Here is a 72089-nt window from a genome sequence, read left to right on the forward strand (position 1 = left end):
CTTTCCGCCACCCTATTCCCCCTCCATATCACTCTGTCTCTTAAATATGATCCCATTGTATTGCATTTAAGTAAGTATTTAAATTAAAAATTATATAATTGGTTGTAAAAATATTAAGCCTATATTTTGGATCAATCATGTCAAAGAAAATACAATAATAAAAAACTTAAAAGAATCATGCACTATCTTTCCTCTATCATTGTTAGTCACTTTGTTTTCTCTCTTGGTTTGAATCTTTGGTTAAAATGCTTGTGTCCTCAATTTAATCTCTATGGGCATATTTTTAGTACTTGTTATAGACATTTTTGTTCCTTACAGCATGGAGCATGAAATGTCCATAATCTAAGGGATCCAAAGTCCCTAAACATGTTGTTCCTACCCCTAGAGGAACAAGGCTAACAAACCACAGCAATTCACAGAAGTTCTCCACCTGAAAACTGCTCAAAAACAAGTCAATTCAGGATCATTTCAGTGGCTACACTAGATGTTTGCGCTGAATGTCAAAGCCAACACTGGCTACCTGTGTTGAATGTCAACTGGAACACTGGCTACCTGCGCTGAACGAGAGTGGACATGTGGCAGGCTCATTTCTCAAGGTGTCAAAACCCAGGAAGCTTCCAAAATGACACTTGCCTCAGGGAATTCGACTGGTGATGAGTAAGAGGTTCCAAATCTCCAAGTGGAAGCAAGAACCTCCAAGTGGACTCAAGAACTGACAGAGGGAGAGGACACTAGTCAGATCTCAAGCTGACTCATCCTCTCTCCAAACATCTATATATGGATCTCTCCTCCATGAGATCCGGGGGCTGGAATTTTATTATTGCAAAGAATTGTTGTTGGTTTGAGATTGGAATCATTGGGTGCTTAATGCTTTGAAGGGGGTGAAGATAGGAATTCCATTTGCTGGGAAGGAGATGCTGGATTGGAGCCCTTTGGGTTGTATCTCTTCCTGAACCTTGTTATTCATCAATAAAGCTATCTTGGTTTCTCCTATATGCTGATGTATTCTTGATGTATGATTGCATTAGTATGTTTAGTTCATTTCTAATCCTGAACTAGTTATGAATGTGAATATCTGTCTTTGTGTAGTGTTCTTCTCTTGTCGCAAGTAGCTGTTCTCTTGTCGCAAGTAGCTGTTCTCTTGTGATCTTGCAGGAATTTGTTGCTGGGCTAGCGAGAAGGAAAGTAGTTGTTCTCTTGTGATCTCGTATGAACCCATTGAAGCTGGGCGAGCAAGAAGGCAAGTAGCTGTGAACACCGAAAGAGAAGAGAGACCAGATCGAGGGACAAACGGAAGACACCGGTAAGTCCATTTGTCTCTCTTCTTTCACATTTCATAAAGGAAGAAACTAGAATAGCTGTCTCTGTTTGTTGCTAAGGCACTGTCACACCTTAGGTGGATAGGATCGTCCTGCATAGGCATTTTTCCCCACAACAAATTGGCGACTCCGCTGGGGAAATTTGTTTAGTCATTTTATTTGTGTTTCTATCATTGTTTGTTCCATAGACTTGACAGCAACAATCGAACTGCATCTGCTTTTCCCGGATGCAAAGTAGACATTTCCTGCCTTGATCCATCACTGGACTTGTCTATGATCTGAACAATGGATTCACAAATGATTTGATGATCCTTGTGATAGATCTTAGTACCCCTCAAAGCATCCCTTTGATTGTACCTTGCTTGTTGCTTTTATATGGCCTGAAACAGTTGATTAAATAGAAATCTGTGACCAAGAACCTGTGGGAAACGAGAGTTTCTCCTTCAGCGCAGACCCAGTGAAGGGATTCTGCATTTCAACGCAGGTCCCGTGAAGGCTACTTGCGCTGAATGTCAAAACCCTTGTGTTGAGGTTGCGCTGAACCAGTTTGCTCTTGTGCAGCTGGGGTTCTCTGCTCTGTTTTGCCTTGTTTTGATCTCTGATTTTTGTAGCCTATAACCAGCATAGGTACCAGTCTAATAACTCCTTTTCTCTGCTTAGATTCCGCCTCCTTTTGTACAAAAAGACTGAGTGTTTTTATGTGTTTGTGGCGTCATTTACAGTCTTCCTTTGCATGAGTGAAGTAATCATCCTGTAGCCCTTGATTCAGATCTGTTTATTGTGATCTTAGGAGAGAGTTCATTGGCTGTTTGCAGATTGATTATACATTTTCTTTTGCTTATTGGTTTGAGTTTGTCTCTTTTAAAGTGTCGAAACAAAAGTTCATTTCGAAAATCGTTAAGTGTTGTAATCTCTTCTATCCTCTCTGATTTCGAAAAAGTAAACTTGTTTGTATTGATCATTTAAAAGCAAATTCAAAGTTGTACAAAAAAGCTTTCTTTGTAGGCATCAATACTAACAAAGCGGAAAACAAACACCTGCATTGTGCATTTGCATTTTGATAGTTTGCATGCTTGATCTAGGAAAAGTGCATTAGAGTGTACTGATTGCTCTTTGCGAAAAGATGGTGTCTTTCTTTTCCCTTAGTAGCTAGGATTTTCAAAGTTGAAAAGATAAAAAGCTTGCTTATCATCTTTAGACTGCATTTAGGAATTTGTATCATACATCTCGTGGTGAACCTTGAAAGGCAAACTTTAAAAAGATCAACCTAAAATAAACTGAATGAACTTAACAACGCTTTGTAACATAACGCACAACATAGAGGTCTAGGCTAGAGACGTGTTTAGGCGTCGTTAAGCCTGGTGACTGTCGATCTCGTGGATGGTGGGTGATTCCTCCTAAGGGACGATAGCGCCAGTACGGATTGTGCTCCCACGTACCGTCGCGTATATATTGGGAGACCCCTATAGGCATAAAACCTTTATCCTTAGGAAGCCGTGTCGATCGCCCTACTGATCGCAATGCACTGAACACACCATTCAGGAAGATCGACCGCCCGTACCCTAAAAAGTATTCTGCGGTTTTGCGAAAAGTTTGGCACACCCTCTCCCTAGAACTCCAGAGCAGTTCCTTTTAACCTTTTTCAGACTCTATAACGGAAAAAGTCCATCCGAGCATTTGTCACTTCGGGCTCGTTAAAACATCGAAGGAGACTAGAGTCATCTTTAGCTTTTTCTCGACTCTTTAAAATTGAAAAAGCAAGTTGTGTCTAAAGCGTCGTTAAAATTTATTTTAAACGGAACAATCACCCCTATTCCTGCGTTGATCTTTAGGTTGAAAAAATGGAGCACACCAACCAAGGAATTCCCCTTGGTGGAAATCCTAGTCCCTTCTCGTCTTGGGGAGATGTTGGTGCGCCCCATATGGCAACATTGTCGCTTCCAGGACTGACAATTGGCCTGCCGGTCTGGCTCTTTTCAACCAATGTCGTTCAAACCAGCACTGTTCCTGAACAGTCAAGTCAACAGTTAGACTAGACCAGAGTTGCCAACCAGCCTTCTACTTCATCTAACTCTTCCTCTCCTCCTTCCTCTTCGCTTGACGGAACTGGTAAAACAAAAAACCAAGTTCCTAAGGAGAAGAAGGAAAAGAAGAAGAAAGAGAAGAAGAAGAAGGAGCCAAAGGCGACTGGGGGCAAACAAGTGTCGTCTGACAAAAATCCACACACAGCACTGACAAGGCCTAAATCGCCATGTGTCATATGCAAGGGAGACCACTTCCACAGAGATTGTCCCTGTATCCCTCGGATACTAAGAGACTGGTCTCCCCGTTTGCATAATTCGGTAGCATCAACCTCTGATAGCCATGTTGACTGCTCACCGTCAACTAGTGAAAGTGAAGCCACAGGACAAAAGGGGAAAGCTAGATTTCCCTGCAAACTGTGTGAAGGAAATCACGCCATCCACCGTTGTCCCTTCTTAGATGAGGCTAAAAGAGTTCTCGAAGATCGCCCGATTTTACGAGCGCAACTTCCTCCTGGATATCAAAAACTCCTACCAAGTCCTTCACTAGTTGAGAATCCGGCTGGCCCGCTCAGGTGGTCAGCCGAAGCACCTATCATTGAAGATGAACCGTCTGGATCCATGCTTGACGAAAGTCAAAAGGTTGATACGGCAGTTGACCCAGTTTTGCCTTCAAAGGCTCTATCTTCGAATGATACCATCACAGAGGAGAATAAAGATGACACCGTCCAAATTCTCTTCATCAACACTGACTCTGATGAACAAGGGGGCAATGCCCCCATTCCTTTATCGCAGGAAGGAAGTTCGTCAGAGCGATATCCGGCCGTTTATTCGATCCCACCACCAAGCAACCTGGTTGTGTCCTTTGATTGGAACCAACTAGGCAGACCCCGGTTGCCAGCCAGCATACCATTCAGGATTATCGTTCAAATATACAGAATGGTAATGGTTGGCACTATCATTGATGAGGGGGCATCTGTGAGTATCTTTTCCTCTATTGCTTGGAAAGCGCTTGGTTCGCCAGCACTTTTGCCTGAAATGAGAAATCTATCAGGCTTTGATAAAGGAACCAGTCGACCTTTAGGGATCATCCCCAATGTGCCTATAACATTGAAAGGGAAGACCGTTCAAATGAACGTGATGTTCGTTCAAGGACCCTTGGATTATAACCTACTCCTTGGACGAGACTATATATATTGCATGGGAGCTATAGTCTCCTCACTCTTTAGAGTAATGTGTTTTCCGCATGAAGGAAGAGTGGTCAAGCTCGTGGACCAACTTTCATTTCCTGGATCATGCATCACAAATAGTCATGTACCATCCCTAAATGGTCTTTTCACGCAAGAAGTGTCTCAACCCACGGTCCGTCCTCCTGATGAGCGTGAGTAATCTGGGAGGATATGACTGAAACCCAGGGGGCATGCGTCCTGGCCTGCTTCGGCAGGAAAACTTTGGGTATAGGGTAGATTTCCGCGGGAGAATATGACTAGTCCGTACCCTGTCCGTGGTTAGAAGAGGGGTTGTTCTGGAATAAAATTCTCTTGTCAAAGTTATGTGAGAGGGCGGGTCTCGTCACTCACCTTTGTTTATTTCGGTAGACATCGCCGAAGAAGTGTTTTGTTTGAAAGATTAACGAGACAATCTTTGGGTAGCCTGGAAGAGGTAGGCCTCTCCCGGTAAAACAAATGTTTTACCTAAAAATTGAGGGGTAACCTTGAAATCGTATTTTATACCTGGGGGCATGCAAACCTTTTGGAGTGCAAGCAAAGAGCGGTTATTTATCTGTTTTTGGGATTAGCCGTTTCCTAACTTGCATAAAGAAAGGATGCGGAGCAAAGCTTAGTGAGATGAAGCTCCATAAAAAATAGGATCTTGATGAGACACTCTTATCATATGACTGGGTAATCGAGCAGCTTTAGCACCAAGTTCATGCTCGTTAAAAAATAAACGCAAGATCCGAGCAGTTTTAGCACATAGTTCATGCTCGTTAAAAAATAAACATAAGACCGAGCAAATGTTTCCACCCGCGTTTAAGCTCGTTAAAAAATGAACTATCCCGGTAAATAACCACTGTGAGTGTTATATCATCAGCCATTAAAGCCTTGGTCGTGTTTGCACCGTCACCTCCACTTTTCATTTGGCCGATCGTTCACCTCCATATGATTGTTTACCCATTTTTAGGAATAGCTGCGAAGAGTGATTTCACCTAGCCATCCTTGTGACACTGCCGTGATTGGAAAATTCCAACCTGTACCTGGAATCAGCTGCTAACCCTGTTTATCACTCGTTCCTCAAAAGACGAGTCTTCTTTAAGCTCTTTTCATCTGACTCGTAAAATATGAAAAGATTGCTGAGTTTTGGCCTTCCAGCTCGTTAAAGCGACTGGAAGAGCTATCCCTCCTCTAGATTTTAATCTTTTTGGACCTGAGGGATTATTGCACAAAAAGATCGAGCGCTTGTTTTATTCGGCTCGTTAAAACTATGGAAAACTCATCCCTTCTGTATTGTTTTATACTTTTTCGGACTCAAGGGATTAGATGACGAAAAAGGACTTTTGGAGTTAACTTTATGTACCTTTTCAGAATCTCTAAAAATGAAAAGGACCGAGTTATCCTTGTCGTTAGACTCGTTAAAATCATTAAATAGCGACAAACTTGTCTTTAGACGAGAACGAGTTTCACTATCGCTAGGCTCGTTAAAACATAGCGATGGGCTTGCCCGAAGGGCAGGTTATAGAACAAGCATATGTTATCCTCCTCAAGCTTGACAAAAATAAAGAGGTACTGGTCAGCAATGACTGGGGAAAAATTGGGAGAAACTAAAGAAAACTTTGATGGTAGCAAGTCGCTCTTGAACATGACACTTTTCCTCCGTACCACAATCGGGTTGGGTTGTTTCATTCACCGGTCACATCCATGGTCTCGCCATACCATCCATATTTGGGGTAATGCTACCGATCCATCGGATCAGTGTCGCCACATGTTCAAGAGAAGTCGTTCAGAAAAAGTCAACCGTGTCCCATCCACTGCCATACATTATCCTTCATCCTTTCATGACCGCCCCTGAATCATATGTCACAGATCGTTTTCACCTCCATTAAAATCATTAGCTCCGTTCCGTGTCACTGATGTGGGATTCATTAAGGCCCTCGTTTGACGGATCTCTTCTTGTCGACATCAGCTCATTATCCAAGAAGTTGATCTAGGAACAACCCCTTCAGTACTTTGAAGCTTGCATGCCTCAATGGCAAGTTTCTCACTTCCGGCGACACGTATTTATCAATGACCTTCGACCGAAAGATTTTGCGTGGTGTTCGACGCCAAGTCCTTTATTCACACCACGTGAATTGTACTGCAGTACCTTGAGGGTCATTATCATTATCGGTGATTCCTCTCGCGCTTGTTAACGGTTTACATCATTGACCGGTAATCAAGCGATGTCTTTCCATGTTCGACTTCAGAACAATTCTCACATGGATCGACTTGTACTTAGAGTGAAGATCGAACGAGTTTGAAGACCCCGGATCTAGTTTCATCCATTCGGGCTGCGATATATATTCAGGAAAGATAAAGACATTGACATGTACATCATTGCAGCAGATGATCATCCTACTCAAAGGATGATAATCTCATCAAAATTATCAGTCTACCATCAGATGATTGTCTGTTCTATGTACAAAAAAATGAATTTATAAAGCTGAGCATGGGAATGCCCGCCTCAGCTAGATCATGAAAGCAGTATGAAAAATAATGTATTGTATTGTATCTTATTACAGGTCTCCTACCAGCATTGGATGAACTTCGGATCCCCCTGATAAAGCATTTCACCCGATAAAGAACCTCATACTTTAGGGGGCAACTGTTATAGACATTTTTGTGCCTTACAGCATGGAGCACGAAATGTCCATAATCTAAGGGATCCAAAGTCCCTAAACATGTTGTTCCTACCCCTAGAGGAACAAGGCTAACAAACCACAGCAATTCACAGAAGTTCTCCACCTGAAAAGTGCTCAAAAACAAGTCAATTCAGGATCATTTCAGTGGCTACACTAGCTGTTTGCGCTGAATGTCAAAGCCAACACTGGCTACCTGCGTTGAATGTCAACTGGAACACTGGCTACCTGCGCTGAACAAGAGTGGACATGTGGCAGGCTCATTTCTCAAGGTGTCAAAACCCAGGAAGCTTCCAAAATGACACTTGCCTCAGGGAATTCGACTGGTGATGAGTAAGAGGTTCCAAATCTCCAAGTGGAAGCAAGAACCTCCAAGTGGACTCAAGAACTGACAGAGGGAGAGGACACTAGTCAGATCTCAAGCTGACTGATCCTCTCTCCAAACATCTATATATGGATCTCTCCTCCATGAGATTCGGAGGCTGGAATTTTGTTATTGCAAAGAATTGTTGTTGGTTTGAGACTGGAACTATTGGGTGCTTAATGCTTTGAAGGGGGTGAAGATAGGAATTCCATTTGCTGGAAAGGAGATGCTGGATTGGAGCCTTCTGGGTTGTATCTCTTCATGAACCTTGTTATTCATCAATAAAGCTATCTTGGTTTCTCCTATATGCTGATGTGTTCTTGATGTATGATTGCATTAGTATGTTTAGTTTATTTCTAACCCTGAACTAGTTATGAATGTGAATATCTGTCTTTGTGTAGTGTTCTTCTCTTGTCGTAAGTAGCTGTTCTCTTGTCGCAAGTAGCTGTTCTCTTGTGATCTTGCAGGAATTTGTTGTTGGGCTAGCGAGAAGGCAAGTAGCTGTTCTCTTGTGATCTCGTATGAACCCGTTGAAGTTGGGCGAACAAGAAGGCAAGTAGCTGTGAACACCCAAAGAGAAGAGAGACCTGATCGAGGGACAAACGGAAGACACCGGTAAGTCTATTGATCTCTCTTCTTTCACATTTCATAAAGGAAGAAACCAGAATAGCTGTCTCTGTTTGTTGCTAAGGCACTGTCACACCTTAGGTGGAGTTTGTTGCTAAGGCACTGTCACACCTTAGGTGGATAGGATCGTCCTGCATAGGCATTTTTCCCCACAACAGTTCTTGTGAGGATGGAAGGTTTAGATATACCTCAAAAGTAATTATAACCTTTTTTCTTTTAGATTTAATTAAAAAATGTTATAAAAATAAAGTATTTGTAAAATATTTTAATTTGAAATAGTTATGGTATTTTGGCATGTGGTATTGATAAACCATGGCATTGTAACAAAACAATTAAAAGCCTAGATCCATAACATAATAATCAAAAGCATAGATGGCCCATGGTATTGATAAACCATGGTATTATGATTTTCTACCCTCCTCTCCCTCTCTCCATCCCGCTCTCTATAATTTATATGGTAAAATGGATGTTAATTTATAAGTACTATTTATATGTTATAACCTAATTTGTATATTGTACTTTCTTTTATCTAAAAAAACGAAAATCAAAATAACTAAATCAAAATAACCCTAAAATAAAATAATAATAATAATAAAAATGGCCCGAGAACCCATGCTAAATAAAAAGATTAATGTAATGTAATGTAAACTTTTTAATTAGTTCAAAATAAAATAAAAAATAAACGAAAATCAAAATAACCCTAAAAATAAAATAAAAATAAAAATAAAAATCACCCATGGTATTGATTTATGGTATTGATAACCCATAGTATTGAGCCATGGTATTCATGTGGAATATAGACTATTTAAAGGGAGAGATTAAAGCAACATAGATTCATCTGAACTCCTTATCTACATGGTATTCATGTGGAATATAGCCTATTTAAAGAGAGAGATTAAAGCAACATAGATTCATCTGAACTCATGATCTACCAAGGACTAGAGGGATCGAATTTGTTGATATGCAAAATTCTTTGGAGTAAAAAGAGTTTTGATCCTTTAATAAATAGGGAATTAAGATGAACTATCCGGATAAATAAAGTCAGGTAAATTTGTATTCTTCATTAAATTTATGGTAATTAGTGTTTATATATATATATATGTCTATTATACTTTAGTATTTTTAAAATAGTGAAAATTATGTCAAAAGTTATCTCGGTACAGTTCTAATTCGGATTTAGACATAGTTGTGGAGTTATATATACAATATTTTCAGAATTTTTTAACCTTGCTATCGTGGACAGTTTTCTAAAAATCACCATTTTCTTGGTTTTAGTATAACTCTGCAATCTTTAAATGTGTTGCAAGTCTGATCAAATCTGCCATTGCTCTCCTACATTTTGGTGTATATTTAATAGTGCAGAAAATATTACAAGAGTCCGTTTGCAGTGGTGGTTCGGTGGAGCTATGATGTATTTTGCTATTAGCATATTTAAATTTATGAACATAGACCTGTTGAGGAAGATGCCACTAGAATGTCTCGCCAGCCCTTGGAAACACATGAACCACCATCCCAAAGTTAAAAATGTTTGTAACAAAGACAGATGTGTAAATGAAGGGAGTCCAAACGATTGAGATCTCATTACGTCTATAGATCTGCTTCATTTTTTTTGGTTTTTTTTTCATGTATATTCAAATTTTCTGGTGCATTTTGATAAGGCGCTTTGTCTGATAAAATATAATTCAAGTTAATTATATTTAGATAATGCTAATTATAAGAATAGTTTACTAATATTAATGTCGTTATGGTAAAAGTGTATGCTACTTCACAACAGATCCCCAATTGTCCGTCTTTCGCGCTCAGTTGGGAATACTGCTGAGAAAATTTGTTGAAAGAAATATCAGAATGACATGTAGATCCAACACAACCATTTTTTTATTAGAAAAATGGTTGTGTTGGACTTGTTAGACGCAAATGATGTCAATAAATGATGTCAACCTGGCATTTTGATATCTCTTTCACTAAGTTCTCTTGGCAGTATTCCCAGTTGAGCACGAAGGACAGACAGTTGGGGAAACATTGTGAAGTAGCACATATATCTGCCAAAACATTGTATGTATGTTACAATGTATGTTACCATTGTGAATGATGAACCTGTCAAACTTCCATAATTAACATTGTTTTTCTTAACTTTAATCAATTGCCAAAAATTCCATAGAATACAATTCATATATATTGGAATGACATGTTCAGTAACTAAAAATCCCTTTCCTTCAACTTAGAGAAGTAATGGTTTGCCTACATACATATTGATAAAAATGTATTCATACATATTGATAAAAATGTATTCATAATGGATGCAATACCATCTCTTGCTCCTTAAATAATCATCATCATCATCATCACTGAAATAACCATTTACCAAATTCTTTGCACACAACCTTCTGTCAAAAACAAGGTATATGGAAATCCTTTTCAACTCTGCCATTTTCACCAGTAACTGTAATTTCGTTTCAATACTCTAATTCTCCTCTTGAAATTTTACGAGGCACCAGCTTAGCATTCTTAGCCTTAGTCATCTTCTATGAGCATTCTTTACCTTGCTAGCTTGCTTTCTTCCTTATATGAGCTTTGTTAGCCTTATGAACCAGCTTCGGTTAGAATCGTGTTATTGTTTTTACCTTAAAAGAAATATAACTACACGTTCTATAAATTAAAAAACCATCATTTTATTGGCTCCATGATATAAAATCTTAATTTTATTCTCTCTGTAAACCAAAAAAAGTGCTTTTATTCGCTTTATAAGCAGAAAATTATGCTTTTATTGTTTTAATAGAATTTGATGAGTTTTTATTTATATAATTTAATTAGGTTGTATTATATTTATAAAATATTTTTTTTTTGGGTTCGCTTTTGTTTTTTTTTTTTTTATTATGGTTAGGTTTTTTGTGAATCAATAGAATTTTTGGTTAATATTTGATTTTAATAATTTAATTTAATATAGCTGTTACTTAATCATATTTGTTTTAATATACTAATAAATTAATATGGTAATTTAAATATTATTGTTCAAATATAGTCCTTATTTGAAATTATGGTCTCTACATTGGTCTTAATCTGCCTCTTCATCTTGTCATCATGATTATTATCTCTACATTGGTCTCTATATGCCTCTTCATCTTCTCTTAATGATTAGTGATGATGAACCACATAATTTTTATTAATATAATAAGTTAATTTAATATACACTATTACTTAATAATATTTATTTTTAATATATTAATAAATTAATATCACAATTTAAATATTATTGTTCAAATATAACCCTTACTTGAAATTACTGTCTCTACACCTCTTCATCTTGTTGTGATGATGATTATCTCTACATTGGTTTCTCTATGCCTCTTCATCTTTTGGTAATGATTACTCATTATAAACCACACTTGTTGATTCCAGATTTTCCTCAATGATAAAATCACACTTGTTGGTTTGAATTTTTCTTAATTCATTATGGATCACAAAAACCTACATTCAAAAACATTAACATAATTTAAACTTTCTTACTAACAAAACATACACAATTATTATACCATGATTTATATTATTTAAAAAACAACTATATATAATTACATATCTAGAAAACTAAATAAGCAATTTCTCTACTTCATATGTCTAATTATTCAAAAAGAACTCTATCACTTTCTTGGTTAGGGACATAATTGGTTCTTTGTTATTAGCAACTACTCAACATTCACATGAGGCACTCACGCCTTTACTTCAAGTTTCTTTGGGGAATGGGTGGTCTTATTATTTTTAAGTTTGAAAATAAAGAAAATGTTGTCAAAATAATGATTTCATTTAGGCTAATATGTTAGGGAGTTAGTTTTATTTTTTTGTTGTGGGTATCATGCCTAATATGTTTGGTAGATGGATTTATTTTTTGTGTTATTGTGATTTTATTGGTATATTTTCTCTCTAAATAGAAAATCTTGTTTTATTGGCTCTATAAACATAAAATTGCTCTTTTATTTGTTATATAAATATAAAACTGTACTTTTAAAATTCAATACTGAAAAAATTAGGATTATATCTCTTACATATATTTAAATATATAAAATTTTCAATATTTTAAATCTTTGAAATGTACAATTATAACATTGAAAATAGAAAAAACTAGTTTAAAATTGTTTCAATTATAAATATTGCAAATAAAATTATATATTGGACCAAAAACTTTAGTTTTACATTGAGAATAGCAAGTAAAATAGCAAGTTTTAAGAAACTTTGTATTCATCCATTACAATGAACCATATAAATTCCACATTATCAATTATTTTATGTTCATAATGAAGTGGTATATTAAGTGTGTGCAAACATTCTTTAAAAATATACACTTGTATTATCAATTGTTAATTACTCACTAATCAAACCAAACCTACCTCTAATTTATAAGACATAATATTAACATCTACCATTTTATATAATATAAAATGTTAAACAATATAATTTAATACTTACTCAAAATCTCAAATCAAAAAATTCAATCTTGAAGCAAAAAAAATTAATTTGCTATAATAGTTCATGCAAATTTTCCCTTTATTAAAATATATGTTCCAAGTCTATAAATTTATAAATTATATATATCACATGTCTTTTACAAATTGTAAATTTATAAATTACAAATATCACATATTTCTTTACTTGGACATAATTATTGTATAGATTATAATTCATAAATTTTTGCATATTTTATTAAAACCTATTCAGAAATTTCCTATAAAAATCTGATCGTATAAAAAGTGATTAATTTCCTGTAAAAATTCTATTTCATAAAAGGTCATCCAGCATTATCATTTAATTGTAATCGTATGCCATTTCCCGGATCAAAAAGGGGTTTCGAAGAGTAAACAGAATGTTATAATCTCTAATTATGATTAGAAATTTGTGTGGTCTTCCTATATTAATGAGTGAACTTAATATTCAGTGCATGTTACCAAACTCAAATTTGTGTTGTCTCTCTATATTAATGAGTGAATTTAATATTGGAGTTGTTTACAAGATCAGTTAAAAGTGGTTGGAATTTAATATTGGAGTTGTTTAGAAGATCAGTTAAAAGTGGCTGGAATTTGTGAAAAACAAAGTTCAAAAATATTATAGAGAGAGTGTTTGAATTTTTTTTTGATAATAGAAATGGATTCAGCACCATCAAAAACTTCTAAGGCACCTAAGATTATAAAGCTTGACAGCTTTTACTTGGATTTACAAAACTTACTCCGAAATTTTTCAAAATATGACCTGAATTTCCATAACTTTCATGAAAAAAAACATAATAGTTAACCTACTAGCTTAATATTCAGTGCACCCTACAAAACTCAAATTGACGTATTAATTGGAAAACTGAATAAAGCCCTCTAATTTTAACTATGGTTTGAGGTTTGGTACAAAGAAAACATGACCAACCTTAATATTCAGTGCACGGTACAGAACTCAAATTGACGTATTAATTGGCAAACTGAATAAAACCCTCGAATTTTAACTATGGTTTAAGCTTTGGTACGAAAAAAACATAATTTGTCATTAGACCATAATTACATAATTTTATATATATATATATATATATATATATATATATATATATATATTATTTTTATTTTTTAAAGTTAAATACACCTTTTTTTTATTATTAATGTGTCCTAAAACAAAACAAAAAAAATAAAACAAGGATCTACCAAACACACAACAAACAAACAAAGAACACAAACAACTACCGAACTTTTAGGCATGGTAGCCCAAATGCAATCATTGTTCTCTCATAACATTATCTTTATTTTCAATCTTGAAAATGACGTGACTACCCATTCACAAAAGAAACGTGAAGTAAGGGGCTTCAGGGAATTCACAAGGTAGCCCGTGATGTTAATGCTGAGTAGTGATGAACAACAAAGAACCCGTGCCAACCCTAACCATGAAAGTCGTATAAATGGCCTTTACCTCGCATCCTATCCTATCCTATCTTATCCTAGGTCCTTGTGTCTTAACAGATCCCATATAGCCTTTACCATGCACGACAATGGAACAATGACGATATGCGCAAAGAGAATTTCACCACAAATTTCCCATATCAAATATGGTTAAGAATATTAATTGTGTTTAGTTACGTTTTCTTCTCTTTCTGTATATAATTTTTTGCACATCTTCTCCATATATAATGCATAAGGGAGATGACATTTAAAAATGTTTACATGCATACTTTTTTACATTATGCCTACACATCTCCCCTAAATTGGTGTGTAGAGTACTTTTTGGCACAATTATATGTATTTTAAAATTTAAATAATAAGCAATGTGTGTATTAAAATTAGTAAGGTATTAAAAAACCACTTAATTAAGTATTTTATTTTATTTATTTTATTTATTTATTTAGCTTGTATTCAAAGTTGTGAGTTTTGAACTAACAATTATTATCCAAGAAATGTCTTAGCATTTTACCCTTTTGTCAATTGTTCTACAACCTATGGACCATACATTATTATAGTGTTAGAAGAACACAAAATTATTATGAAATTATATTTGACATAAAACATATGGTTTGCACAAGCAAGAAACATAGTGACTACATGAAGGACACATTATCAAGGATTGAGACAAATGCGGTTCAAGTACCCCTAGAAGGTTTTTGACCCCAATTCCCCAAACTAGGTCCCACTTGTTAAAACAACTCCTATGAGCTGATTTCTCAAAAAAAAAAAAATCCATGGAAGCATTGAGATGGATGAAAACCAAATCCAATCTGGATCACTCTATACGCCCAACCTCCTCTAGGCCTTTTAATGGAACAAAATGTCTTGACCTGACCTCCAAGATTACTTTATGGAGATGGCAATATCAAAATTCCTCTTCTTTAAACCACCTTAAAAATATTTTATGGGGTCCCTATTGTCTTTAGCTGATGGAGAGATTTCTAATGATATAAATTTCATCAAAATCCAAGGTCTGGACAAAAGAGTCATGCCCATCTAAAGATTCACCTTCAAAGCTCATGTTAACATCTCAACCATTGATATGTGGCAACCTTTTTCATATTCATCACTATAATATAATGCTTCATCAACATTATGTGTCACTCCTTGCCTACATGTCATTATCACATATAGCCACATGCTCACCTCACACATTTATTTGTCACTCACATTTGGATCTCGGATATTGATAAATCCTCATTATAATGAATTTTTTTAATTTCTTCTAATCTAGATTTTATATATTTCGAGTCCATTTAGATCTAATAAAATGTTTGGTCAACTAGGAAAAAATCACCTTTAAATGAAATTATGGATTTATGGTAACCAAAACATTCATCATCCATGTCACATCCATGGGCCATACATATAGCCTGCACCTAAACATCACTATGTAACTTTGATCCATTTCACCTCAAGCCTCATCATCTCAAGTCAACACAACCAAATCTCCACTCATTTGGAATATCTCAGTTCTTAAATTGTCTCAATTCACAAACTCTAGATTTCTGGACTTTAATATTCCACGTCACTTTCCATGATAAGTGACACATAAAACACCCTGTCAAATCCTTTGTACAACCATGCCACATTAGTGTTCCATGTTGACTGCCATGAGAACAATATCTCAAAATACCACATCACCCAAAACTATCCTGCATACCACATCAGTGTCACATGTCATCTTGCCACGTTAATACTTACTTGCTCATAGGGTCTCACAATTCTAACATGGACTCCCTGTAACCTCCACATGGGATACTATGCTGGCATCTAGATCTGAGTTTTTCAATAAATCCCTCCTTTCATTTTTTTTCTTGATGTTTAGACATATACTCCTTGACCAACTTTGGTTGTCCATCTCCAGCACTTAACAAAATATGGTGTCAATCTACAGCACTTGATAGATAAAGGATCCTTCCTTCTACCAACTCTTGGTTCCATCATTTGTGGCTTTTGTCATCTAGCATCCTCTATTGTGGAAAAATCCATTTATGAAGTTTTTCGAAATGTCTATACTTTTAGATATCCATGTTTATTGCTCATTTCTTCAAATTTTTAGCAATATACTAAATAAAATGCATATTACATCAAATAAAATATGCCAATATATCCATGTTGGTCATTTTCAACATTATAAGTCTTAATTACAATTGCAAAACCTTAGATTGTAAGAAGGGATGTTACACAATCACATAAAAGTGTCAAAGGCATCTAATGATAGTTTTGTTCTTCTTACATCCTTTATAATATTTTGTCTTAAGAATCTTCTCTCACATGCAATTGCGTTTGCAAGAATATGCCATAACTTTGACATGTATGAAAATTTTGTATGTAACTCTATCGAGCAAAAGATCCTCCAAGCATCGTTTTTGGATGATCCCTTGCAATTAACATGAAGAGCATCAATAAATGCATATAACTTTTTATACAAGAATCAAAATCAAATATTGTTATGTTTTCTTCTCTCTTACATAATGTTTGTTGCAGGTGTTGAAAACTTTTTCCAATCCATCTCTTTGAATTCTCTTCTCTTCCACCTATATCGTATAAATAATGACAACGGATAAACAATCTTATAGGGTTGGAAAAAGAAATATTAGGGAATATCCCTTCAAACTCTCTACGAATGCTTTAACATATTCTTTTGCATGTTGTTTGCAATTCTTGAGTGAACCATCTATGAAAGATATTCGTGACTGTTTTTTTGTATCAAAATAATCATTACATGCATGTGGAATTCCTACAAATCAAAATTCATGCTTATGAACAAGTCCCTCTTTTTTACGAATTTCCAGATATCCAGATTTAAAGTTACCTAAAAGATTAGATCAGTAACACGAGCCATTTGCAAATGTGTCACTTCTTAAAAACCATGTTTTCGAATTTTTTTATAATAGCATATATGCTTTCCCTAAACAGGGAACATCAATATACTCCTCATGGAATTTATTATTTAACTTGTTTAGTTCACTCATGAAATCTTGAAGCATATGTAAGAAAAATTGAACTAAAAAACCTTGCCTTATCATACAATGGGACATTCCTTTCATCTTTTCAAAGTTAGTGTGAGAGGCATCAATACAACAACGCTTTCAATTATTTGTCTTATGAAAGCCATTTAAATCCATGGATTTGAAGATTTTGAAGAGTTTCAAGTTACATAATTTCTTTTATACCAATAAGTTGACTAATTCTTTTAGTAGAATTTTGCACCACTGAATATATCTTGTTTTCCAATGTATCAACAAATAATAGTTCATGTATTATTTTAGAAATATATGAAACGACCAAAGCTTCATGATGAACAATACAATGAATATATATAAGTTCATGTACATCAATTTTCAGAAAAGTAACAAAGTCATTTTGATTTCTAATAATTGATAAAGCACTATCTATGGAAATCATTATCAATCTTTCATTTATAAAGCCTCTTGCTTCATTAAAATCATTAATTACATCATATGTTGTTTTCCCTCTTCAATTGTAAACATTTACGAGCTTTAAAATTTGTAAAATTGGAAGCCCCTACCCTTTTGAATATAGAAATGTGGCATACACCACAAGATATTTCTCTAAGATATGATTTGTACTTTCATCGAGAATTAATGACAAAGGGGGAAATCAAACATTTTTGTAGTTATAACCTCTCTTCACGATGATCAAATATAACAAAACGGAAATATTTTAAAGCCATTTCATTTTTATATAATGTGTAGGCTTTATTTTTTTGACATGTTTGGTAGTTGTAGGGACATTACAAATGAGCAAAGAGATCCACATTTTGACAGAGAAATCTTTCTGCACAATCCAATAAACTGATTTCATAATTGTGATGATTATTTCCTTGTTTGCATAATCAATGCACGCTATTTTTTGTAATGGGTTTTTCTTTTCTTTCCTTTCCATATAACCATGGATAGTTTAACTAGCATGAACAACTAGTGAATCGGGTTGTAAGGCAGACAAACCAATGTCAACTCCCCATAATCAAGCCACTTTATGTGTTTCATAGTATATGTTTCATAGTATATGCATTTCATCATTGTTTTTCCATCATGATTTTCATCTATCAACCACTTATACTTAACTTTCCATTCTTCATGAATATCTGATTTTTCTTTCTATTTTATTTTCTTTTGAGCGCTAGTTTATGCTCCTTAAAATTCTTCAACACATTCTTCATTAGCCCCATATATTTAAATCATTATTTAAATCAAAATTATGCTTCTTTGTACTCGATGACCAAACTTGTGATGTGTTAGACCATCCAAAAAGACCCTTTGATTGAATATTTATTAATTTTCCTTTCCTTATAATGCATGGGTGGAAATTCGATGGTAGAATTCGACGAAACGAATAAAATTAGAAAACTGTCAGAAGATAATCAAATTTTTTTAATCTCAATGGTCGTCTAATATCTGACAAGAGTTCCTTTGCAAATGAATATCTGAAGAATGTGAGGGAATCGTTGTATAACAATCAATTCCACCATTAATGACTTTCTTTCCTTGGATAACAGCTAATATGGGACCACTTTATGTTAAATTTAACTAATTATAATAAATATAAGATTAATATTATAATTATATATAATATTATTAATATTAATATCAATAATATATATATATATATATATGGTCTCGAATATCATATAAATTCGACATAGTTGTTATATTACTTGTGATTATTTTGAAAGGTTGTAGGGCTATTTTGAGGTTAATTTTGAAGAAAATCGTCACTGAAAATTTGGTGAAGAAGAATGTCACATAACATTGCTCAAGGATGTCAAGGAGACCTCGGATTGACATCAGGGACTTTAGAGGATAAAAAAAGTTATTTCCCATGTAAAATATGCAAGGGCTTGAAGATAAGGAGACTTCTAATAACAACAATTAAAAGACATTGTTGAGATGATGCATATGTTGAAGGCGAGCATGAATATCATCCATTAGTAAGTTATTCATTATATGTCTTTGTATTGTAGATCTTTTTTGTAAATGTTTATATGTATATTGTGTTTTATATTGTATGTCTTCGTATTGTAAAGTGTATTGTATTTCTATTGTAAATGTTTATATTCTTTTGGGAGATATTTTACCTATCTTGTCATCTTGATGTGGAGAAATATTATTTGACTATTATGGTTAGGGTCGATTAAGGGATTAGTTCGAGTTAAGTGTTAATTAGTTCACAGGTTTAGGGGTTACGGGTTAGGGGTTAAGGACTGAGGGGAATGGGGTTAATGTGTTAGCATGTTAATGTATGTTTAAGGGGTTAATTAGGACCTAGAGGATTTAGAGGTTAATGGGTTTTTACGGAGTATTATTAATAAAATTTTAAATTATATTATGCATATTTAAAACATTGACATAGTGAATAAAATTTTATAGGAAATATTAAAATAATTATATAATATATTGTAATAAACTCTTATAAGACAAAGTATAAAAATATAAATATCATTAAAAAAATAATTAATAAAAATTTGATTAAAAATAAAATTATTATTAATAAATATGATTGGATGAAAATAAAATGAGTTCATTTTATTAAGTTAGGTAAGATGATAATTAATAAAAAACCAATTTATTATATAAAAAGAAAATATTTTATTTATTAAAAAGTTTAAGTTTATAAACCACAATTTATGAAAATGTTATGTTCCTAACCACAATGTTTTTCACTCATAAAAGAGACTTTTTCTCACTTTTTAAGGAAAAAAGTCACAAAAAAGTATGGGACACAAGTCTTGCACTTGGTGTTTCAAAATGTTTTAGGTGGTAATGAACATTTTAAGCCCAAGTGATACACAGTGAATAATTCTCTATAAAGTCTCCTTTTGTGATAAGTAGAGGGTCTCATTTGTTGTAAATTGTGAGAAAACTTGAAGTAATATTAAAGATATAATAGTTTTAGGAAAATGGTAGATTAATGAAATATTTGATAAATCATTAATGGTTATTTTTTCCAAAATTTTCTTACTTATTATCACTCATGCAAGGTAGAACATTCCATTTTGAATGTCCTTTGAAGCAAGCGCCATGTTTTTATTCTATAACATTCACTTACCACTATGTACAAAGGAGTGAGTTTTTGACATTTTAGTCAAATAGATTTAGTTAAAAATAAAGAATACCCCATTTTGTGTAGAAGAAGAGATTGACATCGTGCTAAAAAAATGTTTCCTATGAAAAATGTATTTAGTGGGTTCCCTACCACTTTCCTAAAGAAAAAAAGGGGATCGATTCCAAATTTCTTATATAGGTTATTGACTTCAAATTTTATAAGTGAAACATATGATGAAAATACAAAATAAAATGCAACTAATAAGTTAGATGAAAAACATATTGTTTCCTTGACTTTGAGAAGCTAACCTAGACAATATGAGACCCACCTATTTAGGAGCAATGATGAAAAAAAATAAGAAATTACGAATAGAAGGGTGTAGAAACAATAATTAGAGACAAATACAAGACCAAACAATAAAGAACAAGAAAAAGTTGTCTTCCTCTTGTACATTCCTAGGCCCATCTAACCACCAACTATTTTAGTAGTAACTTTCATTGTGAGAATACCTTTCATATAAGATTAAAAGTCCACATCCTCTTTAGAATTTTTTTTTTTAATTAAAAAATGACTAAAAAATAATTGAGAGAAGTTGGGGATCAAATACATTTTGTGTCCTTTACCCTCTCATGCTCTTATCTTATGGAAGCCATTATGATCAATATTATAGTATTTACCTTGAGGTTTTCCTTCTTGAACTTAATTGGTATTGGATGGATTCATTAGTATTATTGTTTGAGTCTTGTAATTTGAGTACATTCATAAATGTAATGGAAGCAAATGGTTTAATGATTGTTAGGTGATTGTTCCTAAACTGTTTCAACACAATCTTAAACATGTTGCTAAATTGCGCAAGCTTCATGATCGCAATGATTTTTTCTATTTGTTTCTTGCTCTCACCCAAGCTCATGGATGCTCACTCATCCTCTTAAAACTTCTCGTCTCTAACTGAAATCAAGAAATAATATAATGACATTATAATAATGAATGCAAAATAAGATCAGCATGTATTTTATTATGGTTGTAACTGTATATCTCAAAAAGTGTCTCTCTTTCTATATGTCAAGAAAGGTAACATCTTTCCTAGATTTTTTCAACATATTTTTAAATATATTGATCAATTGCACAAGCATCATCATTGATCTGTTGTCTTTGTTTCTCATTCTCACCTAATTAGTTATCTTTTTCTTTCTCTTTGTTATGTTTTTCTTCATATATTATATTTGTAAACATTTGTATCTACGTTTAAATATTTGGTATATATACTAATATTACTTTATTGATTGTAATTGTATAGTATGAGCCCCTTAGGGCATTGCTCGATGACAAAGAGGTGGTTGTAGTACAAGTGCTTGTTAAAGAACATGGAGCAAATATTGAGGATCAAGCTAATGATCCTATGGAAGAAGATAATGATGTTGATAACATAGTTGAAGAAGATGGGACAAATAGATTGATCTAGGAGACATTTAATAATGTTGGAATGGATGATGATGGAAACCAGTATGATGGTCGTGATTTTGATAAACCAATACTTGAGAGGGAAATAAAACCTCTTTACTAAGGCTGAAAAACATCTCTTCTCCTTGTTGTATTGTTGTTGGTCAACTTAAAGGTGGTGAATGGTTTGTCAAACACATGTGACACAACTCCTAAGGTATGTAATATATTTTTTTACATTTAGTACTATATACATGATAAAGCAATAAGTTTTCCTTCGAGTTTAATGCTATTACATTGATCATCATTTAATTAATTTATAACATCTGGATGTAATATGCATGATTAATATTGTTTAGTACATTAATGAGTACTACTATTTTTATGTTGTAGATTGTTAGGGGAATTTATGTTACCATCGTCAAATATTTTTCCTTGTAAGTACCAAATTGTTCATGTGCTCTTGTCATATGCCTTGTGGCTCCAATGTCTAGCATCCATGCACCCATTGGTAATGTGCTTAAGGTAAGGCAGAAAATAAATAAAAATTTAGTGTCAAACTTCCTAGAAAACTCCTCCTGACTTTTCTCCAATGTAGTTATAGCTAAGTGCAATCTCTTTCCTGCTTTCTCTATGGATAATTTGAAGCATAGTTTCCCATATAGGATAGGAAAAACATTTGACCCTAGTGAAGTCCTTCTTGGATTGTGAGGTTGAATCCTCACCCTTTATATTTGAACATTTATTCTTCGTTGTCCAACTAGAAAGAGAAATACTCTCATCATCCCCACTTATGTTTTCCTCCAGATAATTCTTTATCATGAATCTCCTTCTGAGTGAAGTCATCCCATAGTCTATTCCAATTTGGTAGTTTTTCTCATTCTAGAACACCTATCACAAAGGTATTCCAAGGTTTTGAGAACCTGCTCAGGGATATCCTTATAATTAGCTCATATGGGATAGTTACCCTAACAGTTCCAAGCTCATCTCAATATTTTTTAATCCTAGTGAGGTATGATGCCACGATGTATGATTAAGTCATCTTGATGTTCTTGAGCTTCTTTTCCAACACCATTTTTTTATTCTGGTTGTCACTTTGATACAGGTTCATCAAAGCGGCCCACATCAAATGGGTGTTATTCTTCCTTGAGATGTGAGGGATCACATTATCCTTCACACCATCGATGGCAATACTTCTAGCTTTTATATCTTTTGATATGTGGGATTCCAGAGCTATAACTTCTAACAGAGTTGTAATCTAGGTATTGATGAAATCCCATAGGTCATTCTTCATACAAACCATTGTTATGCACTCCTTGTGATGTAGGAAATGTTACCTCTGTGGACAGAGGCAACCCCTCTAGCCCTAGAGTGGGTCTAGTCACAGCAAAACAAAACAACAATTAATTTCCTTAAATAGTCATTGTTGAAAGAGCCTACCTCAAACCGGTGTCCAATGGAGATTTCGTTGCGCCTCTTCAACTACCGTTCCTTATCCTCAATGAGAAATTAACCTGAAACAACACTCAAGAACAATAGAAAATGTAATCGAGAACAACAATGATCTATTTACTTATAGAGTTAAGGAACCATAAGCTATCAAGTATGTTTTACACAAGACATAGGAAATCATCATTGATTGTATTAAAATGAATCAAAAGCAAAGCTTACAACCAAGCCTTGACATCACAAGCCTTCTCGAAGGGTCCAGTCGGTATGTTTCTTCAAGCATTCACTCTCAAAAGGGTCTCCCAATGGATGATAACTCTCTCTCTCACTCACAAGCTCTAATACAAATCTAAGGCAATCCACAACCAATTGCTAAACTATCAGTAATTCACACTGCAAACTCACACCAAAGCTAGCTAATTTGCTTCAATCCAAAAACCAGAACTAGGTGATCATAGCAATGGGGAGTGTTTTTATAGGAGGAGGAGCCTCCATGAAATGAAGGAGAGGGAGCTTATCCTCAAGGGAGGCTTCTCAAAAGGTGGAACTACCATCCGAGAGGAGGAAAAGCGAACTCCTTTGACCCAACAACTAGCTCTAAAATCACCCAGAAGCATTCTATTTGAACTAATTCGCCATATCTGGATTGTCGCAAGTCATACACTAGGGCTCATCGACAACGACGTAAGGAAACATTGTATTCAGACAAATTGTCACAAGAAATATTTTGAGGACTTGCAATGAGCCCTAAAATCTGACCGTCGCAAAGAACAGATGTACCCCTGCGATGATAGCGCAATGTTATAGTTCAACACAGAGAATCGTCGCAGGAAGAAAGGGGTTCACTTGCGACGATGCAGAAACATAGGTAAAAAGGGTCAATCTTCAGTAGTAGAGAGCACTTGTTTAATCTTCTTGAATGAGTGGGAAGATATGGACATGTTTATTTGATGTATGACACAGCGGAGATGTTGCTCAGGGACTAATATGAGGTCGGTGACAAATGACTGTGTAATAGATGCCCCCTAAAGCATGAAGCCCAAGAGAGTGGGAGGGGTGAAATGCTTTATGAAATCATAACCGAATTGGAACACCATCACGGAAAACCTACAGGCACAAGTACAACTGATATCTCTGATAGTGAAATACATGTAGTCTAGGCATGGGCACAACCATCCAAAAGACATATGAAACTTGGTCTGTGGTATGGATGCAACCACCCAATTGATAAGACCATTTATAAAGATAGAGGTATGGTCGCAGCCATCCAGAAAGACTCAGGTATGGTCGCAGCCATCCAATCAAAGAGTCATGTATGTAATCACGAACCAATCCACGCAACCCAAACATATGTAATCTTAGTCCAGGGTCTTGAATCCCAACCGATCATAGTACAATTTCTAACATGCAAATAAATGTGTTGAAGTCGAGCATGGTAGAAAATCGCTTGATTACCAGTCGATGATGTAAACCATTAACAAGTGCGAGAGAGACCACCAGTGATGTCAATGGTTCTCAAGGTACTTCCAGTACAATCCACAAAGTGTGAAGAATGAGCTGGAGTCAAACACTCATGGAATCACCCGATCGAAGACCAATGATGCAAGTCTGTCGTTGAGCGTGAAGAACTTGCCATTGAGGCATGCAAGCTCCAAGGTACCGAAAGGAATCTCTAGATCAACTCCCTGGATAATGAGTTGGTGTCGACAAGAAGCGATCCGTCGCAGGAGGGCCATAATGTTTCCCTCATCAACGACACGAGACAAGGAACAAGATGAATATGGATGAAACAAAGAAACAGAGGAGGAGGTAAGGGTGCGAACTGCAGAAGAATTATACTCTTGAACATATCGGCGACATGACTTCGGAAGGCAGCAGCATTTTGGTACCGAGGGATCGAAGGTTTGACGGAGACAACAAGGATCAAGTGGAATGAGACAAAATGAAAAACCCAAACCCTGGAAGACCAATGATGAAGTGAGGATGTCCCAAACCCGGCAAGAAGCAAAAGTGTCGATGTTCAAGAATGACTAGCTGTCATAAGTAACCAATGAAGATTTCCAAATTTTCCCCCCATCATTGCTGGTGAGTACCCCAATTAATTTTGGAAAACAAGCTTGAAGGGGATAGCATATGCTTGTGGTATAATTTTGTCCATCGGTTAAATCCAACCTAGTAAAATTTTAACGAGCCCTAGGGAGGAGAAGCTCAGGTCTTATCATAGCGATGAGTCCAATGTCATCATGGTTTAATGAGTCCAACATAGGTAAAACTCAGAGTCTTTTTCATTTTTAGAGAGTTTGAAAAAGACACGGAAAAGAAAACTCCAGTGGGGTCCCTTTTCGTAAGTTTGTGTCCCTCAAGCCCGAAAAGGTAGAAAACAATACTTGAGAGAACCGCTTGACCATTTTGATCAAGGAGTACATTTTGTAACTAGTGTCCCTAATCCAAAAAAGTAGAAAAGAGATCGGAGATATGACATTTCATAACCAAAAACGAGCTTGAAATGACAAAATCTCGGCCATCTTTTTTCTTTTAAACGGTCGGAAAAGAGCTAAAATCGGAAGGCCATTTTTATTCTCTTTTAACGAGTCAAAAAGGGAAAAATACCCAGCAATCTTTTCATCTTTTACGAGTAAAAAAAAATCTTAAAGTTGACTCGTCCTAGAGGAACGAGTGGAATAAAGGGTAGCAACTGGTTCCAACAATGGTGGAACTGCTCAAAACATGTAATGGTCAAGAGGCTGGCTAATAAAACCACTCATCACTGTGGTCCCTCAGGAAAGGACAAACAACCAAGTGAAAGCATATGATCGACCAAAGAGATGGTGGTGATGGAATGAAACAACCAAGGTTCATCTACCAGAAATTAGTGGATAAAAATGGAAATCACGAGATGTAAATCGAGTATGGGTTCATTTTTACACTAGCTTGAACCATGGAGAACTCTGCTTGGATTTGGTTTCATGTTTATACAAGCTTGAAATGAAAAACTATGCTTGTTACAAGTTTGCATGCCCCCAGCATAATGATGCAATTCGAGGTACATGCCCCCCAAGCTTCATTGCATTCAATTAGGTGGATGGAATGAAGGTTCACTTTCGAGATCTAGGAAAGACTCGACTTGGATTTTACAAGATATTAATCAAAGACTCAATTTGAAAAAGGGAGTTATTTCATTTTTAATGAGGTTGACACAGTAAAAGAACTATCCTCAAGACTCCTCGATTCATTTTTTAACGAGCTTGACTCAAGATCGGGAACCATGCTCATCACGCCTAGGTGCATTTTTTAATGAGGTTGACACAGGAACAAACTATCCTTGGAATCACTGTTCATGGGCCATATGAGAGCATAACCCCCAAGAGGTCTTTGCTGGAAGGAAGAACCATGCTCTAGGAAGAGTACATGTCATGAGGCACCAATGACATATCGGGTTCCAATGCCCCTAGTATGTGATGTACAAGACCATCTGCATGATTATTAACAGATGCGGAGATGGAACAGGTAGCCACATAATTGACGTATGGCAGGGAAGGCACTGCTTGCAAGCAAGAACCGATAGGGGATGATGGTTGTATAGGAGGCACTAGGTGACTAAAGAATGACAGTTGATCGATGGTCACCATTCTTCCATCGTGCGGAAAACAGACCACATGGAAAAGTGAAGAAACAAGAGCCCCCATGGCATAAATATAGTCATGACCAAGGAGAAGACTGAAATCTAAAGCACCTTAGACAACCATCATGTCTATATAGATGGTTTTGCCTCCCAAAGTAACAGAGAACTTCAGAAGGATCCTGAAAGGTTGAAGAGTTCCTCCATCAAAAGCCAACAAATTATGAGTGATCGGCACAAGCTTAGGGGAGCCCAAAGCTTGCCAAGGAGTGGAAGGCATGAAGCTAATAGACGCACCTTTGTCCAAGAGAGTGCCAGGTACTACCTTATTATAGGCGTGTACAGTAATCTGGAAATGCACATAGGAGGGAAGGCGAAATGCAGTCAAGTGACTCCAGTCGAAAGAAACAACAAAACTACTTGGTGGGGGCATCGTGTGAGTTCCCCCCTACTCTACAAGAACCGAATAAGGACTCTCTTGATCAGCAAGGATAAGAAGGTCGTTCTCGGACTCAGGAGAATCTGACGAGAGGAGAAGAACATGAGCGGAACGATCATGACGCTCTTCTGGAACAGAGTGAACAACTAGTGGGGAAACCAAGTCGACACTCTTTCCAACCAATGGTTGGTCAGGAACAGGCTAAGGACAACTAAGTTTGGGAAGAGGGGGATGGACATGAGAAGAATCTAAGTCAATCTCTTTGTCAACGAAGAGAGGGTCTGAGGAGAGCCTCTGATAACCAACTGGAAGTGGAGGCGAAGAAGCTGTAAGACTTTCCAAAATAGCGGAAGCTTTATCCATGAGCGAACAAAGGTGAAGGAGATGGTTACCTTCACATAGCCTACAGGGGAAACAAATCTTTCCTTTCTTCTTACCACTGCCAATTGAGGATCAAACATCGACATGAACTTTAGACGATGATGAGGGATGAGCCAGATCGTGAGACTATACTTCCAATATCTTAGGAATGCCAGGACAATCACGAAGAAGATGGTCACCCTTGCACAATTTACAAGGAAACTTAACCTTCCGCGGAGGATCAGAAGGTGTTCCGATCTGAGATGTACTCGGAGTAATAGTTGCACGGGTGGCCTCACACTTATCAGACTTATTCATCTTCTTCATCTCCTTCTTCTTCTTCTTAGCCTCCTGCTTACTAGATGTGGAACTTTCATCAGGCGAAGTAGGAGAGAAGGATGAAGAAACAGGGGAAGAAGGTGCAGGCTCAACCTTGGAATCAGCGTGTCATGATTTAGATGAAGGAGATGGTGGAACAGGAGTCATGATGCTCGGGATCATCGAGGTTGAAAACAACCAAATGGGCAAACTGGTGGTTAACCCAGGCAAGGACAATGTTGCCATATACGGAGCTCCAACATTTCCAAAAGGAGGAAACGGACCAGGATACCCATCTAGAGGAAGATCTTGTCCAGTAGGCTCAGGGAAAGGTGCCATCAGAATCAACTTTGGAAGGAACTCTAACTACAACTAGGGATATTTCGTGGGTGATTAATTTTATGACATAGGAACGAAACTTGGCCTTTTCATGTTTAAAGAGTCATGAAAAGGTGACTCTATCGCTTTCGAATGTTTAATTAGCCTGAAAGGACAAGTGCTGAGATGATCCTTTTATTTTAAGGAGTTGAAAAGGAATGAAAGTGACTACTCTGGAGTACTAGACAAGAGGTTTACTAGACAAACCGCAAAACTGCATATACACCTTGGTGATCAAATGAAAGAGAAATAACCAAGGACATTCCGCACAGCAGTCAATCTTCCTGAATGCTGTGTTTGGTGTGTTATGGTTCGTAAGGCGGCAAACTCGGCTTCCTATAGATGTAGGATGATAACCTAGTGGGATCTCCCAATATATACTCAACGGTACAGGGAGCACAAGTCCGTACTAGCAGCTATTGAATTACAGAAGGAGGAATCACCCAACCTTAAGTGAAAACAATAATGACTAGGTTTAATGACGCTAGAGCACATTTCTAGCCTAGACCTCTAGATAATGTGCGTTAAGTTCCAATGCGTTGTTAGGTTCATTCAATTGATTTTAAGAGTTAATCTTGAATTAAGTTTCAATTTTCAAACCCTACCGAATGTATCTCAATAATTCCTAGGATGCAGCTATAATGAGTAAAACACCATTCGTTTCGATGAACAACTACTTACAGGAAGGTAAAGAGCTCATTCCAAGCGAACGCAAACCAAGACAAGCAAATACAAGCACTAAGAAACACAATGCATCAATACACCTATCTCGCAATGCATCAATACTACTAATGAAAGATTTAAAGTTTGCTTTCCAATTCTTCAATCATGAAAATTCAGTAATGCAAATGCACTTTCACTTTTGTATGCTATATGATTGCAATATTTTTTATTTTTTGGAATTTTAATGACAAACAAGCAAGTGTAAAACTGACTGATCCAAACAAATGTGATCTATGTTTGAATAGTGTGGAAATCAAATCAATATGAAGAACTGGTTCGATAACCAAGCACTAAAAACCAATCAGCAAGAAAACAAGCAGTAAAATGGCCTCAAGCAAATCAATCAGATGGTTGTGGACGAATCTTGGATAGACAGGTAACTCAACAAACAACTTCTTGACGAAACCTTTAACAGAGCCAGGTCACACAGTCTAAAAACACAAGACTCACTCAATGAAACCAAAGAGAAAAAACCTTAACCAAACACAACCAAAACAAGTTGATGAGAGGCAAGAAACAGCAAGGGGCAAGCAGTACTGGCTGATTCAGGAGGCAAAGTTGTAGAAAACAACTTGTACAGGAACCATCGTGGGGCTATGAACAACAACTCGGGATGAAAATCCAATCATTTCAAGCACAGAGTTACATAACATCAACTGAACGACGTCGTCACAGGTGTACACCTGTCTTCTGCGACGGTCCAATTTTAGGAATCGTCGCAACTGTACGACTGGTTATCTGTGATGCACATGTTTACTAAAGAGGACAGGTGTGATGTCATCGCAGTTGTTAAGCGATCTACAACGACGATCTCAATTAAGAGAAAAGACAAAGTAAAAACACCTGAAGGACAACAAACTAATTTCTCAAACAGTAAGAGGGACTCCCAGATTGACCCAAGTAACCAAGAATACTGATGGCTCAACCCCAAAATCAAGAGACACTACATCAAAAGCAAGAGCAAACAAGAGAAAACATACAAAGGACTCCCCAGTGGAGTCGCCAACTTGTGATGTAGGAAATGTTCCCTCTGCGGATAGAGGCAACCCCTCTAGCCCTAGAGTGGGTCTAGTCACAGCAAAAAAAAACAACAACTAATTTCCTTAAATAGTCATCATTGAAAGAGCCTACATCAAACCAGTGTTTAGTGGAGCTTTCGTTGCACTGCTTCAACTATCGTTTCCTTCTCCTCAATGAGAAATTAACCTGAAACAACACAAGAGAACAATAGAACACATAATCAAGAACAACAATGATCTATTTACTTACAGAGTCAAGGAAACATAAGCTATCAAGTACATTTTACACAAGACATAGGAAATCATCATTGATTGTATTAAAATAAATCAAAAGAAAAGCTTACAACCAAGCCTTGACGTCGCAAGCCTTCTCGAAGGGTCCAATTGGTATGTTTCTTCAAGCATTCACTCTCAAAAGGGTCTCCCAATGGATGATAACTCTCTCTCTCACTCACAAGCTCTAGTACAAAGCTAAGGCAATCCACAACCAATTGCTAAACTATCAGCAATTCACACTGCAAACTCACACCAAAGCTAGCTAATTTGCTTCAATCCAAAAACCAAGAACTAGTTGATCATAGCAATGGGGAGTGTTTTTATAGGAGGAGGAGCCTCCATGAAATGGAGAGGGAGCTTTTCCTCAAGGGAGGTTTCTCAAAAGGTGGAACTACCATCCTAGAGGAGGAAAAGAAAACTCCTTTGACCCAGCAACCAGCTCTAGAATCACCCAGAAGCATTATGTTTGAACTAATTCACCATATCTGGATCGTCGCAAGTCATACACTACGGCTCAGCGATGACATCGCAAGGAAACATTGTATTTAGACAAATCGTCGCAAGAAATATTTTGAGGACTTGCGATGAGCCCTAAAATCCGACTGTTGCAGAGAACAGATGTACCCTTGCGACGATGGCGCAACATTATAGTTCAACAGAGACAATCGTCGCAAGAAGAAAGGGGTTCACTTGCGACAATGCAGAAACATAGGTAAAAAGGGTCAATCTTTAGTATTAGATATAACTTGTTTAATCTTCTTGAATGAGTGGGAATATATGGACATTTTTATTTGATGTATGACACAATGGAGATGTCGCTCAAGGACTCATATGAGGTCGGTGACAAATTAGTGTGTAACACTCCTTCCATGGATTTGATTTCTAAGCGCCCTCGAGTCTAACCTAAGACCTTAGATATCTTGCTGAAATATCAAAAGTGAAAATTCAATTGAAAAAATTCTGGTGTCTTCAAACCCTATTTGATATGGTCTCTCTCTCCCTTTGAGAATTAGCCTCTATCAATCACTCTAAGTGTAATGTACTTTCAACATGTCTAGCTATTAGCAGATTTTCCAACAACACTCAACCTCGATCCATTTGTAGACCCACAAATCCTGCAAACTACTTCTTTATTTAATTGGTCACACTTTCCTCTCGCTGATGCTACTATGCACTATTTCAATCCATGTCAGATTCAAAAACCCACATTGATATGGCCTATCAATTTTCCCAACTAGTCCTCTGCAACAATACACTAAACCATGTCGATGATGGTTCTTCTATTATTCTAGTAGCTTGAATCCCACAACAACAACCTACAGACTACTATCTTTTATTAACCATGTGCAACATTGTTTGATCTTTGTCGTTGGTTCCTTCTATGTGGCTAGCCCAGCTAACACTTGCAATCCCTCTCTTCCTAGTTTGAAAATCCATTCGCTCGTCTCTTGTAGCCATCTAGTGCTCCACTCATGCACGCCTATATTCTCCCATGCATGAGCCCTATGGATGGTGGTTGTCATCCACTATAGCCATCCAACCACCTCTCTTCCAATGACTGACACCAATCATTATTGTGGCATCTATTCTCCCTTTCATGGCTTGCATAAATTTTCTTCCCTATTTTGTATTTTTCCTTTGCAACCACTTTTACACCCCCTATCAACCCATCTTGTTGGCCTCAACTACAACCTTGGTGCTTGCATGATCCACCTATACATTATGAGTTTCGACCCCACATATCGAATTCTCATAGTACCAAGTTGTTGTCCACCATCCAACTTTAATCTCCTGTCCTGTGATTGTCCTTTTGGATCAGACTACACTTTCTACCTATAGCAGTTGGGCTCTCTTGCAACAAATCAGTCGATTGGGTTGGCTGCTGACATCTAGTTTACTGGTGTCAACCACCACAGTTGTTGGTCACTTTATCTATTTCTTTTCTTTTTTTAATTGATGCTTTACTTGAAGTCTTGGCTCATTTCCCCTTTAGATTTTTTTTAAATGCCTTAAAAAAAATTGGCCCTACTACATAAAATTGGTTTTCTCCTTATGATCGCAGTCGAACCTGGCCCCATCAACAATGTACAAACTTGGCACCTTAAGTTTGTTTCTTAGAGTTTATAGTGATAATACCATGTTAGTTTTTCTTGCGAACCCTCAACAAACCATTACCCTAGAAAATTAGATATCTACTAAATGAATGCACAGGTAGGTTACTAACATTATGAGCGAAAGAAAAATATAACCAATCTCACAAAATAAATGACACAAGAGATTCTTCCCAATCAAATTAGTTCATCATTAAATTGCTTGATAACCTACTTTGGATATTGTCCTCGGGTAATGACCCAATTGAGAAAATACAAGTACAAAACTTGATCTTATCTAGTTGATCAAGCCCTCCTTGGTGGATCTAGATCTCCTTACTCCCCACTTGCTCAGACCTAGCAAACTAGAGTATCACACTCCTCACTAAGATGCCTCTCTCAGTCTTGTGTTGTTGTATGGTGTGATTGCTCCCTCTCCTTGTCCCAGTTTTTATAACTTTTGAATGAACTAAATCCCTATCCTTAATATCCACAGTGATTAAAAACCTAGATTAGATCTCGCTTTACTTGAGGTCAAGGGCTAAGATTAAAACATAATGACTAAAGTAAATACTTTACCTTTTCTAATGTTTCTCTAGCTCAATTAGCCAACATATTAATTATGTTTTTTTCCTAAGTTAGACTTAGCCTAAGTTACAAATGTAACATGCTCACACTAGCACAAGTCTCTAAGGAGACTTTGGGTCACTTCTGCACACCTTGACACTTAGGCTTGTCCAAATGTACCTACTCAAGCTACAAACATCAACATTCTGAAATGTTTTTCCGAGTGAGAACCTTGGGTGGAAGAGCAAACCACCTAAAAATTTTAAATTTCTTTTGAACTCTCATTTTCGAGATCCTTTGCCACCACTTGTTCTCTTCTCTATCTGCTTCAAGATTAAAAGGTACATTTTAACCTAAGATAACATTGTTTTCCCCTGAAGAAAGTTTTGCAACTTTTCTCTCCCACGCCAATGAATTGGGTTCCTCTCTAAAATAAGAAATAGCTCTAAACAATTTGGCTTTATATAGTTCTCATTCATGCTAGTGCCTAATCCCTAATCCTAGGTCATCCTATAATAACAATCTAGACCTCCATTTAGTCACAGGATTAGGACACACCATGGCATATGAGACAAAGGTCACATAAATATAAGTATCCAACATGAAACATGGTGACCCTAGGAAGATGACATAGAGCATACATTATATATTATATACTAATATTTACACATACATTCTTAAAAATATAACAAATTAGGGAATTATACATTAAAAAATGAAAGATAGATAAATTCAATTTAGAAATTAAAACATTTACATGATGATGTTGATACAAATTCAATCATATGACTAGTACTACATCAATGATCATAAATTGACAAATACCCAAGAAAGTAAAGCCATAAATAGCAGTTTTCTCATTAAGTCATCAAAATCAAAATGTATTACATATATAGGACTCACTATGCCACTACTACTATAGGTTTGAATGCCAATGGAAAATATAAAACAAAGTACATACAAAAACCTTAGATTAAAATGGAAGAATCTCACACTTGTCTTGGTAACGAATACTTTTGTTCCTAAGCATGTTGTCTTACTCAAACAATGTTTTATTCAATGTTTGAAGTTGTTGTTACAACCCCAGTTCCATAAAATGGAATAGTACCTCACCATAATGAAAATCAATGTTAGGGGACAACATCGATGGGGGTATTCCTAAGTTTCCTTTTCCTTTGATGAGGAGCCATGATTTCTATGAAATGAAGAAGAAAATAGATTTCTATAGGAAAAATCTTGAAAATTAGTTGACAATCCTACTTACCTAGCACTAGGAATCATTTTTAATACTACTTAATAGCCCTTAGCTGCACTTCAAAACCTCTAGAACCACCAAACGTGTGACTGAAATGCATTTGAATGGGGAGATTAAGTTTTTATGGGTTGTGGACCACTTTTCTACTAGACACGTCTGAATTTTGAGACACTATGCGGGCACTCAAACATATTCCTGATATGTGTTCTCATCGTGTTGTGTTTGTCACATAAAATATGTGACATGGAGCCCATAGGTAACTTGGCGTAGGACTCTATATATGATTTACATCAACCCTACCCAATACATGTATATTCTCAATAAGATTCTCAGATATATTGAAGCCAACATTCAGTCCAATCCAGGGGTAATTGGTAGTACAATCTCGATTATAACCAAGGATCCATTTCCTATCATCCAAGGGAGATGATCCCCAAGTAGTTATGGAAAGGAACCAATGTTATCCAAAATATAGACCACCCAATATATCTCTTCATAGGATATCTATTTTCTCCATAAGTGATCCGAGAGCAATGTGTGTTTTCCAGAACCCTCCTCATGCAATCAACCTCCATATTAACTTAGCAGCCATTACTCTCGGGAAAAAGAAGATATTTATAATACTCTAATCATTTATTTGTTTGGGTTGAGCAACCCTCTCCCACTAGAATAGGGGGAAGCTTACTTCCTAATCGGATTCCTTCCTCAAAATTCTAAAGACAGTTTCTGAATCTTGTGAAGAATAAGTTTCAGGATTAAACTTGAATGGTCGATTGACCATCTTGCACATTGTAAAGAGTTTGGTTGGCTATTCCAACTTATGGGTAACGTGGACTGAGTTGATTAGCCCTTTCAAATTCCTTCCTCATCCCCGAGAAGGGGATATGTGGAATGTTTACATTGTAGAAAAAACCTTTTTGTGTAGAATAAAAAAAATTATACATAGTGATTCAAAACTTTTCATAGAACTGCATCTCTTATGTTGTTGAACAACCTTTTTAGAAATTTGCCTCTGTATCTAACCATTTCATTCTATTGATATAAGAAATAAGAGGAGTGGCTGAGAGCAAACTTATGAAGCAAAAAATTAACCGTTACAGTGAACTAGTTGTTTGTTGTAATCTGATCGGTTCACGCCAGGTAGCTGAGGTCAATTGAGGCTGAATTGACTGATGAGTTTCGATGTCAAATGTGCCTATTATATTACATTGAGGTGGATGTTTTTATTATATTACATTGACGTGAATGTGTATTTTGGATATATCTTCCCTTATTCCTTGTAGTTGTCCTCACTAGTCCCCTAAAATATTCCAGTTTATTGTACAGGAGTATTTTTTGAGATTTATCGATGGGATTTAACACTCGTGCTGGATGACATGGTAATTCCTTTGAAGAAAAAGGATAGGTGGACGAGTTGGAGATAAACGATGAGGTGGACTGCACAAGACGAGGATACCAGGGGTTTGCAGCCCAGAGAAAGAAACATGATTGAGATAAGGAAAAAATTCATAGACAAGAATTGCTAAATCATAGACAATGACATCCAATATATCAATGAAATCTATCAGTCAAATATCAAAGTGCTAAAATTTTTAATGCCGAATCTCGAAGCACTAAAGGAGTTTAGGAAATTAGTGAATTGCAATCCACGTGATTAAATGTGTGGTCTCCACCTCATTTGCCACCCTTCCTTTTTTTCAACTATTGCTTCTTTATAAATAGACCCGACAGAATTACTGCCTCAATGAATTTGATCAACCTGACTTTCTTCTGATATATTAGTCTGTACTATTGATGCTAATGCTAGAGCCTCACTTCCAAGCTTGTTAGTTATTGTGTTGAGTTTGGCAAGCTACACGTTTATTGCTTATTTTGTTAAATTTCCTAAACAAAGTAAGTAATTAACAATAGAAATAGATGATGACTGACTAGAGCTTTTCACAGTTTAAGACAGCCACCGAGGTTCGAACTTGTTTTAACTTTGTATACCATATGTCAATATTTGCACATGATGTTGGGGATGCACAACGTGATCCTATGGCAGATTTTGAAGCGAGCTTCTCTGGATCTTCTTGTGTTAATGGCACTAGAACATTACTGATTATGCTCTTGGTAGATGATGACCATGTCCCCACCAAATTAGAGAAGCTTCTAGGTATTTAAGAAGTATCTTAAATATTTAGTACGACTTAATTGAAATTTATATATAGTTTATGATTATTTTAAACTAATAATAATATCGTTTGAAACTATGTATAGGCACTTGTATGACCTAAACTTGAAACTGTTTGGCTCCACCATTTGCATAAAGTAGAAATCCCAAAGTTCCAAGTTGAAGGATCAATTTATGAATAATATGGTCAGCGTTTTCGGTAAGGGTATCTTCGACAAAAATAAAGTTACCTTCAAGGTAGTCTTACATTTAAAACATCTACGAGACTAGTATAGGTGTCATTTGGAAACGACAAGGTTGTATTAGCACCCTTTAGTGAGGTAGTGGAAAGCCCTCATAGCACATGAAATCAAGAAGGTGTTTCGAAAAGCATGGAATACACCATCATGACCATGAAGGTATGAAGCACTTTTAGTAATGTAATTATGATGTTTTATCGTCATTGAGACATCTAATTAAGTTTTTCAATATTTTCAATATAGACTCTGTGAACATTCAAAGTCACGATGGGTAGAATGGTTAAACATGGGAAACATAAGCTTTGCCTCAGTTGTTACTCAAACTGACCACAAAGATTGTAAGTATATAAAACAATATTTGCATGAAAATTATAAATTCTTAACAATTTCAATTTAATATCAGAGAAGAAGAAAAATTCATGTTCTCATGCAAAATTGTAGGGGTCACAATTCAAAGAATCTCCCATAAAGGAAGACCTCAAGCTTGCTTTCAATCACGACTACTATCAAGTGATGGATGAATGTAGGACAAACTTGCAGCCTACACAGGCTTCCGACACCCAACTCTACACTCATGTAAATAAAAACAACTAAGAGAATTTATAAATGATTATTTGTACAACATATTATGGTTATTATTTTTGGCTCTAAAGTAATGTGCTTGATTGTAAAAAGTAGGCAAACAATGTAGATACAACACATGAGCCTAGTGACAGTGGAGTGCCTCTTGAAATTGATGTTGAACTCAATACTGGAGATATTTCATGTGTTATAAAAAAATGTAGTATAGATTACAATTAAAAATATTTCAATTCAAATGTTGTATTAATTATAACGTGTCTTGTTTCTACTCGAGATCATGTAAAGGATGAGGCCATACAATAGGAGGAACATATGGCCACTTCGAAAAGTACTCTATGTCTCTCCACAAATGAAACACTTAAATAATATTTTTATTAATAAAACACTCGTAATAATAATAACTATAAATATGAATTTAACATTTCTTTATTATTGTAGTTAATGCTCCACGCCCCTTGGAGCAGCATAGACATATGACTAGGTCCGGAGCAAGGTATACAAAGCCCATAATAGCTGAAGGGCAAAATAAAGTCCTTGTGAACTACCTAAAAATTAGAAAGAGATGAAAAGGAAATTGTGTACTTGTTTATTTCGAGCCCAATTTTTTTAGTACCACATTTTTGACTAATAGGTTGAATGTCTTATGGCATGTGTGCATGTAACTTTTTACTATCTTGATAAAACATTGTGATTTTTCCTTTTTGAAAAATTAGAATGACCTTGTTTCATATTATGTAAACATATTTTTGTGATAAAATTTATTGAGATGAATTATTTTGTGGATGTACAAACGAATGAATGAATGAATCTTTTATATTTGTTTCTTTATGTATCTTAATATCTTGCTTTCAACTATTTCATCTTCTCATCATCAATCTAGTCTTCACAAACTTTCAGTTAATCGAAGCTTCCTCAAGAAAGTGATCCCTTTGACCATTTTGTTATTTTCTCACACTGCTACCGAAAATGAGCACATCATGACTTCATAGTTGAATATCATTGAGCTTCCCTCATTATTTTCCATACAGTTGAATTTGCTTCAACTCATCATGAATTCCTGCAGCATTCTTCTAGGTAGCAAGACAATATGTTCACCACATAACCAATAAAAATATTAACATTAGACTTACCTTGTCATGACAATTTTCTTAGCAACATTCTCATTATCCATCTCTAGTCGAATCTTCATTCTTGCATAAGAGTGCCCAATGATCTAACTTGATTACCAAGTTACAATTTGATTTTGATTTGATTTGAGAAATTTTTAGCATTTTATCGATTCTAAAGTAAGCCAAGTTCATCCTTTAAGGAATCAAATGAAAGATTCATCATGAATAATTCAAGACCAACCATTTCTTAAAGGATTCTATGTGTATGAATCCTATCCAAAATTTATTTAAACCTTCATTCAATATTTCATATAATCATCTTAGCTATATTTCCTTGACCAACTGTCCTACATCAAATGAGCCTGCAACTTGACTAACTTCATTCCTTCATCCTTCAAGAGTATTATTTCCATAGATTATGGAATGTATACTAATGTTGTCATAATGCTTCTTCCAAGAGTCTTTCAAAATGATGACTCTTATAGGATCATGATGATCCACTTTACGTGCAAAATCACTTCTTCTAACTTAATGTTAGACACTATATGGATGAACACTTATCCAAGATGGTCATCAAGGCTTCTTATTCTTGAAAGACTAAATGATTTTTATGATGCAACTCAATCAAGTAGATTTTAGATATACTAGATGCTCATTTCTATGATGCCACACAAAAACACGATTTTAATACAATGATGCAAGATTACTCCTTTAGCATTAGTTCCTTTTGGGTGCCTTCCATTCCCGCCTTCCATCATTTATTTGTTTGACCTTTCTTCCTCCTTATCTTGCTTTATTTATGTACCTGCAACTTAAAGTGCAACCAAGCATAATATAGAAAGGCAAAGAGATGATGAAGATCTAGGGTTTTAATATCTTCTTAGAGAGCATACTCCTAGGGTCCTTAGACAAAATCCCTACATTCTATGACTTCCTTTGAAACATCAACCCTAAGGTTTTTATGTCATACCATAAACTTGATCCAATTCCACCCTCGCTAGATTTTAATATAAGCCCATAGATCTTCCTTGGAAATGCTAAAATTTAGTAGCTAGGGTTTATATGAGGGAACAATGAGATTAGGGTTAGGGTTACTTACTTAGCATGGTTTTCTAATTCAATTCTCCTCTAGGATTTTCAATCCCTAGATGAAAAAACATTTCAAAGCTAACAAACATTCTTTGACTCATGAAAAACCTAGGAGATCTAATGAAATATAACTTTAGCATAAAACCCATCCTCCAAAATTAGCTTCTTTTTAATCTTTACATTATTTTCCTTTCTCCGTTTTACATAATAATTACATGACGACATGAGTGAAATGACAATTATGAAGACCCAATCTAGTTACAAATTCCAACAAGGGATAATGAAGCTGTGATTTTGTGGTATTTCCCATTTCTTACCTGTTCAATTTCTATTTAGTTTCTTTACATTCCATGAGGGACTATTTTTTTCCTTAACATTGTTAATTTCACATACCTCCAAATTATGTACAACAAAAAAAACTCCAAAGGACTATGTATCTAACATTCCCCACTTAATTTGAATGGGTTTTTTTAGTCTAAGCATCATTTTAAAATTCTCAAAATTTTATGTTCCAAGTGATTTGGTGAAGATGTCAACAATTTTCTCAATTGTTGAACAATGTCTCAAATGAATAGGCTTTCCCTCTACATGATATTTAATGAGTTGGTACTTTATCTTCATATGCTTGGTTTGCTCATATAATATGGGATTCTTGGCCACCTTGATTGCAAAAGTATTGTCAACAATAAGAAAACTAGAATTCACTTGTTTCTCCTTCACTTCACTTCATCATAATTCAAGATAGGAACACTACATGGGAGTGGTGCCTCCTTTAGGAGGATCAAAGTTTTATAAAGTGAATTTTAATGCCCATTGTTTGGTAGAATTTGTTTGATAGTAATCAACAATGCTTCATCTCTATCCCTTCTTTACTTATTACCATGCTATCTATACTATATGAAAGATAGGTTATTGCAATCTATTTATTTCACTACTTCCAAGAATGTTTATGAAAGTAAAATAAAACATTTTCTTTATTTCACTACTTCCAAGAATGTTTACGACAAGAAAAGAAATTTTTTTCTTTCGCTGAAGATATATTTCAGAAATATTGGTAAGGTTTGAAAAGAAGGTAGGAGATTATTTGTTTAAATAATTGAAATAACTTAATGTGAGACTGATTATTTGTTTAGATAATTGAAAATATTTTCTTTTTGTTGAAATATGTAGTGTGGGTGACATGACGACAATGATCCTAATTGGTTTGATGATGATGAGTTTTTCATTTATCTTGAGTCAATCGTAAGAGTCAATAAGCTTGTGGTTAAAATGAACAAAGAAATTGTTCCTTTGATTCACATCATAAATAAAAGTCCTAATATTAAAGATAGGATCAACATGTTCAAAAAACATCTTCGAAGATATTAGGTAATAACCATATTTTAAAGTGATTTGTTTTTTAGGTCATAAGTTCAATTATGAATGTTTTTTTTAACTTTTACTTTATCTAATTGAAAAGAAAAATTCTTTCTTTATAGGATTTTTTAATAGAGATCAGGCCACAACATACAGATACCACGAGCCATATTTCAATGGCAGAGAGTGTCATACATGAGGATCCTATACTAGAAGAAGAGCACAAGGTAGTCATTTCCATTGCGTCGACTAGTGCACGAGGTAAATTAAACTCTAATGCTCTTTTTATTAATAAAATAATTGTAATAATAATAACAAAAAAAAACAATTTAACATGTCTTTCTTGTTACAGTGGATGATCCACCCCTCTTGCAGCAGTTTCGATGACATCATGAGTACACAGCGAGGCCATCAAAAATAAAGAAAAAAGAAAGTTGTACTAGGGTGAGCACATGGAGCCGGGTTACACATTTTGGCAAGAGGGGGCACGTCTTCGATGCAGAAGCACAACTAGATCAAGTCCTTTTAAGCACTCGATTGAGCCATATTTAATCCCTTGATCGAGTTGTTTGAGGGCTTAAATATAGATTGACCGAGCATTAAAACAAACTCTCGATTGAGTTGTTATGTAGCCCAAGATTATCTAGGAGCTTGGTCGAGCTAGTGGCTAGATGGAGAAATAGGCTCGATCGAGCCATGTTTTCTAAATTTCCCACTAATACAATCTAAGCATGCAATTGAAAAAAGAAGGTAGATATAGCTATAGACTAGATCTAGCCTTAAATATAGATCGAGCTATAGGCTAGATTGAGCCTCCATTTAACCACATTAAGGGCTCGATCGAGGGTTTAAGAAACCCTCAATCCAATTATTTTAAATTTTATCTCAAACACTTAATAAAGCATTTTAAGTGCTCGATGGAGCTCCTAAGGGCCTAAAAATAGAGTTTTAGCTCCCCTTTTGCAGATTTCTCTTTAACACTATTTTGTACCCTCGCGGATCAAGGAATTTTTTTTCCTTAAGTGGCGGAGTTGATCATGTTGGATTCGTGAAAGAATCCTTTATCCAATCGTATATGAGTTTGACACTTTCTTTTAAACATAATGCTTGAAAACAAGTCAATAACATAAAATATACAAAATGAAAAAATTTCAATATAGCATTATCCTCATTTACGAGTCCTATTCAAAAGAGTTTTCTTGGTTTTTCAATTTATTTAAATAGTTGAAAAACATCTTACATAAACACAGGTGTCTACAAAATGCAATTTAAATATTACTTCGCCAACTCCGAAAAATAATAAAAAAATACAATTTTGCATAAAAAAATATTTTTTTAATATGAAAAACTTACTCTCCTTGTAGATGATCCTTGTCATATATATATACATTTTAGACTAACTTATACTAGGTGAACACACACATTCCTCTTAGGCTGTGCGAACATTTAGAAGCACAAGACTTTCATTTAACGAAAAATTGAGCGATTATATGCCATTAAACACTTTTACTCCCAATCAAAATTCCCAATGCTTATATGAATTTTTAGGGCTTCACTTTAATAAAAAGGAAAAAGTTGAAATTTTATTGCCACATTTAGCCCAAAAGTGTAACTCACCTTCTTGTATTCACTCATATTGTAAATGATACTAAATTATTAATTAAAAATTATAGACTAATAATTAATTTCCCCAACATTAAATTATTTATAAAATCTAATAAAGATTAAAGAAAGTTTAAATATTATTTATATATGTTATTTGGCAAGAGTTAAATTATTTTTAAAATCAAATAATGATTAAGAAAGTTTAAATATTATTTACATCAAATACTATTCCTTGAGTTTAACAATTCTAAGTTTTGGAGGTTTTTAAGGTATATTTGTTGGTTAAATTTGGATAAAATATCACTAGAGTTTCTTAGAATGTCAATGACAAGTTTGATTGTGAATTATGCAAAGTCTAAGTTCCCTAGGGTTTTTCAACCTCTTGAATCTATTTATGCATTCAAAAACTAATTTAAAATAAGAAAAAAATACAATATGACCAAAAATTATTTCACTACAAAAAACATCAAGACATAGAATAGTTGGAAAAAACCTATTTTTTTTCTTTTCAAGAATTTACATTATTTAATTTCTTTCTTAATTGAAAAAAATAATATTACTATGCCCTAAAATTGGTTTTGCTTGGCTAAAAGCTCATTTTCCTTGGAAGTAAGGAAACACGTTAATATCTGAGGACCCAAAGGCATCTAGCAAGAGTGAAAGCTAGCTTAAACAAGTTAATATCCCAAGACCCAAAGACATCTAGCACAAGTGAAAGCTAGCTTGCCCCTTTACTCATCACCAACCTAGTAATTTCAGGTGGTGCTATTTTTGGTGATGATTCAACCTACATTTGAAGGAAACAAGTTAATATCCCAAGACCCAAAGGTATCTAGAACGAATGAAAGCTAGCTAGCTTTCCGCTTTACCGATCACCAACCTAGTAATTCCAAGTAGTGCGATTTTCCTTGAATAATGATGATGGATCACCAACCTAGTAATTCGAGATGGTGCGAGTTTCCTTGAGAGCATGCATTTGAAGGAAACAAGTTAATATCCAAGACCTAAAGGCATCTAGGAGGAGTGAAATCTAGCTTGACCCTTACTCATCACCAACCTAGTAGTTCCAAGAGGTGCGATTTTCTTTGAATAATGGTGACGAGTCAGCTTGCATTTGTGGATAGTAGCTAGTGATGTTATCCCCATTGTTGGTTTGACAACTGAGTTATGGTGATGAGTGAGCTTGCATTTGTGGATAGTAGCTAGTGATGTTATCCCCACTGTTGGTTTGACAACTGAGTTATGATAGATGTTTTCCCACTGTGTAAAACAAAAAATTAATTCATAATTACAAAGCATGCTATTTTTTTTTAATTATATAAATTATAGGAAACATTAAAAATGTAAATTCCTATAATTTCTAAAACATTTTCTCTACAATAATTTTTTATTTTTTTATTTACAATATTTAATTTCTTTATCAATTAAATAAATAATAATATTATTATTTTTTAATAAAAGAGTTTAACCATTATTAAAAAATAAATTAATAAATGTATTATCATGTTGAAGCATTTCTAGAATTAAAAGGTGTTGTCCACCAAACAAATCTTGGTTTTTTATTCTTTAAATGTATTTTTTTTTAATTGCATACAACACTCAGATTGTGTATAGTTTATCATTCATACAAAGCTCTACTAGATTCTTTTCAGAATTTTCTAACCTTACGATTGTGGACAACTCTCTAAAAGTCACCAGTCTAATCTGCTATTGGTCTCCTGCATTTTGGTTTATTTTCACAATGTCCTTCCATAAAATATTTAATAATGCAGAAGATTTGGTTCGTTGGATCTATGATGTATTTTCCTATTAGCAAATTTAAATTTTTGGAAATAAAAACGACCTATTGAGGAATTGGCCACATGAACCACCATCACAAAGTAGAGATGTTGCTTCTCTGAAATAACTTTTCGCACTTAAAAAAATCAAACGTTTGTAACAAAGGTAGATTTGTAAATGCAGAGGGTCCAAAAGATTAAGATCAGATTAGGTCGATAGATCTGCTTCATGTTTTTGGTTTTTTCATGAACTTAATTTCTTTCCTTTTTTTTTCCTCCTCTTCATGTATATTTAAATTTGAGTAAAATTTGAATTTTAAGTATAAAATCGTGCATTTTTATAATATGCACGAGTAAAATATAATAAATTAAAATACAATTTTTAATAATATGATAAATTATTTTTGTTTGTGGGCAATTTAGTTAGTTAATATATTATTTTTAAATTAGGGTTTTAAAGATTAAAATCCTTGTATGTATGCGTATAATATTTAAAAAAAAAATAGTTAATTTTATTTTTTTTCAATATTATTAGTTATAAGAATAATTTACTATTAATATATATATATTATTTTTAAAGATTTTGGTTTATTCTAATTTTATTTGGCCGTTCACCATTAAATTAAAATTTCATATGAAAGATTTCAAAAATAATTTGTTTAACCCTCGATAGGGGTGCAAGACGGCGGATTACCTCCTTAAGGCCATATTAATGGATTTTACCAGGAGCTACAAAACCACTGCCCCCCATACGCTCGAGGCGATTGGTGCAGTGGCATTTTGCATGATGATGAACAGAGTATTAGAGAAAGGTGGCAGTGAGAGGAGGGAAAGAGTTTTAGTGTGCTATCGCCCAGGAGGGGAGTGTAATGATCACTAGAATGACCGAGAGCAAGGGGACTGGAGCAGCAGGCTCGTACAGCGGCTCCACGAGCGACAGAGAACCCATTGACTGCAAGTGAAGGAAACCAGGTATGTAATTGACATCCTCTCTCACCTCATTATGCTGCCCTATTTCTGGTTTCGTTTGCGGGAGATGCAAGGAAAATTGGGGATGGGGTGTAGGGATAATAGGGGATGGGGGCATGGGTTGGTGGTGATAGCCTGCAACTGCCTTAGTAATCCGATGGACACCCTTACCATCTCACTCTATTTCGAGATTCTCCTATCCCGTATGGGAATTATGTTAATAGTGGGCAGGGAGCATAATGTAGGAGCATGTTGTCAGGCCGCTGGAAAAACTCAGGGGTTTGGGTATAAGGATATTGTCTGCCTATACACCCGTATTCTAGGAGGAAACCTTTGTCTTTTGGTCGTACACAGTCGGGGAGGGGATCGCGGGGATGTGTGAATTGGGGAGAACGAGGAGAGAAGTCGTGAGCATGAGACCTTCCAAGGAATTGAGACTAGCTATGTTAAAACCAGAAGGAGAGAGGACAACTACTGTGCTACGGGGCTCAAGGATGGATGGATGCATGTGATGGAAACCCACGTTGTGTGTCGTGCTGGCAGCAAAGTGCAACTCAAACAGGTTAGGCTAATGGCCGAAGGGCAGTGTTAGAGTCAGTCTTTGTAGCCTTCCACCAACGATTAAACATGCTCTTACAAAGTGGTCTTGGGGTGTCAAAGTCAAAATTTTGTCATTTCAGTGAGTCTTCAACTAAAATTTGGTCACTAGGTATTAGGTCTAGGATTGTTTTCACTCCTTCAAAAGTTTTCCAAATATTGGTCCATGTCACCATTCAGCTAAGTGTACCATCATTCAAAGAGTTGTCATCATTATTTCAAGTTCCAATGGGTCATTTTACACCTTGTTTGTGCTTCAGTTGTGCTTAGGTAAGGCTTGTTTCCCTCTCCTAAGGTTTTGAAGGTAATTTTCCTTGGATGACCAAATCATCAAGAAAACTTGTATCCTGATGCTCATACACCTTCCCCTACCATTAAAATACCTTCTTAAACACTTTCCATCACTGATATCCCTTAAATTTATTATTTTTCCACAAACCCTAGCCTATTGCTACAATTTGACACTTTTCTAGGTTAGGCCTATGTTTTTCCCTTTCGGACCCCTTCCCCTCACTCAATCTTTGAAATTCCACTTTCCCCTGCTTCCTAACACCCCTCCCTACTTCCAAAAATTTTTCTCAAGAAATTAGAAGCCCCTCATCCCCTTCATTTCCCTTCATTTCTACAAATCCCCTGTTCCAAAAATTGGGAGCGGTTTTATTCAAATGATATTTCTGAGAAATAAAAGATGAATTTGACAAAAATGAGAGAGTTTTTTGTCCATCATAGACTCAAGAAGAAAAACCTTCTTCAATTTTTACACAGGTCTCGTCATTTGGGAGAAATGTTCAAAACATCATTTGCCTTAGGAGAGTTGCTGCACTTCTGGAGTGACTTTGGGAAAATCAATACTTCTCCTAGCTAGAGTGACCAAATGACTTGCTTGATGAGTCAAATGGTAACTAGACACAGAGAGATTTCCAATGAGATGTCATGAGCTCCATTTGAAGTTGAGGAAGACCTCCAAACGATTACTGCAACAACACTCTGCATTTTGGCAACCTCATTCTGCACATTTTCACCAGTTTTGGGAGATTGAGCTTTTGACAAGGAAAGTGAACTCCAAATTGAAAAATTCAAGATGATATGGAAAATAGACTCGACAAGCTTTCCAATGAGCTATCCCATGCCTAATTTTGATACCGGGAAGGCAGCCAAAAGGGACCTGAGAGTGGCGCTGCACGTTTCCTCTTGGCACTACGCACTTCCTTTAGGCAATTTTTGTATCAGTATCTTGGTCAAACGCGCACCTTTTCGGGGCATATTTTGGATGAATGGCCACCACCATTAGATTCGGAAGACCATTTACACTCATGAAAACCATGTTTCCATATTTGAAAGTCAAAACTACTAGGTGGAAAAGGAAAAAAACCACCTAAAAATCATGTTTCTACCTATTTTCTGAGCCACACGCTCTGCATTTGAGCAGTCTTGGGAGATTGCAGTTTTGGAGGGGCAAATCAAGATCAATTTGGAAACTAGGGGTAGTTTTGGAAGCTAGACAAGATAAGCATTCCAATGAGCTATCCTGAGCTAGATTTGGACACCAAGAAGGCAGTCAAAACTCACTTTGAAGATGGCGATGTGCACTTCCTTCAGGCATTGCGCATTTGACATTGGCGTTGTGCACTTGACAGGCAACCAAATTTTTCAGTGTTTCTCTCAGAAAACACTTTTCACCTCTGGGATTTTTATTTTTCACTGATGTAATTCATAATGATGATGTAATTAAAGTGTACTTTTGTTACCTAGGGTAGATACATTAGACGAATGGCCCAAGTGGCATGTAATGAATCAGTTTGCTTCATATTAGGGATGATTCAGTTTGACCACCCTAGTCTCTAGCTATCAGTTCAGTCTTTTGTGCAATTGTTCCTCCTCTCGTGGATTCGACCCTTGGTGTTAGGATTAGTTGTTTAGAGATCATGTATCTTCTCAGTCATTTTGTGGGTTGGACTTAGCTGGATGCTTAGACCTTGATTGCACACCTTTGTAAGCAATTTGGCAGGAGAATAATAAGAATTGCATCTATTTATATGGGATCCATGTGGTATGAGTTTTAGTACAGTTTCTTCTTCTTTGATCATGTGTTAATGTATTTTATGTATTCCTTAAATCATTTCATTTCTTCTAGTTGAATGTTTTCAAGTTTGATAGGTAGAATCCATTGTATCAGTGCTCTGCCTTGGGAAACCATTCACCATTTCATGTTTTTCGCAGTCCAAGAAGGATCCATGATTGTCACATGCCCTTCTTAGCTTCTCAATAGTCTAAAACATCTCACCCCATCAATCCCAAGAGTGCTAAATCCTATGCCTACCTTGCCCAATAGAACACCCTCCATTTCTGACCTACTTTCCCAAACCTAAACTGGCCAGCTCCTCCTCATCCGGCAAGACCCCTACAAAATCCAATCAAAGCTTTCGTGCTACTATACCTAGCCTAAAATCCTTTACCTGATCCAGTCATCTTGACTGATATCCTTATGGAGAGAACCCTCTCCCAGCCTAGTAGGGCTAGCTACTTGGCTAAGCATGGTTTGTGGTTACCCTGGCTTGCCTTCCTTCAGCCTGAGGTTCAATCCTGGTGATAACATAGTGGCGACCATACTGGGGAATGTAGTTTTATGTTCCTCAGCAAAATGTATCAAGTTTAGTTCTGATTTTTTATGGTGAAAAGCAGTCAGATGCATGCGAAGGCTGAAATCATTCACCTGGTGACTCGAGTGTCAAAAAATCCCAAGGTTTAGAATTTTTATGGCAACTCCACTCTTCAAGAACCAGTAGCCTGAAGAATTTCTTGGTGAATCCATTGTTATCAAAATGGATTTGTTGGCTCGAAGGTATGCTCCCATGTGCCGAGATCACATTCCAGGTTTCCCAAAGAAATTTCCTAAGGTATATTGGCAAAGGAATTTGCCTATGTTTAAAGATGATGATAGGAACAATGCTACTTTACATCTGGTTAGATTTCACATGTATACTCACAAGTTGAAGGTTGATTTTGCTGAAGACTGCTTGATGAAGATATTCATGGCCACTCTAGAAGGTGAAGCCCGATCTTGGTATGAAAGTTTTTTGCCTGCTTGTAAATACTCTTTAAAGGATTTTCATACCATGTTATTTGAAAGGTATAAAGAATCTTGTCCATCCTTAATATTAGTTCAGAACTGTTGTAAACATGTTTATAGTTTTATTGAAAATCTTAAGAAAGTTAATGAAGAGGATGACTTCATGGATGATGAGATCATGGAAGCCATGTATGAAAATCCATTTCAGCAGAATAAAGAGAGCTTAGAGGATACTTATCAAGATGCTCAAGAAAATTTGTAGCAGGTTCAAGATCTTAGTACAATTGAAAATGATGGAAGACAAGGTCTTATTTCAGATCTGCTCATAGCAGAAGATAGTATGCAGGAAAATCAAGTTCCAATTTCAGATTGTGATAAATTTAAGTTGGCTATTTCAGATCTAGATTCAGATCGTGACGATGAAGGATACTTTGTTTGGAATCCCATGAAGGAGAGCTCCGTTATTGAGATCATCTAGAATGAAGAAAACAAAGTTATTGACCCAAGTGTTTTCATTTCATTAGAACAAAGCCTTCACGAGGAGGTAATCTAGTCATTTTATGAAAAACAAGACGAGATCTTTGTTCAAGTAAGTGAAAAATCTTCTTTGGATAACTCAATGGTAAATGATATAAGTGTCAGTTTTGAGTTTGAAGAACTATCTAAAGTTTTCCCTCATATGACTGATGAGTGCGATAAGAAACATGACAATCTAGTTTCCATGTCATATGTAGATGACTAACAATGCATTCAAATTCCAGAAGACCAGGGAATTGAGGACTGTCATTCAGATTTCTCATCTCATACTTCATGTTTTGAATTGTTATTTCAAGAAGACAATTATTGTTTTAGCAAAAGAAAACAAAAGGTACTATATCCTTTGTCTGAAGATGAGATAGATCAACTCCTGAAGGGTCATGTTACAGCCCAAGCTAACGTAGGTTTGCAGTGTTCACATCGTCAAGAAGGTGTTAGTGAAGCTTCTTCCACTTTTGAAAATGAGGAAATTGTTGAAATTAGATTTATAGATCAGTGAACATATATTGTCTTCTTTCATGAAGATGATAGGGCTATCAAGTTTGATAATTTTGAAGAATGTTTTCTGTTTAAGAGTGACTTAGACTATGAAATTGAGGAGTATGAGCCTGAGAGAGACAATATGCCAGAAACTGCATCAGAATTTCTAATGCTCAAGGAATTTACAACCAACACTCAGATAGTAGAAGCTTATAATTCTCTATGCCTTCCTATCAATCAGCAACCAACTATTCTTTCGGATCAGAATGAAGCGAGTACTTGTATTTTTACTGCTGGATCTCAAGACAAGCTAGTGCTTCATGATTTTCAAGATACCTTCGGCATTCTTTTGCAAGAATTCGAGAAGATGAATGTTGCTTGGTTCATTAGCATAAGCCTTAGTTTCAGTTGTTATTTTGAGTTGCCTACATGTATATCGTTATGCCTCCTTGAGGAAAGTGAGAGAAAAATTTCAGTGAGTAGTCATCTGCTGGATTGGTTACATTGGAAGGTTCACTTCACATGATTGTACATATTTCTTTGGTAGGCAAGTGGTTTTCATCAGTATTTGAAGCCCTCAAATCCCGATGGTCTGCTACCATTAATAAGTTTTGTAAGTACTTGTGTCAACTAAGTAAGTCTTGAGGGATTTTTTATTTAAATTTATTTATTTATTTTTATTTTTTAATTTTTTTAATTTTTATTTAAGTTTTATTTTTTTTACTTTTTGTTCAGTCAATTTCAACTCAATTTCGAGTCAGTTTATGTATTTGACTCATCAATATTTATTCATGTATTTCAGATTGAGTTTTTCTTTACTCCATGCCCAATGGATAAGGCTACTTGGTCTACGGTGTTCTTGGCACCTCCAAGGAGCTACCATCCCCAATGGAGCCAATGTTAGAGTCAGTCTTTGCAACCTTCCACCAGCGATCAAACATGCTCTTACAAAGTGGTCTTGGGGTGTCAAAGTCAAAATTTTGTCATTTCAGTGAGTCTTCAACTAAAATTTGGTCACTAGGTATTATGTCTAGGATTGTTTTCACTCCTTCCAAAGTTTTCCAAATATTGGTCCATGTCACCATTCAAATGAGTGTACCATCATTCAAAGAGTTGTCATCATTATTTCAAGTTCCAATGGGTCATTTTACACCTTGTTTGTGCTTCAATTGCGCTTAGGTAAGGCTCATTTCTCTCTCCTAGGGTTTTGAAGGTAATTTTCCTTGGATGGTCAAATCATCAAGAAAACTTGTATCCTGATGCTCATAAACCTTCCCCTACCATTAAAATACCTTCTTAAACACTTTTCATCACTAATATCCCTTAAATTCATCATTTTCCCACAAACCTAGCCTATTGCTACAATTTGACACTCTTCTAGGTTAGGCCTGTGTTTTTCCCTTTTGGACCCCTTCCCCTCACTCAATCTTTGAAATTCCACTTTCCCCTGCTTCCTAACATCCCTCCCTACTTCCAAAATTTTTTCTCAAGAAATTAGAAGCCCCTCATCCCCTTCATTTCCCTTCATTTCTACAAATCCCATGTTCCACACATCGGGATAGGTTTTATTCAAATGATGTTTCTGAGAAATAAAAGATGAATTTGACAAAAGTGAGAGAGGATTTTTTCCATCATAGACTCAATAAGAGAAACCTCCTTCCATTTTTACACAGGTCTCATGGTTTGGGAGAAATGTTCAAAACATAATTTGCCTCAGGAGAGTTACTGCACATCTGGAGTGACTTTGGCAAAATCAATATTTCGCCTAGTTGGATTGACCAAATGACTTTACTAATGAGTCAAATGATAACAAGACACAAAGATCTTTCCAATGAGATATCATGAGAAAAATTTGGAGTTGAGGAAGACCTCCAAAATTTGACTGCAACAGCACTCTGCATTTTGGTAGCCTCATTCTGCACATTTTCACCAGTCTTGGGAAATTGAGCTTTTGACATGGCAAATGAACTCCAAATTGAAGAATTCAAGATGTTCTAGAAAGTAGACTCGAAAATATTTCCAACGAGATATCCCTCGCCTAATTTGGACACTGAGAAGGAGGCCAAAAGGGACTTGAAATTAGTGCTACGTATTTCCTCTTGGCGCTACACACTTCCTTCAGGCAATTTTTGTATCAGTCCCTTGGTCAAACGCGTAGTGCCTAGGGTGTTTCACATTTTTTTGGGGCATATTTTGGAGGAATGGCCACCACAATTGGATTCAGAAGACCATTTACACTCAAGAAAACCATGTTTCCAGATTTGAAAGTCAAAACTACTAGCTGGAAAAGGCAAAAAGCCACCTAAAAATCATGTTTCTGCCTATTTTCTGAGCAATGTGCTGTGCGTTTGAGAAATCTTGGGAGATTGCAGTTTTGGAGCGGAAAATCAACCTGAATTTGGAAACTAGGGGTAGTTTTGGAAACTAGACAGGATAAGCTTTCCAATGAGCTATCCTGAGCTAGCTTTGGACACCAGGAAAATAGTCAAAGCTCACTTTGAAGATGGCGTTGTGCACTTCCTTCACGCGCTACGCATTTCACACTGGCACTATGCACTTGACAGGCAGCCAAATTTTTCACTGTTTCTCTCAGAAAATACTTTGCACCTGTGGGATTTTGAATTTTCACTGATGTACTTCATAATGATGATGTAATTAAAGTGTATTTTTGTTACCTAGGGTAGATACATCAGATGAATGGCCTAAGTGGCATGTTATGAATCAATTTTCTTCATATTAGGGATGATTCAGTTTGACCACCCTAGTCTTTAGCTATCAGTTCAGTATTTTGTGCAATTGTTCCTCCTCTCATGGATTCGACCCCTGAGACTAGGATTAGTTGTTTTGAGGCCTATATCATGTATCTTCTTAGTCATTTTGTGGGTTGGACTCAGCTGGAGGCTGAGACCTTGATTGCACACCTTTTGTAAGTAGTTTGGCAGGAGATTAATAAGAATTGTTGCTATTTTTATGGGATACATGTGGTATGAGTTTTAGTATAGTTTCTTCTTCTGTAATTATGTGTTAATGTCTTTTATGTATTCATTAAATAGTTTCATTGCTTCTAGTTGAATGTTTTCAAGTTTGTTAGGTAGAATCCATTATATCAGTGCTCTGTCTTGGGAAACCATTCACCATTTCATGTTTTCTGCAGTCCAAAAAGGATCCATGATTGTCACATGCCCTTCTTAGCTTCTCATCAGCCTAAAACATCTCACCCCATCAAGCCCAAGAGCGCTAAGGCCTATGCCAACCTTGCCCCATAGAATACCTTGCATTTTTGACCTAATTATCCAGACCTAAACTGCCTAGCTCCTCCTAATCCAGTAAAACCCCTACAAAATCCAATCAAAACTTTCATGCTACTATACCTAACCTAAAATACTTTACCTGATCCTGTCATCTTGACTTAGATCCTTATAGAGAGAGCCCTCTCTCCGCCTAGTAGGGCTAGCTACTTGGCTAAGTGTGGTTTGTGGTTACCCTGGCTTGCCTTCCTTCAGCTCGAGGTCCAATCCAAGTGATAACAGGTAGTCGGGCCACTGTACCTGGGAATGGAGGGATAATGCATGCATGACCAATGCTAAGGAGGGGCTTCAATTGGGGCATAAAAACTCATGTTCGGTGCATGGGCAGGGCCTCTTTGCATATGGTGCATGTGGCCAAGGGGAGCATGCTACTCCAAGCGTCACGGGGGTGTTTTAAGTTGGGGTGATGGAGTGGCATAGTTCTACCACCCGAAAAATTGAATTATGTAGTATCACAATGAAGATTGATTGTTCAATTGGATGTCTTGTCTGCAAGACAGGTTTGCCAAGTGGTAAACCCATTTAGACACACGAAAACTCCAAGCCTAATTAGGTAGCAGCTTGTAAACCAGCTAATCCGTCAAGCACTATAAGGGGCTGGGTTGGTGAGATCATGGCATGACCAGCGAATACTCAAGGCCAAGATAAGAGGCTATGGGAGGCCAAGCATGACACAAAACCCAGCTCTTCGGGGAGTTGACGAGGTCGGAAGCCTGTTGAGCGATTAATCAATGAAGCGTCAACCGCCTAGCAAGAAGGAACCAATGAAGAAGTTAAGAGACTCATAGAAGAATGGGAGGAATAATTGAAAGGCAGGAGAGTGAGACAGAAATGAACTTGGACGATTGGAGATTCCTTTTCCCAGACCTCGTTAACACATGAGGGAGAATCACCGAGTACAAACAAACACTTTGCTTGTACTGGTTGATGAAAATTTTGTTGGGAAAGGCGATGGAGCAAATCTTGGTGGGCATGGGAGTTATGGTTCAAGGACCGCCAACTACAAGCATGAATTTCAGAAGGTGTAGTTTCAACTGCATAAACAGGACATCTGCCTTGGCCGAATTGAGAAGTAGTTGTCATGCATACTGGCTCAGATAAAGCTACCCGGATCGAATGCCAAAGATGCATCTCCAGTTGAATCAGCGTGAGATAAACAACATGAATAACATTCCTGCTTAATGATAGTTTTTGTTTATATATGCAGTTAGATTTTAAATTTGTCTATGCATTTACATATGAATGTATAACTTTAGAATATGGATGTGGAGAGGAAACTGAAACTTATATTGCTTGGATAGAGAGACTTAAGAATTTTTGCTACTAGATGGCATATAATATGAATAGGTGGCCAACAAACTTGGTTTCCCATTGGGCAAGTTCAGGCCACCTAACCAGTTCTATGTGGTGTTGATTTTCTTTATACTAATGAAAAAGGAGAATCTACCAAGCTTAACAAAAAAAAATTGTATAAATTAATGAGAATAAATATTATTTAACTTGTACATATTTAGAGTGAATTTGAATACTTCATTGTGTTTAGGTGCTCCATAACTAGATATAGGAGAGATGGCGCATTGTAGATAGGGATGATGTATTGTAGATGAATGCAAATATTTAAATTTTGATATATATATATATATATATATATATATATATATATATAGATATATATATATATATATCAATTCAATTTGTATTAGAGGTGCATGTGTAATTTTTTAATACTCAAGATCTAGTTGACCTTGTTCTTTTTAAAACAATACTGATGGTGCATTGTAGATAGGGATGATGTATTGTAGATGAATGCAAATATATAAATTTATATATATATGTATTGTAGATGAATGCAAATATATAAATTTATATATATATATATATATATATATGTATGTATATATATAAATTAATATCGTTTCAATTTGTATTAGAGGTGCATGTGTAATTTTTTTAATGCTCAAGATCTAGTTGACCTTGTTCTTTTTAAAACAAAACTAAAACATATTGGCTATAACAATAATTTAATATTAATTCTACTAGCGTGATCCATCTTAATTCTTGATCTATTCAACCATGGAGAGGGATCAAATCTTTGAAGCTGCAAATTTTTACTCAAGTTTTACTCTCAAAAAACATGTTTGCACCTTTAGAATTTTGATCCTTTAAATAAATCTAAATTGATTTACACAAATAAGTAAGCAATCAATATATTCCATTTAACTTAAATATGATTTACCTATTTTCATAAATACAATTGTAAAAATCTATAAAAATATTGCAACACCCAAAAATCACTAAAACCTTAATTATATTGTACCAAAACCCATTCACATAAAATAAAAAATCAAAAACTTTAATTACATTGGACCAAAATTAGAAAAAAGTCAACCATCTTAATTACATAAAATCAAAACCTCTCATATTTTATAATATTCCAATTTGTGATACAATGTGATCAAGGCTATTAATTTTTGTTTAATATAATGTAATCAACCACTTCCAAAAATATAAAAAGACTAATCTTTTTAATCCAAAAATTATTTATATATATTTTTTTGACGAGGAAAATTTCTATTCTGCACATCGATAATATGTTGATTTGTAAATTAATTTTAAAATTAAAATTTAGAACGATAAACGAAAGCCAAAGCGAAATTAAAGCACAACTTGAACGTCAAACAGAAAGCCAGGCAATAAAATAATGGAACTAATAGAATGAACAAGAAAACAACTCCCACCAATGATAGAGTGAACGAGAAAACTAGTACCAAACATACATATTAAGCATGATAATCCAAATATTGTTCTGCCATAACCTTTTCCTTATTTTCAAACTTAAAAATGGCAGGACCACCCATCCCCAAAAGAAACTGAAGTAAGGGGCTTCACGGAATTCACTGGCCAGCGCGTGATGTGTAGTGACGAACAACGAAGAACTAGTGCCCAAGAAAGTCAGAGTTCTGGTTGAAGAATTAGACATATGAGGTCACTTAGATCCAAGTCAGATATTGTTAGATAGATATGAAGCACTTTTTTTTTTTAATTTGAATAGGAGTATATCATCATTATATCCAATATATATCATCATATTTAATATATCACTTTGATAAGGGTCTGGAATTATATAATTAATAAAAGCAAGATTTTCTTTTTATAAAACTAATAAAAACATTGATTTATGTTTCTCGAGCTTGTAGCTATATTGATGTTTATAGGTAAAAAGGTAAACTAGAACTTGACAAAAGTTGGTTGGTAAGGCTTATAACAAATCTCATATAAAAAAGAAAGCAACTCTTGGATTCATGTACGGGGCTTAAATGCTAAGTTCATCGCCCTCATCTCGGAGAAATTGAAAACTATAAATTTTGTTGACTCTCAACCTATTTATTTCTTTGTGTAATTTTGTCTATAAGATGATTTCCAAACTCATTGCTTGCAGGATTAAAGGGTTTCTACCCCAGCAATTATCTCTCATTGCTTGCAGGATTAAAGGGTTTCTACCCCAGCAATTATCTCCCGAACGGTTCAGCTTTCTTGAGAACCGTCGATTCAGGATGCCATCGGCATCACCCAGGAGCTCGTGCATTCAATTAGGGCTCAAAAATTGAAGGCCTGTTTGCTAAAAGTTAATCTTCAGAAGGTCTTTGATTGTGTTGAATGGGATTTCTTAAGGCTGGTGTTACTCAAAATCGAGGTTAGCACTCAAAACACCAAGTGGATTATGGCATGTGTCAACACTGCAAACTTCTGCAAACTTTGCGGTAATCGTCAATGGTTTGTCGTCTGGGTTCTTCAGGGCCTTTAGAGGGTTACGTCACGAATGTGCTGTGTCCCCGCTACTTTTCCTCCTCATTATGAATTGTTTGAGTCGTATGATGGAGGACGCTAGTAACCAGACACAACCCAATCACTTAGTTGATGTCTGTGGATGATCTTTTATTTGGGGGACATCTAATCTTGAAGAATGGACCCGCGTTCATAGTATTATGATCACCTTTAGTGCGGCCTTCGGGCTTGTCAGGAATAAATCCAAATCCTTCTTTATTCATGGAGATTGTGACGAGACAATGATCAGGGAAATTAAGAGTCTCTTCGACATTGGTTCCTCACACCTTGTACATGGCTTTGTATATCTTGGATCTAGAATTAAACCAAACAATTATAATGTAGAGGATTAGGATTGGCTTCTCAACAGATTTGGAAAAGGATTAAGCGGGTGGAAGCATCAGTGGTTATCGATGGGAGGGTGACTTACCTTGATTAAATTAGTGTTCCAAAATCTTATTGTATATTGGATGCACCTTTTCCAATTATCTGTGGCAGTCATTCACAAGATAGAGTCAATAATGGCAATAATGGCAAGGTTCATATGGTATGGAATTATGAAAGAGGAAAAAATCTACCTTGCTCGACGAAAAGCTCTCAAGAGGACGATTAAGGACGGTGGATGGGGAATGCTTAATACTCACAATTTCAATCTCTCATTGATCATTAAGAACAACTAGAGGGATATGACAGATGATGGAATCTGGTCACATATTGTCACGAAGAAATATATGTTCAGTCAACATTTTAATTTGTGGATCAGAGGTGGAGCAAGGGCTAGAACTTGCTCATCATTCATATGGAGATGTATGCGGAATAATCTTCATTGGCTACTGACCTTTCTAAGATGGGAAGTTTGGAATAGCTCCACCATTGGGATCGGTTTGGATGCACTTTTCATTTTTGACGGGAATCAATATCTTTCTACCCCTCTGATCACAACTCTTCATGAAATATGCTTCTTCTATTTACAACAAATTTATTAGAATCAATTGTTAAACAATCTAGGGAAAACTTGGAAGAAGGTGAATGAGATTGGTATACATGGGGATCTAGCTATTGAATGGGATAGCTACATTGCTCATATAAGTTCTTGGGGCATCTACCTAAGTACTAAGATAGACAGATTGATTTGGGTTGGGATAAAAAATAAGGGATAGCCTATGGTAAAAGATATTTAACACAAAATTCCACGGAATGAGAAGGATTTGGATTATTGTATGTGGTTTGAGGAATCTTGGAAATGGAGGATTACCCAAAAACTTAAATGCTTAGGTTGGCTGGCCATTCATGACTGCATCCTTATCTGGAATAACCTACTAAAAAGGGGCTTTATCGGATGTGGTATATGCTTGTTGTGCAATCAGGTAGAGGAAGATGTGGATCACCTATTTCTTAAATGTCCATTTACTTCTACATTCTTGGATTATTTAATGGATGAAATTGGCATTTCACATTATTCGACTCCTCTCACGCTGAAAAAATGCTTATCCTATTGGATCAAATCTCGGTCACAACATTGCTCCTTACCCTTATTTATCATTTGGTCCATCTGGAGATGCTCGAATGATCTTATCTTCGACCATAAAATTATTGTTGTAAGGGATTTTGTCATCAATTTTGTGGCCCTTTTCTTGGAATTAGGGATGAGAGTAAAAATGAAATTAATTCAAAAGATCAAACTCCAAGACATTGGATGGGTCTTTCCTGTGGGATATTTCAATAGGGCTTGTGAGAAATGTGGGTGTGGGTTTGTCAATGTCATGGAATTGGGAAAATATTTCCATTTCTATTAGGAGGGAAGACAAGGGACAAACAGTAGAGCTGAAATTATTGCCCTCTATCGAGTTCTCATAGGTGCAAAATGGTTGGGACTTGAGAATATTATGATATATGGGGATGCTAGGGCATCATCAACTTGATTAAGGAATACACACTTTTTAATCCTCCCAACTTAGCTAACTAGATGAGGAGAATTTGGCTACTCGTAAACTCCTTTCATCACATTGGTTTTGGTCACATATATAGCGAGCATAATCAGATAGCGGACCTCCTCTCAAAAAGAGGAATCACAAAGGATCCCGGTAAGATTCGATTAGCTGCTTATGAATAGGGTGTATAGCTTATACCTTTCGATACTTCCATCAACTTTCCGTTTCAATTTGAAGACCCACTTGCATCCAACAACACTTCTACCTTCAGGAAGCTCTACAAGATCCCACGTATTGTTCTTGGCTAAGGAATCCATTTCTTCTTCCATAGTCGTTTTCCATTTTTCGCTATCTATATCATCTACTACTTCATGATAACAAGAAGGTTCCCCATCTTCAGTAATCAAAGCAAAAGATGAAGCAGAATCTTCCTACGTTTTGGGAGTTTTCCTTTCCCTTGTAGACCTTCTTAGAGCGACTGGTTGCTGAAGTGGTTCAGAAACTTCAATGGCTTCCTTTGTGTCTTCAACACCTTTTTCTCCAGAAGTCTCTCCTTCCTTTCAACTGTCACCGAAAGGTCTAGCCTCCAACTGAACTCGTTGATTTGGCGATACCTATTACTATTCAATTCTTTCAACATTTGATTTTAAAAGAGAGGATTCATCAAATATTACATCTCTACTAATGATTATCTTCCGCAATGTAGGATCCCACAACCTATATCCTTTCACTTCATAGTCATACCCAACAAAGACCTAACATTTTGACTTTGGATCTAATTTTGAACACTAAATTTTCATAATAAGAGAATAAGCATCATAGCCAAATATCCTCAAATGTGAATAATCATAAGACTGACCTGTCCAAACTTCTTCGGGAATTTTACAATTAATTGCTACTGAAGGTGATCTGTTAACTAAATAACAAGCAATAGATACTGCTTCTGCCCATAACTCCTTTTGCAAGTTAGCATTGTTGATCATGCTTCTGGCTCTTTCCATAAGAGTCTAATTCATACGCTTAGCAACACCATTTTTTTGAGGAGTATAAACAACAGTTTTGTGTCTAATAATTCCCTCATCCTTACAGTATTGTTCAAATTCAGTTGAAGTGAACTCACCACCATTGTCAGTTCTTAAACATTTAATAGATTTGCCTGTTCTTTTCTCTACCATTGCTTTAAATTGTTTAAAGACATTTAATACATTAGCTTTCTTTTTTAGAATAAAGACCCAAACTTTTTGGGAGAAATCATCAATAAACGTTAAAAAATATAGAGCACCTCCATATGACACAACAAGGGATGATCCCCACACATCAGAATGAATATAGTCTAAAACATCTTTATTATTATGATTGCCAACTTTAAATCTTTGTTTACACTGTTTTCCATACACACAATGTTTACAGAAATCTAACTTCAAGGATTTCAGATCAGGAAGAGATTTACATTTCATCAGTATCTGAAGACCTTTCTTACTCATATGACCCAATCGTTGATGCCATAGATGAGTACCTGCTTCTTCCTTTTCTCACACAACTGCTGCTTCACTGACCTGAGTACTTCCTTTTAACCTGTAAAGATTTTCGACCTTTTCTACTTTCATAACCACTAGGACTCCTTTAAATACTTTCAAGATGTCATCCTGACCTGTAAACTTATAACCATCTGAATCCAACACTCCCAAAGAAATCAAATTTTTCTTCAAATCAGGTACATGTTTAACACTAGTTAATGTTCTAACTATGTTATCATACATCTTAATCCTGATATCTCCCATTCCAACAGTGTGACATGACACATTATTACCCATAAACACAAAACTACCATTTACATTTTCATACAAAGTAAACCAATTTCTATGTGGGAACATGTGATGAGAAGCACCAGAGTCTAACAGCTAGCTATCTAAACCCTAAGAGACATTACATTCAGGTGAAGTTTCATCTATCATACATAATTCTTCAGCAAATAAAACTTCATCTATCATACCTGAATCAACATGATTCGCTTCCTTCTTCAGGTTATCAGATTCCTTTCGTTTCCAACAGTCTTTCTTCCAGTGTCCAATTTTATTGCATTGCCAACATTTTACCTTACACTTCTTTCCGTTCGATTTCAATCTGGAAGACCCCCCTTGGTTTTTATCCTCTTTCCTTTGAGCGTCCTCTAGCTACCATGGCTTCTGATGCAACTATTTCGGTACTAGATTTCCTTCGTACTTCTTCAAACAAGAGAGCTCCCATGACTGATTCAAACATCAAAGAATCAGCAGTGCTCAAGCTGATTGAAGTTACGAAGTGATTCCATGATTCGGGCAGAGAACACAACAAGGTTGTGGCTTTATCTTCTTCCTGTATTTTAACTTCCATATCAATTAATTGACATATAAGTGTATTAAAACATTCAAATGTTCTGTAACATTTGAACCTTCTTTTGTTCGAATACTGTATAACTGTCTTTTCAGATAAATTTTGTTGGTTAATGACTTTGTCATATAGATTTTTTCAAGTTTTCCCCACAATCTTGAAGTTATAGTCTCTTCAACAATATTGAAGAGAACTTCATCCGCCAGGCATAACTGGATGGTACTAAGAGCTCGGGCATCCAAGTCCTCGCAGTCTGAAGTAGTCATGTTTGCAGGTTTCTTAGTTGCCCCATCCAATGCCTTGTGCAACCCTTGTTGCACAAGAAGAAACCTAACCTTCAGTTTCCAAAGATCAAAATTTCTCTTGCCGGTGAATTTCTCCACCTCGAATTTTTCATTTGACATCTTGGCCATTTCTTTCCTCTTAGAGTTTTGTTCTTTCAACTAGGGTTTCTTAAAAAAATGTTTCAATTGTCTTCTTCCAACAAAGGATTTCCAAGTTTTAACTCTTCCTACTTCAATTTTCTTGAAAAATTTCACAAATTGACTTAAAAAGCTACAAACTTTTCTGAATATCTTTCAGGAAAAACCTTTGTTTTTTCAATTCAAAGAAAAACCCCCTAACAAACCCATAATTTATTTAACAATTGCTGAAAAAAATACCCGGTCTTTCACGCAGCTTTGACCAGTGTCTTCTTTCTTGCAAACTGCTCTGAACAATGCACTACCGACAATGGCTCTCGCTTCTTCAACCAATACGCAAAAAAAATACAGCCTCTTCGTAAGCCGCAAATGATCCTCCTTGCCAATCCACGTAGCATCTCAGCAATCAGGCAGAGGGTTCACGTAAGCTTTCACTAGCGTGTTCTTTTGGGCAATGGTCAGACTTCCTCAACGAGCACGCAGATTCTTCTGGGCAGCAGTCAAACTTCCTCGACTAGCACACTGAGGACATGGTCTCCCAGCATATTTTCTTTTTCTCTGTAGTGGCAGTGCACGCAGCTAGCGTCTCCTCCTATCCTTCATGCAAGGTAGGAAATGAGCACGCAACAGTTCCTTCTCTTTACTCAGGCCAGTGCCTCCTCTTCACGCAGAGTAGGGAAGAGTAATTTCACATGCAGGGCAATGAATCTCTACTTCAAACTTTCATCAGTCTTTTTACCTTCACGCAGGCAAATGGGCACGCTACCAATCCTCTTCACGCCTACATGCAGATAGTTCACGCAGGTTCTGGACAGTACACAGGTTCCAGTCCACACCATGCCATTCATAACACACTTCAATGATCGAGCCTTCTGATGCGTCTCACCTCCTTCACTAGCGTCTTATGCAGCGTCTCCTCATCACACATGGTTTTACCAGGACTTTACACAGTGATGTAATACCAATTATTGTTTGGATAGGGGAAGTTACGAAAGAAAATAAATATTCAGTTATACATTAGCAAGAAAAGAACATAACTGATTGAAAATTGAAACCAAACACACAAATAGACACACAAGATTTACGTGGTAAAACCTCGACAGGGTGTCAAGGAAACATCCACGAGGCAAGGGATTGGAATCTCTATTAATTCAACAATTATTCTCCACGATTACATTTCTTGGGCATTCACTAGTTTTATACCACGCTCCTCTATTACATAACTGCTATTTCGATATAGAACTAACTAGTTACATTTTTACCCAATTTTACATAATTCAATGTCAAACTTCCAGCAAAAACTAGGAAGTAGATAGAAACAATCGAGTTTTATTAGGAAAAATGCATTCATCCTCAAATCATCATCATCGCTGAAATAACCCATTACTAAATCCTTTGCACACAACCTTCTGTCAACAACAGGTTCTATGAAAATCATTTTTCAACCCTGCCATTTTCACCCATAACTGTGATTTCATTTCAATACTCTAATTCTCCTCTTTTCTTAATATTTGAATGAAATTCTACGATGTTGTACTAGCTTAGCATTCTTATCCTGAGTCATCTTCTATGAGCATTCTTTACCTTACTATCTTGCTTTTTTTTCTTATGTGAGCTTTGTTATAAGCCCTATGAAGCAAATTTTGTTGGGATTGTATTCTTCTTTTTACCTTTAAACAGAAATATAACTACACAATATATAAATAAAAAACCACACTTTTATTGGTTTTACAAGTAGAAAACCTTGATTTTATTGGCTCTATAAACAAAACAAAAATGTGCTTTTACTTGCCCTATAAAAAGAAAATGATGCTTTTATTCCTTTAATAGAATTTCATTAGATTTTTTATTTATGTATTTTGTTTATAAAATAGAAATTTGGAGTTTGGCTCACAACATCCACCTGATTTGAGCTTTTGTACAAACAAAGCATGCACTCTCATTATACCATGATTTAAAAAAACAAAAATATATAAAATTACATCTCTGAAAAAGTAAATACTCAATATGTCTCTGAACAACATCTGACTTAGCTCTAAGTGACTTCATATGTCTAATTATTCAACGAGAACTCTATGACTTTCATGGTTTGGGCTGCAACTAGTTCTTTGTTATTGGTCCCTACTCAACATTGACATCACACACTGGCATGTGAATTCTCTAAATCCCCTTACTTCACGTCTCTTTTGGGAATGGCTGGTCCTATCATTTTTAATTTTGAAAATAAATAAAATCTTATGTCAAAACAATGACGACATTCGGGTTATCATGCCTAATACATTTGGGAGTTGTTTTTTTTTTTGAGTATCATGCCTCATATGAGTAGATTTTTGTTTTATTTATTTATTGTGGATGTGTCCCGGGATCTATTGTTATTACATGTTGTTATATTTGTTCTCTAAATATAAAACTTTTCTTTTATTGGCCTTATAAACATAAAATTGTGCTTCTAATTACTCTATAAACGTAAAACAATGCTTTTATTTCTTTAAATTAATTTCATTAGCTTCTATTTATATAAGCTAAGCTCACAAAATTGGTGTGGTTTGAGCTTTGAACAAAACATGCATTGTCATTATATCAACCACCTTAAAACTCTTTTATGAGGTCCTTATTGTATTTAGCTTGTGGAGAGATTTCCATGATATAAATTTCATCAAAATCCAAGCTCTGCACAAAAAGTCATGCCCATTTGAAGATTCACCTTCAAAGCTCATGTCAGAACCATTGATACGTGGCAGTCCTTTTGCGTATTCATCACTATAATATAATGATTCATCAACAATATGTGGTAGTCCTTACATTCATGTCATTATCATAGATATCCACGTGCTTACCTGACACATCAGCATGTCACTCACATTCGGATCTGGGATATTGATAAATCCCCATTATAATGATTTTTTTGAATTTCTACTAATCTAGATTTTAGATCTTTCAATTCCATCGAGATCTGAGAAAATGCTTTGCCAATTAGGGAAAAGTTGACTTTAAATGAAATTATTAATTTATTCTAACCAAAACATTTATCATCCATGTCACATCCATGAAGCATACATCTAGCCTCCACCTCAACACCATGATGTCACTTTGATCCATGCCACCTCAAGCCTCGTCATCTCTAGTCAACACAATCAAATCTCCACTCATTTGGAATATCCTATTTTTTAAAATATCTCAATTCACAAACTCTAGATTTCTATACTTTTAGATTGCACATCACTTGCCATGATAAGTGAAACATAAACCACCATGTCAAATCCTTTATGCAACCATGCCACATCATTGTCACATGTTGACTGTCATGACAATAATATATCAACATACCACATCAACCAAAACTATCCTACATACCACATTAGTGTCACATATCATCTTTCCACGTTAACACTTACTTCCTCATAGTGTTTGACAATGATAGCATGGAATTCATGTAACTTCCACATGGGATTCTTTGTTGGCATCTAGATATGGGCTTTGAATAAATCCCTCCTTTCACTTTTTTTCTTCTTAATGTTAAAACATCTACCCCTTGACCAACTTTGGTTGTCCATCTCCTGATATTAAAAAACCTAGTGTCGATTGCAGCTCCTGGTAGATTAAGGATCCTTCCTTCTACTAACTCTTGGTTCCATTGTTTTTGGGTTTTTTCATCTAGTATCATGTATTGTGGAAAAATTCATTTATGAAGTTTTTCCAAATTTCCAAAATTTTAGATATCCATGTCGATTGCTCGTTTCTTCAAATTTTTAGCAATACACTAAATAAAATGCATATTAGATCGAATAAAATACGTCAATATATCCATGTTGGCCATTTTCAACATTATAAGTCTTAATTCGAATTAAAAACCCAGGGTTTGTAAAAAGGGTTGTTACACACTCACATCAAAGTATAAAAGGCATCAAATGATAGTTTTTCACTTCTTACATCCTTTATAATGTTTTGTAAGAATCCTCCCTCACATGCAATTGTGTTTACAAAAATATGTCATAACTATGACATGTTCGCAAAAAATGTATGTAACTCTATCAAGTAAAAGATCCTCCAAACATATTTTTTGGATGATCCCTTAAAATTAGCATGAAGAGCATAAAAAAGTGCATATAATTCTTTTAGAAAAGAATCAAAATCAAATATTTTTTTGTTCTTTTCTCTCTCACATAATGTGTGTTGCAATTGTTGAAATTTTTTTCCAAGTCATCGCTTTGAATTCTCTTCTCTTCCACCAATATCCTATAAATAATGACAAGGGCTAAACAACCTTCTAGAGTTGAAAAAATAAAGATCAGGGAATATCCATTAAAACTCTCTATAAGTACGTTAACATATTTTTTGCATGTTGTTTGCAAATATCTAGTGAACCATCTATGAAAAGTTTATGTGATTGTTTTTGTATATCAACATAATCACTGCATGAATGTGTAATTCCTATAAATCACAAATCATGCTTATGAACAAGTCCCTCTTTATTAAGAATTTCCAGATAGTCAAATTTAGAGTTATCTAAAAATTTAGGTCAGTAACACACGCCATATCTAGATGTCTCACTTCTTAACAACTACGTTTTTGAAGTTTTTATGGTACCATTTATGATTGCCCCTAAACATGGAACATTAACGTACACGTCATAGAATTTATTATTTAACTTTTTTAGTTCACTCATGACATCTTGAAGAATATGTAAAAAAGTTGAACTAAATAGATCCTTGCCTTATCATACCATAGGTCATTCCTTTCGTTTTTTGAAAGTTAGTGTGGGAGGAATTAATACAACAACACTTTTAATGAATTTTCCTCATGAAATCCATTTAAATCAATGGATTTGAAGACTTTTAAGAGTTTCAAGTTGCATAAGTTATTTTATACTAATAAGTTGACTATTTGTTTTAGTAGAATATTGCACCGATGAGTATATCTTTCTTGCTAATTTATCAACAAATAATAGTTCATGTATTATTTTGGAAATATATGATACAACCAAAGCTTCATGATGAACAATGCAATGAATATCTATAAGTTCACGAACATCAAGATTATAAAAAGTAACAAATCCATTTTGATTTCCAATCATTGATGAAGCACAATATATGGAAATTGTTATCAATCTTTCATTTAAAAGGCCTATTGCTTCATTTAAATCATTGATTACATCATATTTTGTTTTTCCTCTTAAATTGCAAACATTTATGAGATTTAAAATTTGTGAAACTAAAGGCCCCAATCCTGTTGAATATACAAATGTGGAATACACCACAAGTTGTTTCTGTAAGATATGATTTGTACTTTCATCAAGATTAAATGAAATAAAGAGAAAATCAAACATTTTTTCAGTTATAACTTCTCTTGAAGATGATCAAATATAGAAAAAATGAATTCTTTTACCACCATATGATTTGTATATGATGTGTATCTTTATTACTTGACATGTTTTATGTTTGTAGGGACACTATGAGCAAAGAGATCCACATTTTGAGAGAGTTAAATCTTTTTGCACAATCAAATACATCAATTTCATAGTTATCATGATCCTTTTCTTGTTTGCATCATGAATGCATGCTATTTTTTTGTAATGGGTTTTGTTTTTCTTTCCTTTCCATATAGCCGTGGATATTTGAATTAGCATGAACAACTAGTGAATCATGTTGTAAGGTAGACAAACCAATGCTAATTCTCCATGTTTGAGGTGATTTATGTGTTTCGTACTATATGCATTTCATCATTGTTTTTCCTTCATGATTTGCCTCTCTCAACTACTTATACTTAACCTTCCATTCTTCATGAATCTCTTATTTTTCTTTTTATTTTATTTTCTTTTGAGTGCGAGTTTATGCTCAAAATTATTCAACACATTTTGCATTAGCCCCATATATCTAAATCATTATTTAGATCAAAATTATGCTTATTTGTACTCGATGACCAAACTTGTGATGTGTTATACCATTCAAAAAGACCTATTGTGTTATCTCTCAGAAATGTCCTCTTGGTTGTGAAAGATAAATTCCTAAGGTAACCTTTTCAAACCAAGCATGTAGATTGAAGGATATCCCCTTCAATCGAGAGTGTGCTCTCTTTGACAACCTAATCACTAATATTATCAACTAGTTGTATCTTTAAACAATGGCTAGATCCTCACTTGAGTTGTGTTGAAACAAGGTTTGGCTGGGATGAATAAATTAGTCCATTGGGAAATGGGGTCAAAAAGCTAGATTTTAGATGCAATTACCAAGACATTGGTTGGAAGATCAAGATGGACAGAGGCAGGGTAGATAGAAAACTATAGACCTATCAGAATAGCATTTGAGATGGCAGCAAAATAAAGGTGTAATAATCCACTACAACAGGGCATGAAACATGAATCCTGCTAGCTTTAGAAGAAAGAGTGAAAATGTTTAAAATATGTGCAAGAGAGAATAAGAATTATGAATTCTGCCACATTACCTCTATTTAAACATCAAAAGACAAACCATAAATGAACATCACATAAAAAAGGAAAATTGTCACTGAAGAAACACGGACTGAGTACACCATCACAAGAATCTTTGTATCATTGATCATAATATTCTCGCCTTGGCACTTATAAAAATCATATAATTTGATAAAACACAACAAAAAGAACTCTTTTGTTTCAAAATACAAACCTTTTTCCTTATTTTTGATATATTATATAGGAAAATTACATAAAACTTCAAGATCCACAATGTTTGGAAACATAACTGTCAAATATTACAATATCTCATAATATATTTTACCAAATATAATTTATATCCTACTGTTCTAACTATGCAAACTTCAACTTGACATGTCAACAAAAGAAAAGCATATATGATAAAAACAATATGATATCTATTTTGTTTTTCTAGAAACAATAATGAGTCACATAGCTAGAATATGGGATCTGAAATTGTTCATAGTTTAGGATCAAGAACCATCATGGCCATATCTAGATCTCCTTGTATCTATTTATGATATACAATGAACCTGCAAAATATCCTCAAGTCATGCAACTAATTTTACACATATCTCATTGTCCTAAGGCATCTCCTTCTTGTTGAATATGTGACCAAAACCATAGGAACATATTTGCGTGCTTATAATCCACAAAAAACTTGTATAATATATTCCTTCGACCCTAGAGTATGCTAGCTGAACTATAAAAAATATTCAGCAAATTATCATGAAATATTTCAGTAAAAATTATCGTTTAAAAAAAAAAAAAAGAATTCCCTTGTTTTTGGATCAATATATTGCTTCACCAAATATACATACCTTCTCATTCTTCTATGACTTCAACATATTGAGTAATCATGCTCAACTTTTATTGACTTTCCTTTGATCTTGTAACCTTTTTTTCCACTCCCCTGAATGCCTTTGCTAGTTGTTAGGGTTTTCTTTGTCTTTCTTTTTTGAGACTCTGTTTTTATCTTCCTTGCAAATTTATTCTTACCCTTTGAAGACTCTATATCTTCCTCTTTATCAATAATTATTGGTTCTTTTATGTTGAGAAATGGCAACAAGAAATTCTAGTTTAATTTGTCCTTGAATTAAATTCGAATTATATTCTCATAGCAACTTAAAATAGTTAAATTAAGTTTATTAAACTTACTTATCTTAGGGAATTCGAGTTGGAAGTATTTTGGAATTCATGTATATGTCCTCCCTACTTTGTAGGAGACTAGTGTGAGTACTTGTGAGTTGTAAAATAAAAGATTGTGTTTCATGAGTCAGTTCATTTAAATTAGTTCTCAAACTGATTGAGAGAACTAATAGTGAGCTAATAGTTAGTGGTGACACTAATGAACTCCACTAGTGCTACTCTAGTTAAATAAATATTTACTCATCAAAAACTCATGCATGTCGATTTTGAGAAAGACCTTGTTGAGACTAGAGTGCAGGGACAATATACTATTTGTTTTAGATTTTTTTGAGTTGCACTGATAGTGCATGCAATCAGGAACTGATCCTTAAGGGATTGCACAGTTTTAGAGGCTTTATTTCCCTTTAAATACAAGCTATCCTCCATAGGAATTACACATCGGAATAGATACTTGGAGAGCTTCTGAAGAGGCTAAGCTTTGTCCTTGAGCTTGCTTATGAGTTGGAGATTGAATTTGTTGAGTGCTGGGATTGTTCTAGAGAGAACAAGCATTGTAATTTCATCTTGATTTTCTTGATTATTATAGAACAGATAGTGGGGTTTTGAACTGTGGCTTTCCTCGGATATTTATTGTGTTATGTGTCTTTGATTCTCTTCCTCTATTGGTTATTGTTTGCTTATGTTTATGGGCTTCTATTATAGTAGATTCTTGTCTCTTGGTTTAGAAAATTATATTAGCTTGTGAGTCTACAAGGTTTTCTACATCGTATCGAAGCAAGATTGTTGTTTGGGCCTAGATTTTGCAGAGAATATATGATAATTTTTGTGCAAAATTTTCAGAAACCAATTGCATATCTGGATTCGGTAGGAAAAGATACCCAAATTAAAAAAAAAAATCAGGCGAATCAGAGTTCGGATGAGGGAGATATTGCTGATTTAAAATTAGATCTTTATAGGAGATTTCAAAGTTTTGAGTTTTGGGTTACAGATGAAAGTCAAATTTGCATACATTCTTCAGGATCGGCAGATGGAAATCGATGGGTTGAGGCTTGAGTATGCCTTGAAAGGCAGCTTAGATTTTATAGCCTGGAGGGACAGGATGGAGGCTATGCTAGAAGATAATGGCTTGAAGGAATGCATTGATCAAGAATTCCCCATGCCAGCAGCTACAAATGCATAGAACTTGGCTGAATAGAAGAAATGTGTGGCGAAGGAAAGGCAGATAATCCTTGAGGGAGTTCGATACCACATTGTTTCAAGTCTCCATGGCAAGGAAACACTACATTCTATGTGGAAAACATTGATGGACTTGTATCAAAATAGTAATGATCAAAGGAAGTTGGCAGTGAAGGATAAACTTCATAAAATCAAGATGGAGAAAGGAGAGACGATTCCAGACTACTTGACCAAGTTCACTCAATTTCAGGATGAACTGGAAGTGTTGGAACCACAATTTTTGAGAAGGATATGGTAAGTATCGCTCTTCTTGGACTCCCAAAGAGTTGGAATAGTTATCAAGACTCTATCAGTGGTTGGGAGAAGCTACCAGATTGGGAACTACTATGGTAAGATTTGATGTAAGATGAGATCAGGAGGAACACCAAGGATGGCTCTTCATCAAAGACTGATGATGAAGAAAACTGTGCCTTAATGATTAAGGCGAGGAAGGGGAAAGGTAAAATTTCCCATTCCAAATTACATTCTTATCATGGAGGTAAGAAGAATGACATGACGAAAGTTAAATGCTTTCATTGTCACAAGATGGGTCAATTTGCTACAAATTGTCCATTGAAGAAGTCCAAGGAGAAGTCCTCAGTAGGAGTGGTGGGTGAGGCTTTGGTTACCCAATTCAAATTATAAATTTCCCTCATTGCATGCATGGTGTCTTCAATGATGGGAAGTGTATGGTACTTAGACAATGGAGCTTCTTTCCACATGACTAGTGACAAAGAGTTATTCAGTGAACTAGAGGAGAAAAATCTCAAGATGCATATTGAGATGGGTGATGACGGTAAGTATAATGTTACTGGTGTGGGCACTATTACATTTTAGAGGGAGCATGCAGTTCCACTCACCTTGAAGAATGTTATGCGTGTACCCAGACTAATGAAGCACTTGGTATCCATTTCCATGCTTTAGGATAGAGGCTATGATGTGATCTTTTCAGAACGAAAGGTGTTCCTTCAACACATAGCTGCGGGTCAAGTAAAGAAGATATGGATTCAAGTTCAGAATTTCTATAAGATAGAGGTAGAGGATTACGTTGATTTGAGTTCAAAAGCAGAAAAGTTGTTGAGCCAAGACATCGGCAAGTTGTGGCACAAGCGATTGGGCCACTTTCATCATGGGGTTTTGAATATATTGCAACAATTCTATATCGGTCTTCCCAAAGCTACGCTTGAGCAGGTTGATACATGCAAGGGTTGTACTTTGGGAAAATACACCAAGTCTCCCTTTGGAGATAGAGACAGTCGATCAAAGTCTATTCTAGAGAGAGTCCATTCAGATGTGTGTGGACCATTCTCTACAACATCCATGACCAAACACAGGTATTATGTTATATTTGTTGATGACTATTTTCATAAATGCTGGGTATTTTTTTATGTAGAAAAAGGATCAAACTTTCACAAAGTTTTGTGAGTTCAAAGCATTGGTAGAGAAAGAGTCTCTCAAGAAGGTTAAATCTCTACGGAGATAACAATGGTGAGTATGTCTCTAATGAGTTTAATAACTTCTGTGCAACAGAAGGGATTAAACAAGAGTTGACGACACCCCATAACCCTCAACATAATGGGGTTGCCAAGAGGAAGAATAAGAGCATAGTAGGGGAAGCAATGGTGATGTTGCATGATTAGGGCCTACCA

This window comes from Pinus tabuliformis, chromosome 3_2 (assembly GCF_031772625.1).
Source record: "Pinus tabuliformis cultivar Carrire ecotype Pingquan chromosome 3_2, CPIR1, whole genome shotgun sequence".
Lineage (NCBI taxonomy): Eukaryota > Viridiplantae > Streptophyta > Pinopsida > Pinales > Pinaceae > Pinus > Pinus tabuliformis.